At 35.1% G+C, this 72,089-nt stretch overlaps 3 protein-coding genes and 1 long non-coding RNA gene across 4 annotated transcripts; 3 read left to right on the top strand and 1 right to left on the bottom strand.

The window, feature by feature from the left end:
* Window positions 1-12,571: 12,571 nt before the first annotated feature.
* LOC120281613 lies at window positions 12,572-15,171 on the top strand. Its single transcript, XR_005542728.1, has 4 exons — window positions 12,572-12,879; window positions 12,980-13,009; window positions 14,331-14,384; window positions 14,775-15,171. It is a non-coding gene; the product is annotated as an uncharacterized LOC120281613 (long non-coding RNA).
* A 23,710-nt stretch (window positions 15,172-38,881) lies between these two features.
* Window positions 38,882-47,796, top strand: LOC120282877 (zinc finger protein VAR3, chloroplastic-like). The gene is made up of 7 exons (XM_039289711.1): window positions 38,882-39,283; window positions 41,123-41,240; window positions 41,506-41,867; window positions 46,461-46,577; window positions 46,817-46,933; window positions 47,036-47,134; window positions 47,328-47,796. Exons 1-7 carry the CDS (start codon window positions 38,940-38,942, stop codon window positions 47,449-47,451), a joined length of 1,281 nt encoding a protein of 426 aa, XP_039145645.1. The 5' UTR covers window positions 38,882-38,939; the 3' UTR covers window positions 47,452-47,796.
* Window positions 47,797-59,481: 11,685 nt separating this feature from the next.
* LOC120281750 (aspartic proteinase nepenthesin-1) lies at window positions 59,482-61,395 on the bottom strand. Its single transcript, XM_039288450.1, has one exon. It carries the CDS (start codon window positions 60,844-60,846, stop codon window positions 59,542-59,544), a length of 1,305 nt encoding a protein of 434 aa, XP_039144384.1. The 5' UTR covers window positions 60,847-61,395; the 3' UTR covers window positions 59,482-59,541.
* A 4,903-nt stretch (window positions 61,396-66,298) lies between these two features.
* Window positions 66,299-66,982, top strand: LOC120282768. The gene has a single exon (XM_039289615.1). The coding sequence runs from the start codon at window positions 66,299-66,301 to the stop codon at window positions 66,980-66,982; it is 684 nt and encodes a 227-aa protein (XP_039145549.1).
* The last annotated feature ends 5,107 nt before the right edge of the window (window positions 66,983-72,089 follow it).

Genomic DNA, 72,089 nt, shown 5'->3' with positions numbered 1-72,089 from the left:
AGTTTACCAGCCTCCTCCATCATCAATTGATATTGCCATCAGGCAATTTTCTCATTATCTTGGAATTGCTTCATTTGATCCTAGTAGATATTCGATGGCTCTAGGGATGGACTTTATGCAGACTCTATTTGAATATGAACCTCAGGTACCTATGGGACAAGGTGAATCAAGCCTACTGAGATAGTTTTCATATGAAGATTGGCGACCATCACTGTACTGATCATATTTTACTGCAGACCTTAACACCCCGTCTACAGTTATGCAAGAGTCAAAAGATTCATCTGATGACGAGCCACTTGCTGAACCACAAAGGCAACATAGATCAAGAGGACTACAGAACATGGATATTCACCCACCTCAAATTTTTACAAAGAGGTGGAATCGCAGACGATAGGTTATTGTATTATGTAGTTTATTTTATTTGGGACACTTACATTTTCATATGTGTTGTTTTCCTATTATTAATATTTATGTGGATGTAACACTATTAAGGAATTTCCTATTAAACCAAGTTTTTAATAATTATGTAGTGTTTTTCTTGATTTTTTCCTCTTACACATTTGAAATATTTGATTAGTGCATTTTATATAGACATTATATATATCCTATTGCATGATTCTCTTGTTCTTTTAGCATGTTTTTGTACAAACTAATGCTACTTAAGGCATGTTTGTTAATTGTTGCAGACAATTAGGCTTTGGATTAAAAATAAATGAATATAATTGCATTTGTGCACAAAACGGTGTTGGAATGCACTTTTCAGGACAAGCACAATCAGGAAGCACGCCCGTGCTTCAAACCATGTTGTTTTCAAGACTTAGACAATTCCAGCACAACTACATAAGCACACCCATGCTTGAAAGCACGGTCAGCAAGCATGGTTGTACTTAAGCCCATGTACTTCACTGGAATCTGCACAAATTAGAGAGTATGGTTTCACTACCCTAGCATCAATGTGCTGAGGAAGCATAGTAAAAAAGCACGAGCGTGCTTACACCTATGCACTTTATTGGGAATTTCATAGAATTGAGGGCATGGCCCTACTGCTCCTAGTACCAGTGTGTTCTCGAAGCATGGGCGTGCTTGAGCCCGTGTATTTTTCAGGAATTGCGCCAAGATTATTTCTAAGGTATCTGGAGGAAAGCACAGTTAAGAGCACGTCTATGCTTACATCGGGAAAGGTGTTTTAAAGCCCTAAAATTAGATTTAGGGGGATCTTTTCCCTTCTTTCTGGAGGCACGGGTTAAGGCAGAGCTCGGCATCATTCAGGGCCAAATTTGGTGGAGAGATTGTCATAGGACTGGAGGAAAGCCTGCAAGATCATCATAGAGAACTCTCTGACGAGGATTATGAATCAAGAAGGGAGTTGTGGATAGTATTCTTTTCTCTTGTTGCTTTTCTTTAATACATTGTAGAACCACGAGGGCTAACCATCTTTCGGTGTCCCAAATTATGAACCTTGACTTTTGATGTTTTGACATTAGTTGCTTTGATTATTGAGTTTCTTTGTGATCTCCCTCTTGTTTATATTGATTGTTCATCTTTGTGTTGATTGCCTTGATGTTTGTAAGTTGCAAAACTAGATGTGGGAATTACCACTATCTGTGTGAGCATCGATGTGGCGTGCATTTTCCCCATAGATACAATTACAGTCAAAAAGCATGTTAACCTTAGTTGCTTATCTATTGTTTAGATGATCATTTGTTGTTCTGTCAAGTTATGGCACACAATAGGAAAGGGGTTGAGTCCGCTCCAAGCCTTGAGTAAGGGTGTGCTTATCAAACCCTCCATAGGTGGCCACCATGGTCCAAGGAGATGTACATGTAATCGTTGCCTAGTCAATACATCTGTCAAGGGGATTAGTCTGGAGCACTGTTTTTTTCCTCTGCTATCTCTTCAACCCAACCTTGTGTCTCTTTCTTTTCTTTCCCTTCATTTCTTTAAACTATTTTTCATCCAATCTCTTGAGTCAGATAGAATAGAGCTAGTATTGAGAGCTTTACCAGTCCTTGAAGATTCGACTACCCGACCCATTCAGGTACACTTTACTACTTGTACGATTTGTGCACTTGCGGTTACACAAAAGGGCGTATTTTTATTTTCATTTTTATTTTCATTTTAATAATGTTCATCACCACTTATGGAAAAACTATATCATATTCCAGATAGATTAAAATAGTTACATATGTTATAAAATATTACAACAACTACACTATGTTCGCAACATTAAGACCGATTACTGGGACTAGGTACACTGGGATAATTCCTATGGGTATGTCCTTTATTGCGATATATATCACAACACTTTGGTTGACCGTTTTCCCATATATCCATTTTGTTATGAATCATCATGGATTTGGAGTGTCTTTTCAAAGGTCTTCACATCATAAGGTTAGGGCACAGATGTAAACCATTACAAGGTTTTAGTATCACTCATTTGATACAACTTGAAACTCTTTGTGATATACATTAAAAATTTTCTCAAGCATGTACATATGATCAATGTATTCCTGCCAATGTAGATGAATAGAAGCGCATGCTACAATAACATAGCGACATGGAAAATGAAGAGTTTGAAACTCACCAAAATCACACCATCATGCCCTCAGTCTATTAGCAATACTATCTTATTGTAGAGGGGTCATTTTGTCTACCATAAAAGGATTTTCTTTAAGATCAAATTGATTTTCTTAAATTATCTTTGTTAGTAACTCTGAAAATTTTTGACCAGATGTGATTTGAGCTTGTGCTTGTATACCTTTCCTTATAAATAACTCAGCTAATTGAAAATATGTCAATTTAACTAAAGCTGTCATAGGAAGATTCCTTATGCCCTTCAATACTAAATTAACAAATTCAATAAGATTGGTATTCATATTGACATACCTTCAACCTTCTGTATCAATGGTTTGAACCCATCCTATGGTATGTTGTCTAACCACCTCATCGTTTCTATGTTGTATTCTCACACTAGACTATACTAGTAATTAAAATCATTAGTAGTTCTTTATTAGTTTGAATTAACCACCATAAAAAGTAAAACAACACTAACAAATAAAAACAATATATGGTTAAAACTAGTAAAATGTAGGTTTTATAATTTTCTAGCATTTACAACTATCTTTTGCATTTCTTTATTTTTGAAATTCCCCATGAAGTTTGCGGATATATGTCTAATGTAATAAACATGATAGGCATGTGGAGAGTGCACCGTCTGACCAATTGCTTGAAATGCTCCTTTGGTGAAATTGTGATGATCAAAGATGAAACTGATTCCTTCTTGTGGTGTCACATTCCCATGCAAATGCTCTGAGAAGAATTGCCAAGCATTTAGAATCTTTCCTTCTACAATAGCAAATGCAATAGGAAGGATATTTTTATTATCATCCTGAGTGACTTCTATCAGCAAGGTCCCTTCATATTTTCCATAAATATGTGTGCCAGCTATTTGCACTACTGACTTACAATATTTGAAAGCCTCCACCTTTGAAGGGAAACTACAAAAAAGTCTGTGAAAGACACAAGTATCATGTACCAAGTGGATCTCGTTATATATTGGTCAAGTTTGGAGATCAACTATTGTCCCAGAGACAAGTTTCTCTAAAGCCAATAACCATCTTGGTAATTCATTATATGACTCAACCCAATTACAGAATACTGCGTCAACTACTTTCTGCTTGGAAATGCATACCTTTCTATATGTTGGAGTATACCCATATCAATTTTTGATCTCTACTATTAAAATAGATATATTGAAGCTCAACTTCTCTTTAACCAAAGTCTGTATGTGTCGACAAATCGTATTGGAATCAAGCTTGGAATGGTCTTCGGAGATCATTACCGACGCACACGTATAAGGACTGTTGTACTTTGTAATATGTCAAATTTGCTTCTTCTTGTTGAATGATGGACAAACCCTCCAACGATATCTGTTGGCAATCACACTGTAATCCACTAACTTTTGCAAATAGTAATACTTAATTGCAATAATGGCATAATCTTTAATTTTGAATTGCATGCCAACATGCAATTCTCCATCTGTCAGTATCTCTCCACATTTGTGGGTGTTGAACAAAGGATGGTATAGGAATTCTGGGGAAAACATTACTTCCAAATCTAATGCCCTCATATGAGCTGGAGGCTCAAATAGTGGTATCATAAAATTTGTGCTTTTCCTAGGGATATCTTCCAAATTGCAATCTTCTAAATAAAGATTTTCAATACTTATCTCGCTATTCTTTGTGTAGTTGTCACTATCATACTCATCCCCACTAGAGCTCCCATACTCACTAACTTCATTTCCATGGGTATCATGAAAAGAAGTAGTTCTAATATCTTGATGTATGTCAGTTGATTGTATATGTGGTTGTATTCTAGATCAGGGGTATGTTGGTGCATTTGATGGTTGTGAGGGAGTGAACCCAACATTGCATGGTAGATCATCCCATGCCATCCGGTCTGTAGACATCCTTTCAACCTCATTAACTGGCCATATTGATGTAGTTCGCTCGTATTCCATAGCATGCTAAATATTGTCATATCTGTTGATGTGTCATTGAGAGGAACCACTGGTGAAAGTAGTAGCCCCGAGCTCTATGTACAGTTCAAGAACTTAAATTTTAGGAAATCATTGGTGACAGTCAAACATCATCTGAATATCACAATCGTTACACAATTTAAATGATAGATAGCAAATCCTCCCATTACCAAAAGAAATAGAGAGCCTGTATTTTACATGGGTAACCATTTCACCAGCAAATCTATGTTTTCTTCAATAATTCTCTTCAAAAATCCTAAAGATATATCATTTTACTAAAGACTGATTTATAGATAAATATATGATACTATCTTCACTTGTTGTAATGGAACCATTGTAGTAAACTAGTACAAGTGATCTTTCTGCCATTTTTGAATAAGAGGAATATATTACAGAGTTTGAATTAAAATAAACTGTGCAGGGTAAGAATCAAAACATAATAGTTGGGATTATATAGGAAAGGATCTCAAGTATTTTAGGCTTTTTAATAGGATAGATTCTTGTTGGTTGAAATTTAATCATAGTACTTGATCTTTAGCACTTTTTATTCTTAGACCACATAATTTATGAGAGTTGCAAGTTTGACTGTGTTGGTAAGTGCAAGTTTTTACAAGTGCAGATTTGATCGTTGTAACTTTTTATTATTGCATGGTTCACCTTCATTTCATCTGACTGATTATTGTAGTTTTGACAGTCATAATTTGTGACAGATGCAAATTTGACTATCATAATTCTTACCATTATAGATTTAATTGTTACCACTTTTACCATTCCATGTCTAACAGAAATAATTTCATATAGTTGTAGTTTGAATTTAAACAAAATGAGTGGGGTAAGAATTAAAACATAACAGTTGGGGTTATATAGGAAAGGTTCTCATGTATTTCAGGCTTTAATGAGATAGATTCTTTTTGGTTAAAATTTTAATCACGGTACTTTTGACCCTTATTAATTTTTATTCTTAGGCCAAATAATTTCTGAGAATTGCATGTTTGACTGCAATTTTTTCATCTTAATTTGATGGCTAAAATTTTTATAATTTAAAATTCAAGTTTTATTTTTTGTTTAATAAACAGAGTTAATTATATAGGATTTATAAAAAATTATAATTATAAACATTTCATGGGTTCAAATGTAAAATTTTAAGAAGAAATAAAAATAAAATAAAAGACAGTGAAAACGGTAAAAACTATCTTTTTCTCTACTTTGCATGCAAAACGGTGAAAAATTCACCGTTTTGCATGCATTGGTAATTTTTTTTTAAATTATATGTTTACGTAATTAAAAATGTAATATTAAAGAAAACCGCTCTTTTGAAGGCCAACTAGGTAATTTCAAGGATTTATATTATAGAGAAAAGGCTATATAGGTATGGGATTGATAACATTAGGTTGGTAATGAGATATAGATTACTACTCCGCAGTACTCTTTTTATAGGGAAGCTAGTAATTAAGAACAAAAAAAACCTTGAAAAAGGCATGTTATTATGTATTTATAAAAGGGTAATGCACACAAATAATCACTTAGCTAAAATTCTATTTGGATATCATAGCTTGTTATGCTCTTCCATTCAGGTCACCAGCGCTGTGGGGTTAACAATGTAGAACTAATCTTTCATTTATTCCTTAATAACACACAAAGAAACCATAATGGCTAACCCTCATAGCGTTGAGTAGGAGAACTAACCATTGCCGAAGCAATGACCAGCATGCTGGCCAGAATGGTGGCTATACAAATGAGGAGGTAATATTGCCAAAGTTATTTCTTCATCGATACTACATGTATGGAAATATAATGACACCATATTGATCTTAACTTTGGGTTACCCTCTCAACCACACTTTCAGCCACCATTCTAACCTACATGGCCACTATTTCTACTACACTTCTAATGATTGCGCCCTCTCTTGCTCGAAGCCAAAATTCCAGGAGAGGAAATAGAAAAAGGCTTAGGGTTTCAAAGCTTTCGCAGGAAAGCAAATAGGGCTTGTGCATTGATGAGGGGAAGAAAGAAAATGGAATGTGAAGAAGAGATGTTATCCCATGGGGCTCACGGTCATGCTGATGTGGAGAGCTGCCTGTGATGTGGCTTGCCACATCAGTATTAACGCCGTTAACACTAGTAACTCGGTTGGAAGAGAATAACAAGTTAAGGTACCCAAATAATTTTTTTAGTTGGGTGACCAAAATAGGAATGACCCAATAGTTAAGTGCCTATTTGTGTGGTTTACCCTTTATGAAAAGCATAAATGACGTAATAAAATATATATCTAAATATATTAACCATTTTGTAGAAGCACTAAAAAACAATTTGGTAAAAATATTCTTGGAAAACATAATTTTAGCACTTATTTCTGTAAGTAAATCCAAGCAACTTTTGCAAAAATTATAACTATTCATTTATATTATAATATTATTGTAAATATTAACTCTATGCAAGCTAATATTTTAATTTTGATGTATCTTTTAACAATTCATTATAGAGTTCTAAGAAGAATTATATGTTAGTAAGTTAAACTTGTATCATGGTATCTCTATTAGTCTATGGTTAACTGTTCATCTGGAGATGTGTATTTTGAATCTTGTGATGTGTGTATCAAGCTAATTGCCTTGAGATATGTATATCTTGATATAGTTGTTTGTAACCCTATAAACTAAGTTCTATAAACAATGTAGTGATGTTTGAGGCTAAATGTGAGAAATTCATTGATTTCTTCCTTCTTTTATATCTGCAAAAAAACTCCGAGCCTCTTCAACAGTGTTGTTGAACATTGCATGCCCTCATCTCCTCTCTTATATAAGCAAATAAGAGGCAACTAGCGAAGCTTGACTACTCAAGACTTATACTCCATTAAGATCAGGTGCACACTATATTTCCTCTACTATTACTATCTTATCATATTGCTAGATCTCATTTTGGATCCCTAAATTGATTTATTTATGGCCGGTCGAATGGTAGGGTATTCTAGATGCATTAGGCATTTTAGCATAATGGCATTAGAGGTCTTAATTAATGAGTTTTTCTTTGATCTTGATTACCAATTTTCTTCGATCTAGCACTAATTTCCTCAATTTTTGGCCTAATTCCATGAGTTCCAACTTGTGTGGTGGTGTAAAGACTTATAGTGAGTGTTGACTCAACAGTTGCCAGTCGGATATAGGAGATTTTATTCCACTTGCGACTAGTTGTATACAAGGCTTCTAATGAAGGCTTTTAAGATTTAGAAGGTTTAGGAGTACATTTCAATATGAAACCGTGAACAACATGCTTTCAATTTAGTTCCCTAATCTCACAAAGGAGAATTATGCTAATTGGTGCATTACAATGAAAGCATTACCGGTATCATAAGATGTGTGGAAGGTTGTAGAGAAAGGCTGTTAGCAACCGGCAAATGAGGAAACATTAACGGCTGCCCAAAAAGACGCCTTTCAAAAGGCAAGAAAAAAAGACTAGCAAGCGCTTACTCTCATTCATATATGTTTGGATGAGAGTATGTCTGAAAAGGTTAATCTATCAAGGAGTATTTAATAGGCTTTTTATAATTGTCAACTAATTAAGGAGATACGGAGAGACATTACAAGATGTTTGGGTGATTGAAAAATCTTGCATTCATTAACCTCAGGGTTTGACTATATTGTGACTACTAATAAAGAGGCAAAGATTTGGAATTAGTGACAGTAGATCGATTTTCGGGTTTCTTGCAAGCCCATAAAGAAATAATGAAGAAAAGGGAAGAAACTTTTTCACAAGTGTTGCAAGTAAAACTAAATTTGAATGAAAAAGTAGATTCACAACAACAATTTGTTGAAGATTGTGGTAGATGTCGAGGAAGAGTAAGAGGTAGAGGCCATGCATTGTTTCAAGGCAATCATGGAAGAGGCAAAGGAGGCAAAATATTTCCTAATGATGAAGAGAAACACTTTAGACAACAAAATCTAAGAAGGAGAGATAGAGGTTCAAGGTTTCAACGTGGCCATGGTCATAGTAGAAACATGATAAGTGATTGAGTAGCCATATTTTTCTATATGTTTTACATGCATTGAGCATCATTTTTACCATGGTTTATATCTTATATAGTGTATTTGGTGTTCTTTTGTGCAATTAGATTGTGAATGCCTTGGAGGGAGTAAAAGAAGCAAAGATAGGCTATAAAGACATATTTTGGGGGTTCTTGTTCAATTCAAAGACCAAGACACAAGAGGAGTTCATGAATGTGGAGGTGTGTGCCAACTTCCAAGAAGATTCAAGCCAATTTGCTAGTTGGAAGGGCACAAAGGCAGTCAGATCTCCATACTCCTTCTCTTTGTGAAGAATGCAAGACCTTTCAAATGATGAGTCGACGAAGAAAAGTCATATAGCCTACCACATGGACGCGTGCCTAACCATGTGGCCTTAAGAGAAAAGTGTTTGAACTGCGTTTATGAAGAGGCTATAGAAAAATACTGCAGCAAAATACCGTATCATTTTACTGTAACAGTATTGTATCAAAAACACTGTTCACACGACTGTGTGAAAATTCCACTCATGCAGGCACGTGGAAATTCCACGTGGGCGCGTGGAGGAACGTGACAAATGCGGTTTGTGCTTATAAATAGCCCTCTTGCCTTATTCTTTAACATCTTTTGTGTGGCTCTTGAGGGGTGAGACGGCTAGGGTTTGGAGAGGGGGTCTTTGCGGCTTAGGAGGCACTTCTTCACAAACTTTGATCGATTTCTTCTCCGTTATAGCATCAAGGAAGCCACCGGTGACCCTAGCTTCGGAGTGGATCCTTCAAGACATCAAAGTTCTCCATCAAGGCCATCAATTTATATATAGGGGGGGTGGGGGATTTATTTCTATGGCTTTTATATACTTTCATTCATTAATGGTTTGTTTTGTATATTGCTCCATGGAGAGCTAAACCCCTAGAGGGAATTTGGGCTTGTGAACCCTAGGATTCTAATCTTTTGTGTATTTTCTTTGTGTTTATATTTAATCCGAGTTTGGTTGAGTTTCAATCTTATTTGCCTAATACTTGCTTGCCTTATTGATCTTATGGTTGTTTGGTCTGCATAATTTGTTTCCTTGGTGAGAGAGAGGTCTCTATTAGGGTTAGAACCCCAAGATTGAAGAGGGTTGAGAGGGTGAGTCATGAGATAGTGGAGTGTCCCTTTTCCCTCCGATTGGTGTATTATATTTCCGTATTCCCTAAGGGTTATACAACCATATTTGGTGTGAGGCATGAGATTGCGAGATTTCTCCGCTGGGACCTTGTAGGGGGTTAGGGACCGTTCGCCTAAGAGGTAGGGTTAGATCTATTCTTAGGAATCGAATACATCTTTTGGAATCCCTAGAGTGCTTTGCGATCATATGTTGTGTGAGGTGTTGAGATTGAGCGATTTCTCCACCGGGACCTCGTAGAGGACCAGTATTGATGATCTGGAGGCAGGATCCGATTATCTTTGGATTTTCACGATTAACCTACTCATTCTAGAAACACTTTGCATACCTAGTACCTAATACCTGAATCCTAGGGGGAACATTGCCCGAATACCCCACTTTTACTAATTGAGATCTCCCTCTATTTTATCTTGCATATTCATCTTTGGTATTCATTTCTTTGCACATTAGATCATTACATCATCCCATTTATCATTAGGATAGATAGCAGAGAAGAAGTTAGTACTAGTAACTTTGTTTCCTGTGGATTCGACTACCTAACTCTCTGGGTATTTTATTACTTCGACATCCCAGCACTTGCGGTACATACATGCAATTTGAATCATGTCAAAACACTAATGTAAGGTGCTATAAGTGTCAAAGGTTTAGGCTATTCGCAATAGATAGTAAAGGTAGGCGGGGATGAAATGGTTAATTTACTAGAGGCCAAGGGAAATGATGAGTCTACTTTATTGTTAACTTGAAGAAGAAAGAAATTTTAAGATTTGGTTTCTTGGCTTAAGGGACAGTGACACATCCCTTGCGTGTGTCAACAAGTACACGGGTCGCTCAAGTAATAAAGTGTACCCAACCGGTTGGGTAGTCGAATAAATAGGGAATATGATTACTAGTAATAGCTAATTCTAAGTTATCTAGCCGAATGATCAACGGGATTATGTAATGAACTAATTCACGAATGAATGAATGCCACGGGTAAGTAAGCAAGCATTAAAATGAAGGAAAGTTTCAATCGATGAAAGTGAGGTATTTAGGCAATGCTCCCCTAGGATTCAAACATTAAGCACAAGATTCACAAAGTGTTCCCAAATTGTGTTAGTTAAGTCGTGGTAATTCAAAAGTAAATTGGTCATTGCCTCCAAATCACCAATACTAGTCCCTTACGAGGTCTCGACAAAGAATTCTCTCGACGCTTCACACCATATATGACTGCATAGCAATCTAAGGATTCCAAAGGATGTATCTGATTCCTAAGAATAGACCTAACCCTACTACTAAGTGAAAAGTCTCTAACCCCCTACGAGGTCCCAGTGGAGAACTCTCTCAATACCTCACACCACATATGGTTGCTAAGAGTTTAGGGAATATGGAGATATGATACATCAATCGGAGGAAAAAATGGACACTCCACTAAACTATAAAAAAATTACAGTTTTGCAATGGATATTTGTAACTGATGAATTCTGTTGCACTTTTGCAACAGACTTGCAATAGCTTTGCAACAGCATTGAACATTTGCAACAAATTTTGCAACGAGTAAAAAACTTTGTTGCAAAAATAATGGGAGGGATTTTGAAATGGATTTGCAACATACTTTATGACAGGTTTGCAACGGATTTGCAATGCCATAAATTTTTGTTTCAAAAATATGGAGGGAAGTGCACAGGAGAAATTTTGCGAGGACTTTGCAACGGACCGATAATGCATATTAAGGCATTACAATTTTCCAACAAGAATTTGAAACGGAATGATTCCATTGCAAAGTTCCATTGCAAATTTGCAACAAAACTTGCAATAAAATTTTGACATTGCAAAGTTGCAACAGAATTGTAACAAAGTTGCTACAGGTTTTAATTTAATTTATTTTTTAAAAAATTTATATAATTTCCAATTTTTTTATTTATATTATATAATTTTAGAGTTATTAAATGTACTTTATGTCAAAATTTTGATATAATGATGATGATGTACAATTCAATGCTTTTGATTTATATAAATATAAATACTAAGATATTCTAAATTTAATTAATGATAAAAAAGAATACTAAGTTATTTCATTTTTTTTAACAAAAATTGATAAATTTAAGATAGATATATATATATATATATATTAAAGTAGTAATCACATGAGTATTCTCATAATTAAGTATTAAATTTGGTTATTAGTCCCATAACTATTTCCATATTTCTTTAATATTTTCATATTATATTTAAAAATGAAGTTATATGATGGTAAAAACATAAATTAAATATTAATTAAATATGTATGTGTAGCATAATCTTTTTAATCATCATATTATTCTAATAGTTATAGGTAGTTTAGTAGCTAATTATTCTAATAACAATCAGTAGGAAAATTTTCTTTCTTTAATAATATTAATTAATTATTTTATGTTTATTTCAAAATTAAGTCCACATAGCTAGAGTGTAACTTGAGTGATTTTATTAGTATATGAATAAGATTTAAAATTTATTTCACTCTCATTTAACTGAGTGGGGTATCATTTACAAAGATTTATTATAACATAAATTTTTTTTTTAATGATATGAACCAATCATAATTTTTGTTAATCTCTAAAGAATTATCCTTAGTATCTAATTTGGGTGAAAAATGAGTTATTATTTTTAACAAAAACATTTTCATCAATTTTTTATCTTAATATATTTTGACAGTAAAGCATTAAAAACATGAGGATTTATTTATTTATTTATGTGCTTTTATGAAGATGTAAAGCTATTAACTAGCTTTAAATCTTCATATCATATTAAACAATTCTCTTTTGTCTGTAAAAGAGAAATTATGCAAAGTTGTAACCCCACATTATAAGCCCAAATCTCAGATCATTTGAAGAAATCCATCCAAAGTTAACTTTTCACTTTTTACTTTTACCAAATTTTAGGGTTTGGCAAAACTTTTCACCAGCCAACATCCATCAACTCTCCTACCCCTCCAGGATCATCGCCACTGTCACCTGCAATGACACCACCATCACGCACCACCATCACCGGCTCTCCGACTGTCCCCTGTGTCACATGTTTATGAGTGTTTGTTTACACAAGTTGCACAAAATTTATCTACTGTAAGGCCTAGTGAGCCGGCTTCCTAGTACTATATCAAGACTGGGACTTGCCGCATTAGATCCAATTGCAAGTATAATCACCCTAGACGAAGGAGGATGACTTTGGTATTGTTTTTTTTCTTTTCTTTTTCTATTTAGGGTTTTGGAGTGGAGATATGATTCATGACTTCTCTTTTGTTTTGTTTTCTTTTTGGGACTTGGTAAGACAAAGGATTCACTGGAAGCCAATCATCAGGTCTAATTTGGTTTCTTTTATTGTTAATTTCTGTTGATTATCATTTGTGCCTGATTATGTGAAGTTGAATCTGTTGATCCATTGTGTTGTTTGGATATATGTCTAAACTACGCTGAGTGATCATGTCTTGTTTGTTCCCTTATCAAGTTATTATTTTTGTGTGAAATATGAGCTCCTGATAGAGATTGTTTTACATGGTGATTTTTTTTTATATATAATTCTATGATTGTATGTTGATGATGTTGCAAAGATATGATGCATTGCTTATCGTACCTGTATTAGTTTTATTTTTGAAGCTTGTAGTTTAACATATCATCACATTTTTTTTGTCAATGAATTAATGCATAATAATGGTTGGAGAAACTAGGACATGATAGGACAAATTTTGCACAACCTGTTTGGTATTCACAAGGACATAACAAAGAGCCAAATTTTTCCAAATTTTTTATATAACTTATTTGTTTTATTGTATTTTCTCTGCCACTATCCAAAATCTGGTATGTTCTGAACATCTTCTCAAATGATTTTTTCTGTTTATGCACAAGACATGTTTCGTGTATCTTTAGTTGTATTTGGTTGCCATTATCCAAAATTTGGTATTTCTAGTATTTCATGAATGAATTGATCACTATTTGCACCAATTTCTTTGCCTGGGCCATACTAATTCACTTGATTCTTGAGGTTCAAATATTGTCGGCTCAGGCCACAAACTTGCATGCACTTTGATTCATGTTCATTAAAATTTGTTTCAATGATTAGACCCTGAATTGCAAACTGTAGTAGTCTTATGAATGATCAAGTAGGGATTAATGACTATTATAGTGAGTACCATGTGAAATGGACTGTATAAATCTCTAATAGTTTTTGTGTTTTTATAAGGAATACCCAACTTTGTTTGTTTTATAGGTGTGATCACTTTTAGGTACTAGTTTTAGTTGTAGGCATCACATACCAAAGAAATTTAACCAACCTAATTTCTTTTGGAGCTTCAAACCTCTTCTTGCATGACAAACTTTTATTCTTTAAGCTCCTTTGCTATTTAATCTTTTAGTCCTAGGTGAATTTATTCATGTTTCTTGATTACTCCTTTGCTTGCTGTGTAATTAGTTTTTATCAACTTTGGGTTTCATATATCACTGATCATCAACTTAATTTGATATAATGCTATCTGTCATTAATTTTTCAAATTGAATAAATAGTTTCATGCAAGTCTATCATTTCTTTATGTATTATTAATTTCCAGAATAATTATGGGTGGTGGGACTCTGTGTGTTTTTGTTCAATATTGGTGTATTTTTTCACTCTCTGTTTGTGGGTGTAGTGCATGGACTTGGAGCCAAACTTGGCTTGAGATAATGAAGGCAGGACTGAGAAGGTTAGTGTTGCAGATAATTTAGGAGGCTCTAAGTCATTTGTTTAGCATGCTATAGACTTGGTAAATATTTTAAAATTTATTTTAGTTTTTTCCTTTCAGCATTCAAAAAACATTTCATGGTTTAATTTTAAAGTTTTTACATTGTCCTCATTAAGTAAACTTGATATAAATTTCTTATGCTTTTGTTTTATTAGAGTAAGACACTTCAGAGAACACCTACTGCATTTGATATTATCTGCAAGACTTATGTGAATAAAGAAGGTAAAGGTGTTGATTCACGAGCACAGGCAGTTTATGTAATTTTCAAAATTTATCTCATATTTGATTTATAGATTATTTCATACATATTGTAATTAATGTTATTATAATTAATTACAAGATGTTATGCAGAAGATGGTTGAGACTACTTCTCAGACATTATCAAATGTTTCGCAATCTTCACCACTTGATATAGATGCTATGTACTTGGAGGCTTCTGGTGGAGAAAAAAGAGGAAAGTTTATAGTTTTGGTTCTCACGCATCAAGCTTGTATCAAGAGTCAGTTTGTAGTGATGTACATCAGCCCCCTGGCCATCATCTTCATCATCTATGATTCCTCCAAAGATTGTGTTTGAGATGGAGGGCATGAAAAATAAAATGATAGACTTGGAAGAGAAAAACCAAAGTTTGATGCAACAAAACAAGAACATGATGAGACAGATGCATCGTGAGTGGAAGCGTATGCGAATGATGATGCAGTCCAAACCAGGCCAAACATCGCAGCCTTATGAGGAAAAGGAAGATCAGGACGAGGATGATGATGGTGATGACCTATAGTTATAGCATGACTATTTTCATTTGGCTTTGTGGATGTTACTAATACTATATATACTTCTTACTTGTCTTTGTGCACATTACTACTTTATGTTTTCTTTTGTTTTCTGTATGTTACTATGACTACTCTCTATTACTATGTTATATTTTGTTAAATACATTAGAATTTCTATGTGGTATATTTTATTAAGATGTTCATGTTAGAATTCATAGAGATACATAATAACAGGTTATTAATGATTTGTATTGGATTTATTATTGGCCAAAAAAATAGTGTTGCAAATTTGTTATAAATTTGCAACCGATTTGCAAGGGACTTGTTATGGATCTATTACAAATTTGTTATAAAAATTTGCAACCGATTTGAAAGGAACTTGTTATGGATCCATTGCAAATATGTTGCAAATTTTGCAACTGATTTGTAAGGGGCTTGTTATGCATCCATTGCAAAGTTGTTGCAAATTTGTAACCGCTTTGCAATGGAATTGGCACAAATTTGGCAACTCCGTTACAAAGCCATTGCAAATTTGCAATACATTTTCAATGGACTTATCTGGGATCAAAATATTTTTTACAAATCCCATGCAAATTTGCAACCTAATTGTAACAGACTTCACAATAGAATGGTTGCAAGTCCTTTCCAATTCCATTACCAATTTATAATATTTTTGCAATGGGTCTAATGCTAATCCATCACAAGGATGTTGCTAATCCGTTGCCAAAGAATGTCATTGCTATTTTGCTCGTAGCAAATTTTTGCGATGCGAACTAATCCGTTGCAAAACTTTTGCAACGGATTAGTTCGCATCGCAAAAATTTGCTATGAGCAAAATACAATGACATTAATCCGTTGCAAAGCAGTTACAAAATGTTTAATTGCAACATAATTGCAATGGATTCATCCATTGCAAAACTGTAAAATTTTTGTAGTTCTATCTCAAGGCTCACCCTCTCAACCCTCTTCAATCTTGGAGATTCTAATCCTAATAGAGACTCTCTCTCTCACCAAGGTGAACAAATCAAGCAAACCAATCAACCATAAGATTAACAAGGTGAGTAAGCATTAAGAAAACAAGATTAAAACTCAACTAAACTTAGATTAAGAAATAACATAAAGTAAAGAAATACAAAATAGAATCCTACAGTTCACATTCGCAAATACCCTCTAGTGTTTTAACTCTCCATGGAGCAAGTTACAAAACAAGTAATGAATGCATAAAAGTATGCAAAACCCATGGAAATAAACCCCCTTGAATTCGTGATGATGGCCTTGATTGGTAGTCTCAACATCTTGATAGAATCCACTCCAAAGCTAGGATCGCCGATGGCTTTCTTGTTGCTATAATAGAGGAGGAATCGATCAATGTTGACCTTTCTCCCATGTGGACTGGAACATCTCCCAGAAAATCCGCACGGGTCCACATGCCATGTATAGTAATAGCTATAGTAAATTCCCACTACAATAACTTTAATATAGTACTTATGAACATTGTTTTCCAAAAATCCTCTTTTTTTTAGGCCACATGGCCTAGCACACGCCCGTGTGGTAGGTCACTTGGCTTTCTATTAATTGAAAATGTTGGGTAACTGTTGAATTCTTCACACAAGCTAGGACATGAAGGTGTGATTGCCTTTGTGCCCTTCCAATTCAAGAATTAACTTGAAATCCCTCAGAAGTTGGCACACACTCTCATGCATATGAACACAGCTTGTGTCTTGATGCTTGTCTCATGCAAAAGCCTCTCAAAATGTGCTTCCATAACCTATTTTTGCTTCTTTTTTTTCTCTTCATGCCTTCACAACCCTATTTGCATAAAAGAATGCCAAATACACTTATCAGCCATAAAGCCTGATGAAAGTGATGCTCAATGAATGTAAAACATATGACGAAATATGTTCACTTAAGGAATTATCAACCAGTAACCATATGACTGGAAATAAAGATTTTTTTTGCACTCTTGATGAGAATGTTAAAAGGGTCATCTCTTTTGCTAATAAGTCTAAAGTGCCAATCATGGGCAAAGGTGATATCCTTCTGAGATTAGAAAATGGAGACCATCAATTTATCTCTTAAGATTATTATGTTCAAGCCTTGAAAAAAAAATATTTCAAGTATTAGGTAGCTATTGGAGAAAGGGTATAAAATTGATATGAATAAGAAACTGCTAGTCATGAAAGATGGAAAAAAGAAGAATGATAGCAAGTGTACTACTATCAAAGAATAAAATGTTAAAGCTACAAATCAACTATGACAATCCCATGTGTTTAGAGGCTTCTATAGCTAATTCTTCTTGGCTTTGGCATCTTATAATGGGTCATCTAAATTTTAGAGGACTAGAGTAGTAGTACAAGAAAAAGATGGTGTATGGTTTACCATACATAAGCCATCCAAATCAAATATGTGAATGCCATATCTATGGGAAGCAGTCAGAATGAGTTTTCCAAAGGAGTAATTTTCTCGAGCTTTAAAGTCACTTGAATTAGTGTATATTGACATATGTGGGCCATTGCAAGCAAGTTCATTTAGGAAGTACATGTATTTCTTCTTGTTCATTGATGTCTATGCTCGTAAACATGGGTTTATTTCCTGAAGGAAAAATCTTAAGCACTTGAAGCCTTCAAGAAATTTAAAGCTCAAGTGGAGAATGAAAGTGGCTACCAAATTAAAGCCTTACGAACGGATCGAGGAGGGAAGTTTACATTAAAATGGTTCAATCAATTTTGTGACTATCTTGCTATTTAGCATTCATGACTATGACAAGATCACCTTATAGATAGTATCGTTGAGTGAAGAAATATAACAATTCTTAACATGGCTTGTAGTATATTAAATAGCAAGCTAATGCCAAAAAGAATTCTAGGTAGAGGCAGTAACATATTGATAAATGCTTGTGTATAAGTATTACTTAGTATACTTTTCTTATATTGAGCATCACTTTTATCATATTTTATGGCTCATTCGTGTGTATTTGTGATCTTTTATGCATTTAAGGTTGTCGAGACAAGTTTAGAAGAAAGGAAGCAAAAATAGAACATGGACGGATGTTTTGAGGAATCTCTTGTACCAAGCAAGGATCAAGGCACAAGTTCTGATCATAGACATATGGGTGTGTGCCAACTTCCAAAATGTGCAAGTGAATATACAAATTGGAGGGGCATAAAAGCAGTCACATTAATATGTTCCAACTTGTGTAATATTATTAAGAGCTTCATCAATGTGTTTGAAAAGTGAGGATGCGACGTGATATACTGCATGGATGTGTGCCCAACTGTGTGGCCTTGATGAAGAAAATGAATTCGGGAGTACTATAGTAAAAGTATTGTAGCAGTTACTATAACAAATCACTGTAGCAATTTACTGTAATAGTTACTATTCATAGCGCGCTAAAAATGAGAAGCCTGGAAATTCACACGCCCGTGTGAAAATTCCACATGGGCGTGTGAAACCCTGATTTCAGCCCTTTAAGTACTACTTCGCAAGTTATTTTGGGGGATTCTTTTCCTATCTTTTGCATATCTTTTAGGGAGAGTGCGGCTAAGGTTTCGAGATATTTTTGCTGGGATTTTGGAACATTCCTACGGCATTCGACATTGATTTCGTTCAGAGGAGAGTTATTAGAGGAGCTTCCAATAGCTTTGACTCAGCGGGGTGTGCCCTAGGCTTGACGGAGGAGTTTTTGGAGAAGACGAGGCAGCTCTTGAAGACTATCGACATGTACGACAAGCAGGTTATCTTTATGGATTGCTTGCACTTATTTTTTATTTCATCTTTGATTTTGTATTTCTCCATGAAGAGCTAAACCCCTAGTGGGTGCTTAGACTTGTAAACCCTAGGATGATTTTATTTCATTGACTTCTATTATGTTTCCTTTAATTGATGTTTTAATTGAGTTTTAATCTTGTGTTTATTGATTTGATTTTCTCTTAGAGTGACACTAGGATTGAGAATCTATCTAGGTAGTCCTTTTGAATGAGTGACACTTCATTAGGGTTGGACTTAGCAAGGTTGAAGAGGGTTGAGAGGGTGAGTCGAGATGTAGCGGAACGTCCTCTTTTCCTTCCGACGTGGTTTATCCTACCTCCATGTTCCAAGAGTTATTTGCGATCATGATAGAGTGAAATGCTAAGAGACCTTCTCCACTAGGGCTCAGTTGCATGAGTGACAGAGTGATGTGTTGAGTTATCTTTAGTGCTGGGGCTTAATTGTGATCAGGGATCTTTCACCTAGACCAAAGGGTTAGATCTAAATTAGGGAATAGGGTTTATCACTTGGAGTCCTTAGAACCTCAAGCAGTCCCACACAGTGTGAGATGTTGAGAGTATCCCTTTCTGACGGGGCATAGTGTAGAGACAAATCACGATTGACCTTAGGTTTGAAACCATGTGTCTTTGGATCTCCATGACTCATTAAACTTCAACTAGGAGGCATAATATTAGTTTTGCACTTGAAAACAATAGTCCTAGGGTAAGCATTGCCCGAGTACCCCATTTTACCATCTATTACCTCTCTTTATTCCTCTTGCTTTCTCTTTTATTTTCTATCTTTATTTGCATTAATCTTTTCGATCAAAAATCACAAATTGGTTTTCACTCCAGCTAAGTAGTAATACTTCTTGTCACATACACAGGCTATATAAATAATAGAAGTCACAAAATTGAAGCAAAAGACATCACAAGAATCTTGGAGTAACAAGAAACCAAATACTTCTCACTTGAGAGTATTTGGTAGCATTGGTAATGTCCATGTCCCTAATGAGACAAGAAGCAAGATGGATGCCAAAAGTGTGAAGTTGGTGTTTGTGGGTTATGCCAAGAGCTCAAAGAGTTATAAATTTTAATTATAACTTTCAGAATGGGAAGACCATTATCAGTAGGGATGTTAAATTTGATGAAAAAGGCTATAGGGAGTAGATTATCTCTCAAAATGAAAGTTACAACATTCAACCTTTATTTGATGACTCACTGGTATACTAAACATATTGCCACTGCTATACTACAAACTCTTTCTTGAACAACTCATATTGATCAAGTAATTTTGGCTTCTCCAAGCTCCTCTGAAAGGAAACCTCTAATGCGAAATGTGACTAAAATTTATGGAAAAACCCAAGGAAATTAATGATTCCACATTAATTTGTTTATTTGTAAATGCAGAACCAATTTCTTTTATGGAAGCTGCCCAACATGCAAGATGGAGTGACTATGGATGAAGAAATAAGAGTTAAAAGGAATGATACATGACAGTTTGAAGGAAAGAAACCTATAGCAGTAAAGTGGATTTTCATAGCAAAAAGAAATCTAAAGGAGAAGTGGAAAGGTATAAAGCCCGTCTTCAAGTCCTAAATCAACTAAAACCAGTTTGTCTTCAAGTCCTTATAATTTTGATTAATTATACAACTCCATCGAACTTTAAGCAAAATATAAACTTAAGATAAAAACCCTAAACCAATTTACAATTTCACATCATCCTATGAAGTAAAATTATAAATTTACAATTTTACTCCTACACTCAAAATGAAATTAATTCTTAATTCCTTTAAGCACAATGCTCTAGGATCATTTTGATTGACAATGGGAGGATACCAACAGACGTGGATGACACCTACTAGTCCTGTGGGCTCACACCATAGCCCAATTAAACAAGAATTAGTAGATCATTATGGATCTTTGCGATTATGATTACCATATATATATATAATTTTCATTTTTGTTGTTGTACTCAGCTCTTTCGACGTACCTTAACATGTTTAAAACTCAGTAACACTCCAAAATCCTTTTCCCAGCCTCGTTGATTATGTCAGGTTGGTTAGAAGGACTTTTAGAGTGCTGCACAAGGCCATGCGCTCTCATGAGGTCCACATAGTTATCAGGCTCATCTCTTTTCTTGGGGTTTAGGGGAAAATTACTTGGGTTTTAGGTAATTTTTCTATATATCGCTTCTTTCCCCCTTTCTTTCTCTCATTTCCACCTTTCTCTTGAATGAGAAGAACCCTTGATCTCCTCCACCTTCTTCCTTGGCTGAAGGCTTTCTCTATCCCATCTTATCCCAAGGTTGACAAGGTATGAGATCCCTTCCTTCTTTCTCTTCTTGTCCACTCACTCCTCCATTCTTTGATGGGAGATCTAGGGCTTGTGTTTGAATTAGGTTTGTGAGTATCAAATCCTTGTTGGAAAATGATGAGAAATGGTTGGCATGGAAGGTGAAATTTGTAACCCTCCCTTGTTGTCAACATTGTTAAATCTTACCATTGCTTGAATTTGGGTTACTATTGCACCGAGATATTCATTTTTTTTTTCAATAATCTAGTTTTTATTAGAGCTAATTCCCTTGAAAACTTTTTTGGAAATAGTTGAGTATAAGATTGAGCCATACCCAAGTCCTTAGTAAAGTTTGCATTGGCGTATCAAGCTAAGGTTCATCTTTTCTTTTGCATTCCCATGCATCTTTGCTTTTGAGTTTTTCCTATGTTGTGTGGTTTGTTTGTAGGCGGTGAAGCTTTAGCTAAAGGCAAGGAGCCGACAAACAACTAGCATCATCGCGACCCCTCGTCCTCCTAAGTTTGTGAGTGGGATTATGTTGCATCACATAGCTCCATTAGTTTCAGGATGATTTTAATTTTTTGAATTGCCAAATTCATGCTTTCTTACTACTCCTGTATATTTCTAATTGATACTTGAGAATTTTTTGCCAATGTCATTATTCGATCAATATGCGTATTTCTCATGGTGGGGTATATGTTGATATATATATATATATGTATGCACTTATGTAATCGGATATATGTGGCTTGAAAATCCTTCATAGATGAACGTTTCTTGAATGAATCATTGCATAATAAGTGAATGGCTTTTACTATATGAAACATGAGTATTTTATAATTGTGAAATGAAATGTGAAGCATAGAATTTTTTTTTTATTATTATGACACTTGATGATGTTAATTTTATATTATTATGATACGAGCTATAGCTCTACTTTGTGATTATGTTTTGATGGTGATGGGGCTCTAGCCCGCCTAGTGTAGTAAGGGGTCCCCACAATCTGGCTTTTAGAGGTGGCATGGTGGACTCAGATTATGTTCCTCTTTCAAAGATGTGAATAATTTCCTGAATGGATGGAAATGCACCGAGATACGGAGTTACCACATAAGTCTTGGTGGGCCAACGCCAAGGTGATGAGTGCTTTAATGGCTCCAGACCCCTTAGCTGCCACAACTATGGTTGGAGAGGTTTTTTGGCTATTGAAAATCAATGTTGAATGTTTTCTCCTTTTATAGTGTTCTAAAGAAGACATGTTTTTGAAATATGGTTGGATTTCAAAATTTCTTGAAAAGCATACACGTTTCCTTCGAAGTATTCATAAGTATATTGTACTATGTGATTTCGGAATAATTATTATTATTTTGTTATTTACAAACTTATATGAGAACTCTGTTGGTGCTATGTCTTTTCAACTCAATGTGTGACCATAGTTACTCAGAAATTTTCTATCTTCCTAGGAATTGGCAAGTAGTGAAGACGTGATTGGATAGATGTTCGACAATCCTCTTCAACTCAATGTGTGACCATAGTTCATCTTGATCATAACATATTGTATACTAGTAAGATGTATGTCTTTTGAAAATCATGTTTAGACTTTGACCTATATTCTACAACTTCTTATCTCTCTTTGTTAAACCATGTCAGTTGGTAATACTTTATATACTCTATTGTTGCTATTTTCTGCTTCATGTCTTCTAGTTACATACTTCTTTTCCATGTTGTTGTTAGCGAAGAGTTGTTAGCATTGTAACAAACTAAGGTGGGGTGGTATCTATCCCACCACCGGTTGTTGCGGCAGTTGTCGCGAGCCCATCCTGCGGATCGGGGCATAACACTTATATCCTAACCAAGTGAGAGCCATGGTAATCGTCAAATTCACTAACCTTGATCATATGCAAATAACCATAGTAGAGTAAGATTACCAAACTACCCTTTATGTCCCACAAGATTAGTTTGACTGCCTTGGTCAAGGTCTTCTAATCTCACCTACTCATGATCACATTAGATACTAACTCGTTTACTTTAGAGAAAATGAATTCTTTTTTGGTGATTACTCACAACTGCTACTTGCATGACATAGCTACACTTCGAGGTTGCCCCTACCAAAGATAAACTAAGCCTAACTATAGTATAACAAATTATATGCCATAAGAACATTATAATCATGATACCTTAGGTATACGATCCACTCATATGATCATAACTAACAATCCCAATCCTTGACAATCAAAAAGTAAAACCCATATAATTGGATTGTTACGAGTTATATTCGAATGCACTAATCCCATCGATGTATTTGTGACATATGCTCCCACTATCCCATAATGTTAAATTAGAACTCTTTATTAAAGTATATGTCATGCAAATCCTTACGAATCTTTAACACTTAATTAAAGATTCTCTGATTAACGAACTATTTAAGTGTATAAGTATTAACTTTTCTTCTGCCCTCATCTTTATCCCATAAAGAGTAGAAGGTTTAACTTAATACACAAGTACTATAATGTTCAAAACTAATTAAAATGTCATCATAAGATTTATATAAACATAAAAAATAAATGTCTATTATTAATAATAATAAGAATGTATAATACAAATGGAATACCCTAATACAAGGATACTACCTGGCATTCGAGAGCATAATCCTAACATGCTCATGTTTGATTCTCTCCAGTTTATTGTCATCTTCAATAGTAGTACTAGTGTAACTTAGTTTCTTAATCTTTTGCCGTTCATTATTTTCATTAGACTAGATAATAGAGAAATAATTAGTATTACTACTCTCAATCCTTGTGGGTTCAACAACCTTCTATTATACCACTCTATATTACTTAATCAGCATGTGTACTTGGGTAGCTGTCGCGGTCCATCAATATATACCATGTGACTCATGTTTTTATATGATTAAACCATAAATTATTTATATCACATCTTATCTTATATGCATATTATTTAGAACAGTGATATAAATAGACATTTGAAAAGAAATGCACAATGATATATAACCTATACAAAAAAATTTTAGTTACATCATGCAAAATTATCAAAGTAAAGGATTAAATGTGGAAAATCTTGCTGCAAATCTTAGATTAAGGATAAAAATTTCTAGGTATTGAATTAATATTTGCAGAAAAGTTCTTGCCAATTTTTGGAGCATGACCTTTTATTTTAACTTATTTTTTCTCACTAATGTAATTTTGTGGATCCGTCTTGATTATCACTTTAGCTAGAGCTGGGCTAGTCGTAATGAAAATGGGCCCCGAAAATAAAAAAAAAATATAAATCATTATTAATAATTACAATAAAATAAAATATTGATCCCAAAAAATTTAGAGATTTGATTTTTGTTTTAATCCTTTGTTTAATTACTTGACATTCATAAGAAACCTTAGTTATAAAATAATACTATGGGATAGGATAATAGTAGATAATAGTAAATGAAAAATTTTAATATAATTTAAAAAATAAATTGTGAAGAAAAATTGTGGGGCCTATTATAAAATCAAATTTATTGCATATTGATATTATCATAAATTAAGACTTATAGTTTAAACATTTAAAATTTTCAAGATTATAAATATGTGTGTAGAATAATATTAAATGAAAATGCTAAATATAATTCTTTTAAGAAGAAAGAAAAATATAAATTATGGGGCTCTATTGTAAGATCAAATTTATTACACATTGATATTATCATAAATTAAGTTTTGCAGTTTAAAAAACATTTAAAATTTTAAAGATTATAATTATGTGATAGGATAACAGTAAATGAAAATTTTAAATATAATTTTAAAAATGAATTGTGGCATCTTAGAAAATTTCGAGGCCCTAAAGCGAAATTTATTAAATATTGATATATCATAAATTAAGTTTTATAGTTTATAAAAACAGTTAATATTTTTAAAATTATAATTATGTAGATAAAATAATAAATAAAAAAATTAAATATAATTTTAAAAAATAAAAATTATGGATCTCTAGGCATAGGTCTTGGTCGCCTATGCCCTAGGGCGGGGCTTGGGTAGAGTAGCTATCAAGCCAATCTTGGGTTTATTTCTATAGTAAATATTAGATAAAAAGAAAGGAGAAAATTTTTCAAGAAAAAAGAAAAACCAAAAATTAAAAAATAAGAATAAACAGAAGGACAATAAAAAAAGGAAAATGTACAAGAAGAAGAACCAAGAAAACAAGGAAAAGTTCATTTAAATGAAAAAAAAGAGGATGAGTGTAAAAAGACAGTGGAAGATAATATAAAGCTATTTTCAGTATTAGAAATTGTTTTGATGTTAATTTTATGTCTGCACTAATAAATGTAGAATTATAAATTAAAAAAAGGTATGTTAATTGTTGCAAAAGTTATAGATTTTTCGGGGAAGTACCAGAAAATCTCTCAAAAGTTTCAGTTATTCATTTTAATCCCGCAAAAGTTTGTGTTTCCACAAGGGCCCTCCTTTTCTGTAAATTCTTTTTCAGCCCAAAATTGGTTGACGGAGAGGATGGAGGCGTTAAATGGGGTGTGAAATGATGATGCTGCCCCTGAGAGAGTTGTGTGCTTTGAATTAAATTCAGCCCACTGAAAGAACATTTTTACCCCTGCTTTTCTCCTTGGGAACCGCTAGTGAAATTTGATTGGACTGCTTATCGTTGGGATTCGGGAACTTTAGTTTTTTTTATTTTAAAGATAATAAATTTAAAATTTATTTTTTAAAAAATTTATAGTATTTTAATTTTGTTTAAAGATTAAGATAGTTTTAAATAATATTTAATTATTATTTTATAAACAATTAATGGAAGTATTTTTAAATTGGTTAATAAAACTTATTTTATTTTGTAAGAATATCAATCACTCTTAATGATCTATCGCAATTTCTTTACTTCTTTCTTGTCATGCTATCTTGGTGTTTTTGTAATTTTTTATTAATGAAATTATGATTTATTCAATTTTATTAAAAAATTCATTCCATATCTAATTAGACCGTTATTCATAAAAAAATCCAAAAATATATTAAGGTTTTCGACAATTTTGAAGAATTATTGAATTTGTAATTTGGTTTTATTTTTTTATAATTTTGAAAAATTGGTTTATGCAATAAATATATATATATATATATACTGACTTTCTTAATTAAATTTTTTTTAATTTTAATGGTGTGTTATACATGATGGATACTAACTATATAAATTAAGCTTTTCTTAATTTTAATGGTGTATTATACATGATGGAGGAGACAACAGTAGACTTAAACGGCAAACCTGAGATAAATATATAGGGCTTTGACATCAGTACCTAATGTAAACATTAACATTGCAAGAACTTCAGTATCCATATTATTACTTGTCTGTTTTTTTTTTGTTGTTTGTAATTACAAAATCAGTTGTAAATCCGAAATGTACTCAACAAATGATGCACATCAAATGGAATGTTAAACAGGAAAATATGGACAATACACAGGAAACATAAATAATTAATGTGTAGTGTTTCACTTTTATGTGTATATTATATATTAACTGTGTATGATATGCTGACAACATTGTATTTGTTTTGTGTTTGCTTTGTAGTTTTTCGAACTTGTGTTAGCTAGTAACAAAGAGAGTTGTTGACGTTAGGACATCGACAACAAAAAAGAAGCTACTGCAAACGACGAAGCCGTTTCAAAACGGTCATAATGTGATGTATTCCGTATTCATGTGAATAATAACATTTTCATAACTTTAGTTTCCATATATGTGCTTGTTTTTTTTTGTGAATAAAAACATTGCATATACAGTTAATTATAAAATCGGCCTTAAATAAGAAATGTACACAGAAAATAATGTAGATCAACATAATTTACTAAACAAGAAAAGTTAAAGATACACAGGAAATGTAAATAATGCACACCAACTCAATACAACACATAGGAAACGGATATAGTACACAGCAAATCAAAGCACACCAGAGGAAGTCGGTTTTCTACACATGAAACGAAAATAATACATAGTACTCCGAATATATACACATGAAATAAATTTAATGCACAAGTAAAAAAGAAAACTACACAACAACAACAAAACAAACACACTTCATGCTTATATTAGACAAAAACTAAACATGGCAACATTAAAAACAAATAAATTACGTTACCGTTATGAATAGAATGTTTAGTCCGCTATGACTGCATTACATGATCTACGATTATGTCCAACTTGATGGTACAGATTACAATGTAAATAGCAGGCATCGAAGGCTTGTGACTCGATTCTTTTCCTTCTTGGACAGCCAGACCATTTTTTTTTATATTGGCGGCCGAATTCAAAGCTCCAGCTTGTCATCAGATGGCTTGTCATTGTCAGAAAATCTAGGATATTGGGTTGGCATACGCCTGACAATACCATTCAACTATGAATTAATCGTATATGTAAAAAAAAAAACATGAACAGTTACGCAATTCCATGTGAGATCTTGTGTTTGTAATAAATAAGTTTGTCTGTAATTGAAAATGTCGTTATGCAATAACATATAACACCTACAAAATAGTCATAGATTCCGGATGTAGTACACAGCAAAACATATATCATACACAGTAAAGCAAAAGTATACACAAGAAAATGTATTTTACACACAACAAATTTAAAACATACACAGGAAATAAGGTTTTCAACACACAAACGGGAGAATAACACAGGTAAAGAAAAATGTCATAAAAGTCGTGCTTCCAAACATGTGAAAGCAAAATCAAATGTCATACGCTAGCATGAGGTTTACCATGGTCAGTCCGCTATAAAGGCATTGCATGATCACTGGTTATGGCCAGCCTCGTGGCACCGGCTACAATGTAATTTACGGACATCGAAGGCTTGTGACTCTATTCGCTTCCTTCTATGACGTCCTGACCGTTTCTTTGATATTGGTGGCCGAAGTCGTAGTTGATGGTTGTCGTCAGATGGTTTGTCACTGTCAAGAACAGGGGATATTGGATTTGCATACGCCCGACAATACCATTGCGAGTTTCCATCTGCAGAGACACTGATATCCTCGATGATGATGTCCACAACAAATTTATTTAAACTATTGTATATATGACACATATGTTGAAAATCAGCATCAGACTCAATTGGGCAAAGCGTTTTGTATGCGTCAAGCGTTACGAACTTCACTTTCACTTGAGAAACATCTACGGCCAAACGAGCACATATCTCACCCATGACTGACTCCCATGAACTTAAAACGGTGAATTGAAACACACGTCCTTCACCTTTGTATCGCGCCACGACGGAAAATGTTTTCATTGTTACTGACGCCTGCATGGAATTCCAAAAAATAGCAAAAGTGATTAAGCTTCGTATATTACAGATACAAAAGCGTGCGTAATTGGACTCAACAATAAGAAGAAGAAGAAGAAGAAGAAGAAGAAGAAGAAGAAGAAGAAGAAGAAGACAAGATGATGAAGATGAAGGTTAAGAAGATGAAGTTGATGAAGAGCAGATGAAGAAAATGATGTAAAAGAAGAAGAACAACATGAACAAGATGAAGAAGATGAACAAGAACAAGAAGAGGAAGAAGAAAATGCCGAAGATGAGGAAGAAGAAGAAGAAGAACAATAACAACAACAAAAACAGGAGCAACAACAGCTTACGTATAAATATTTTCACTCCATCCTGATAACTAAACAAGGTGGGAGACGAAGTTGAAGCTTCGGCAACCAGACCAAGATGAACAAGCACAACTTCAAAAACAATGGCAACGTTGAGGAGTGAAATATCATCTTTTCTCTGACAAGGAAGCTTCATTGGAATATTTGACCATACTTTACATTAAATGTGATGTGACTTGGAGGGAAACTTTTTGTTTTTTTTTTCATCTCACATGGTTACATGGGCATTTGAGTCATTTTACCTTCACTTAACTGACGGAACTAACAGCAAGGGCTAAAGAGAACATGGCTAAAAAAAGGAGGGATCTAATGGGAAATGAAATTGTCAGAGGGACTACAGTGGAAGTTTGAAACAGTACAAGGACTTTTAGGTAATTTTCCCTAGTTTTTTTTAGCCGCTAATAAAAATTCAACAGTAATCGGCTTTTTTTAATAAAAATATTTACCTAAATACGTATTTTTTATAAATATTTATCAAAATACCCAAAAGTTTACTATGCAAGGTACTTTTTCAAAATTTTAAAATTTTATAATAGGTTTTTATATAATATTTTATGTATAAGTTCTTATAAATTATTTAATTAAAATTTTTTTCTCACAACCCTATTTAAATTTTATAATGAGTTTTTTTATATAATATTTTATGTTTAAAGTTTTTCATTTAAATTCTCTCACAATCATATTTAACTTTTGCAATGGGTTCTTTCTCACAAACCTGCAACTATTAGAAATTTAAATGGGCGGTCAAATCTACAACCATCAATAATTAGAACAGTCAAACTTGACAATTATCAGATTTATGATGGTCAAACCTTTAAATATCAGAAATTTAAATGGGCGGTAAAATCTGCAACCATCAATAATTAGGACAATCAAACTTGACAATTGTCAGATTTATGATGGTCAAACCTGCAACCATTAGAAATTATGATGGCCAAATTTGAATATTTGAAACCTTCTCTATATAAACCTTGTTGTAATATTTTGATTCTCACCCTATTTGCTTTCTTTACATTACTCCTCTTACAACTCTTGCTTTCATTAAATAAATTTATAATGAAAAGATCACTTGTTCTAATTTAATACAACCGTTCCACCACTAGAAGTGAAGATAGCATTGTATATTTCTCCGACAAGAAATCTTGTTTTTATGTGAAGAATGATATCTCTTTAGAATTTTTAAAGAGAATAATTGAAGAGAACTTGGAAGGAGAAGATGGTGAAAGAGTTACACGCATCAAATATAGATTACCTATTTTTGCAGACCACAGCAAGATTTCCTATCAATCATTTAAACTAAAACGATAGTGACACCCAAATGATGTTCGATTGCCATAATAGATTCCCCGATAAACTAAAATGATAGTGTTGCTGCTAGTTCCTCTCAATAACAAATTAATATAGATGTTCCGCCATGTAATATTGGGGTCACTTACCCAACAGAATGGAGGGCATATGATTTTCCACCATGCACTATTAAGGTCACTAACCCATACCAACCACTAACTGCACCAGTGTACTACTCGGCCGATGTTCAACCACATACACAATCAAGTTACGAATATCAAGATATTAGCATGACTTTTTCTCATAATAATCATGCAAATGAAGTTGGTAAGTACAAGAGCTCTAGTGGGGATAAGGATGGTAGTGACAACTACACAGAGAATAGTAAAGCAAGCACTAAAGCTCCTCATTTAGAAGATTGTAAGATGTTCCTAGCCAAGACACAGAATTTTTAATACCACCATTTGTGCCACTAGCACATATGAGGGCACTGGATTTGGAAGAGATGTTCGCACCAGAATTTATAAAGCATCCTTTCTTATATAATCAGACATTAACAGGGGTAATGATACATGGAGAATTGCATGTAGGCATGCAATTCCAAACTAAAAATGACACCATGACAGTGATTACACATTACTACTCGCTGAAGTTAGTGAAATACAAAGTCATCTAGTCCGATCTGACTTGGTATTCAAGCAAATGCAAGTTATATGGTGATGGATGCAATTGGAGGGTTCACACATCATTTAGAAAAAAGAAGCATATTTGGCAGATTACAAAGTACAACAGTCCTCATACATACTCATAGCCTGTGACTTCTTAAGATCATTCAAAGCTGGATTCTAACATGATTTCTCGGCATATACAATTTTTGGTTAAGGAAAAGAAGAACATTAATGTGCCCATTTTGATAGCAGGGATTAGAAATCGATATGGTTATACTCCTATGTATAAAAAAGTATGGATTACCAAGCAAAAAGCAGTTGAGGCAGCATTTGGTAATTTGGAGGAGTCTTACAACAAATTACCAAAATGGTTATTAGCACTGTATCAATTTGTCCTTTGAACAATAATCAATCTCCAGACACAACATGTGTCACGTCCTGACTGCGGGCCTAGCATGCGATAACCACCATGACAACCCAAGAAAAGACACCCATGCCACTCAACCTTCAAGTAGCCACAAGGCTGACTGATAAGTGCTTGATTAGACATATTTTTCTATCTATTTTACATGCATAGAGCATCATTTTTACCATGGTTTATGTCTCATATTATATATTGGGTGTTCTTTTGTGCAATTAGGTTGTGAATGCCTTAAAGAGTCGAAAGGAAGCAAAGATAGCCTATAAAGACATAATGTTGAGAGTTCTTGTTTAATTCAAAGACCATGACACGAGAGGAGTTTATGAACGTGGAGATGTGTGCCAACTTCCAAGGAGATTCAAGCCAATTTGCTAGTTGGATGGGCACAAAGGCAATCACATCTCCATATTCCTTCTCTTTGTGAAGAATGCAAGACCTTTCAAATGATGAGTCGACAAAGAAAAGTCTTATAGCCTACAACATAGACGTGTGCCCAACCATGAGTCCTCAAGAGAAGAGTGTTTGGACAGCGGTTGTGAAGAGCACTGTAGCAAACCAGTGTAGCAAAAATGGTGTAGCATTTTACTGTAGTAGTACTATAGCAAAATTATTGTTCACGCGACTGCATGGAAATTCATGCAGCCCACGCCGGCGCATGAAGGCACGTGACAGCCACTTTTTGTGACTATAAATAGGTCGTTTGCCCTATTCTTTAGAGACTTTTTATGGGGCATTTTGCGAGCACTATAAGGGCAAGGCGGCTAGGGTTTTAGAGGAGGTCTTTGGCGATATTGGGGGCCGTTCTTCACCAACTTTGATCAATCTTCTCTTCGTCATAGCATCGAGGGGGCCTTCGGCAACCTAGCTTCGGAGGAGGATTCTTCAAGATGTTGAGCGACCCATCAAGGCTATCATCACGAATTCAAGGGTGTTTTTCTCTATAGTTTACTTTGCTATTCATTGCATTAATCATTGTTTTATAACTTGCCCCATGGAGGGCTAAATCCTAGTAGGCATTTGGGCATGTGAACCCTAAGATCTATTCTTTTGTATTGATTTGCTTTATGTTTCTATTAAAACAGAGTTGATTTGAGTTTTAACCTTGTGTTTCCATGGCTTGCATGTTTGATTGATCTTTGTGATTGATTTATTGTGCATAATTTGTTACTTTGATGAGAGAGGTCTACATTAGAGTTAGAACTTCAAGGTTAAAGAGGATTGAGAGGGTGAGTCATGAGATAGTGGAGTGTCCCCTTTCCCTTCCGATGAGTGTTTTCTATCTCCATATTCCCTAGACTCTATACAGCCATATTTGGTGTGAGGCATGAGATTGATAGATTTCTCCACCGGGAACTTGTAGGGGGCTAGGGATCTTTCACCTAGAAATAGGGCTAGGTCTATCTTTAGGAATCGGTTTCACTCTTAGGTATCCTTAGAGCTTAGTGCGGTCATATGGGGTGTGAGGTGTTGAGATTGAGCAATTTCTCCACCGGGACCTTATAGGGGACTAGTACTAGTGGCTTGAGGCAAGGGCCGGTTGTTCTTGGATTACCTCAACTCATTAGACTCGGTCTATGAGCATTTAGCAAATCTTGAGCTTCATGTTAGATATTAGGGAGAGCATTGCCCAAGTACCCCACCTTTATTGATTGAAATCTTCTTTACTTTCTATCTTGCCCGTCTTCTTGCTTATTAATATTCTTGCAATTAGTTCATTTCATCATATCCATTGATTTTGACTAGCAAGGAGCATGACCCACTTGCAGTTAGTCCATTTCATCATATCCATGGCAATTGATTACTACTACTACTACTTCTGTTCCTTGTGGATTCGACTACCCACCCACCGGGGTAATTATTACTTCGACACCCGTGCACTTGTGGTTTACACGTAATTTGGATATGTGTCACTGACAAAACCCTAGAATAAGCAATATTGAACAGAATATACAAAAGTAAGGAATACACATATACATAAGGGAAGCGACAATATAATAGCATGGTAGAAGAGTTCAATGAAATATGTTTGTCATAAGTACAACAAAGTTCCAATGGCTAGATAAGCAAGCTTGACACATATACAAAATAAGGAAATTCACAAAATAAGTAGAGGAGGCATCAACAACAATATTTAATTGAAGGGTTCAGGAAATATCCAAACAAACAACCATGCAAACAGATTTCAAACACACTAGTGGATCCATGTTCTTATACAACAAGTTCATGCTCAAAGGCTAATATACATGATACTGGAAATGAGTAAAGAACGAAAGATGATGAATGCCCATCACTTCACCTCCCCACCATGCTACTGACCGCTAGAGCTTGGAATAGAGGGGTGAGGATGTTGTAGTCAACTTTTGAAGTATATTTTCATGTATTAGACTTCAATTTTTGTCATCTCATCATGCATTCTTCTTAACTTTTGTATGTAATTCTTCTCCTTAGCATTCTTTGTATCAAGGGAGATGGTGTTATAGTAAATGAGGCCAAGGAAAAAGATTGGAGCTATTTAGCAGCTGAGGAAGCAGGAAAAGGGCAGGCCTAGCAAGGAGCATAACCCACTTGTGTAGTAGGGTAGCTGTGGAACATAAAAGGAATTGAAATCAGGATGGACATAAAAAGGAGAGCTAAAAAGAAGTGAAAAAGGAGGGAGACAAGCCATAAAAGGGGGAGGGGATTTGAAAAGGAACTTTGGAAGGGAGAAGGAGGAAAGGAAGAAGGAGTTTTCTTTTTGTTCCTAATCTTTGTATTCTGCATGGAAATGTTGGGATTTAATTTTGTAGTTTATAATTTTGTTATGGAGGGGAAGAACTCTTAGTCTAGAATTGGGGTTAGCCCAAGGTTGTAGAGAAATACTTATGTTTTGAAATACTCTTTTTCTTTTAATGATATCATGCTTTGATTTGGTTGTAAACTCTTAATACTTGTGGATGTGAAAGCATTTGCTTGTTAAATCTTAGAGATTCAAGTTTATTGAAAGGTGGACTTTGAGTCTTGGACTCTTTTAGAACCAAACTTAAGACCTTAGGTTGGGTTTCTTGAGGCTTGATAAATTGTCTTATGATTAAATGTTGTTTTAGGCTAAACACCATGAAAATAAGGGTTAGTTTTGATTAACCTTTGTGTTGTACCTTGAAAGAGAATAGCCAGTATTCTTTTTTGACAATTGCCTTCAAAGTAATTCCTTAGATTCAAGAGAGATTCAAAGCATGCATTCCACTACACCTTGAGGTGAACCCCATTCTAAGGATTGAAATTTCTAAGATTTCCCTTCTAGTTAATTCTCTTTTGTTTCTAAAATTCTGCAAATTTCTTTTACTTCAAGTTCATATTTCACCACTTTCTCACTCATATTTTATATTTACCTAGCTAACCTCTAATTGTATTTGATTAGTAGTCCACACTATTATCTCCATGGGATTGATATCTTAACTACTACTTGGTAAAACCATACGCTTGCGGTGACGCAATAGAGGGTGAGTAACTAAGTCACTCATTGAGTGGGTTAGCACAATTCCAATATAATGAACCAAAATAATCGATAAAAACTACAAAGCTAGGCTTTTGCTATAATACAAAAACATTAAAAATATATTAGCATATAACAATATACACAAGTGTAACAAAACAAAAAATAGCATAAAAGAATCAATTTTCTCAAATAAGGGTTTCAATATTAAAAACTCATGAATAGTAATATACGAATTCTAAACCATAAAATATGATACTCATCATCAAATCAATTTACTTTCAAAATAAGTATACAAATGATCACTTCTCAAGGTTTATTTTGCATTTAAACATAGGTTCTTTTAACAAAATATGAATTTTGCATCGCAAACAAACAAGCAGTGGTCTAGAAATCTCTCTAAACTCTAGCCGTGGTTGCAGCTAAGTTCAAAGCAGTCAAGATTCTCATGCCCTTGATGTTGACCCAACGGTCCACCGGGTGGTGACTCTAGCTTCCCAATGAGTATCCAATTAGAGCTTTACACTCCCACCTGAACTGGACCAATAACTTTGGCGATCTACACTCCACCTCAACAGGCCGGCCGTGAAGACCACCTACTGTAACATGATGTCACCAACAAAATTAATGCAATACATGCATAACCTCCCATAGAGTCCATATCCAGGACAACATTCAAATATCAAGAATAAAATTCCATTTCCACAAATAGCATTGCTAGAAACATGCTTGAAATAACCAAATGCTCATAATTGGATTCAATTCAAAATATAGATAAAATCATAAATATATTCAGTCAAACATCAAGAGTTTCCTATATGTCTCAATAACATAATAATTTCCATCCAAACCATCGAAAAATAGATTCAATAATATGAAAATTCATGAAATGCTTTCAAATAGAGGAATCGAAATCTTTAAATAATATTCTAAGACAATTATGCAAAATCACAAATCCCACTCACTACTTAGGCGATTTAAATTCCTGGATGTGCTACTCCTCCTCTGGCTCCTTGCCTCGAGCCGCGCTCTCGCCTCTTAGGCAAAGCAGATACACAAGCAACAAAAGAAACCCTAGGGCAATAAGACATGCAACCCTAAATCGATCCTAGAGTTGGCTCAAAACTAGGTCTTTAGGTTACCAATGAATTCCTAAAGGCCTAAGCTTCACTCTAAACTAAAGAAGACAAAAAAAGAAAAGAAAAGAAAAGAAAATAAAGATCACCTATTCTATAGTAAAATCTGACCCTAACAAATGATTTTCTCTCAATTTACAGCATTAAACAGGGAAATGCTTTTACAATTACTAAGAATAATGACTCATAAGATGAATGGTTTCATTCTAAACCAAAGAAACAAGAGAAACAAGAGAAACAAGGAACTTTAGTCGGAGATACAGTAACACACACACCTCCCCTCCCCCCGGTACCAACGTTTTCCTGCAAAATCTGGTTCCAAGAATACACCCAACCATGCAAGAATAACCAAGCAAATCATCCTCTCAAATCCTAACCACAACAAGTAAGAAGAAGAACAAAGATCAAGCTTATTCTTTAAGTCCACAACCTAACCCTAACTCCAACCATCCTTCCAAGCACAAAAAAGAAAAACAAAAACAAAAAACAAAAGTATGATAGAAGCTCACCTTTAAAACCCAAACAAAAAGTAAAAAAACTCCTCCAAAGCTCTTCTTCTCCAAAGGAAAGCCATGGAAATGAGAGGTAAGAGAGGAGAATGGAAAAACTACGGAGGAAAAAAAGGAAAGGGCTAAAGTTGCAAATAAATTCCTGTGTTGCTACAGTACTTCGAGTTACAGAACGAAATAAAATCTATGGTGTTGGGCTGAAAATGCTACGGTATCATGCTGGTTATAATTACAGTATCAAGTTGGTTATAACAACCTACATTAAACGGAAGTTACGTGGTACATGATAGTTGTGTCTTTCATAGACTTTTTTGGAGTTTTCCTTCATGTGTGGAGGCTTTCAAATGTAAAAGAACTTTATTAATGGCAGTCGCTCAAGATGGAAACAAAATAATTCTTCCAATTGCATTTGCGATCGTGGAAGGAGAGACGTTAGATGTGTGGCATTTTTTCTTAGATCATTTGCGCACATATGTGACCCCACAAGAAGATATCAAGGGAGCATTCCGAGCAGTTGGGTAGAGGATGAATCCTCCACATGCTTACCATGTTTATTGCATTAGGCACATCTTAGCGAACTTCATGCGTCATTTTAAAAATAAAGAAATGCAATGGATAGTTGTTAATGAAAGTAAATTATGAAAATGATATGTTTATGTGTTTTAAATAAATAATTTTATTGTTTTTTTATTTTTTATTTTGTTGACTTGCTTTCTTTATGTGATTGACATAGGTTACTCGAGAACTACTCATGATTTTAACTACTAGTATGGTTTGGTTCGAGAATATGATATGGAGCAAAAAGATGGCTGGACAATATACCGCGAGAGAAGTGGACTCAAGCGTTTGATAAGGAAGGTCAAAGGTATGGGCATATGACGACCAACCTTGCTGAATGTATTTATTCAGTATCGACGGGGACAAGGAATCTTCCTATAACAGCTCTTGTTAAGTCAACATATTTCCAACTGATTGAGTTATTTGTGAGGAAAGGTAAACAAAAAAAGCTCAGATTATATCAGGCCAAACATTCTCTAAGTACTATTAAAGGTAATTCAAAAAAATCAACAATCGGCGGGTAGCATTTATGTCCTCCAATTTGACAGTGAAAAGAATTTCTTCATAGTAGAAGAAATGTCTCCACCACAACATGGTGGTGTGGGTAGTACTTATCGCATTGATCTAAGGCCTCGATGGTGCGATTGTGGTGAGTTTCAAATACTTCATTTCCTTTGCCGCCATGTTATTGTAACATGTGCTTCTATCCATCTACATTGGCAGGAATACGTGGATAATGTTTACAAACTTGAAACTATTTTTAATGTATACTGTAAAAATTTTGAAGTAGTACCCAATGAGGAGTACTAGACCCCGCACAATGCTCCATGTCTATGTCATGACATTACAATGCGAAAACCTCTGAAAGGGCGCCCCAAATCTACAAGAATTCATAATGAAATGGATATAAGAGAAATTAGTCAATAGAAGTATCGTGGTTTATGTCAAAATTATTCTAATGCACCTGGTCCAAGTAGTTGTTCGTAATATGTGATTGCCGCAATCTTTTTATAATATATGTAATCCTCTTCATTCATTTAGAGTATGATATGTGTACTCATAAGTATTATTTGTCATGACTAAATTGAAAATGATATTTTTTTTTTTATTTGGAGCTGTTAAAAAAAGGCACAAGTAGAAAAGAAACAATATTTAAAAAAACACAAATTTGACCGTCATAACATCTAATGGTTGTATATTTTAACTATCAAAATTTAAATCGGGGTTTGAGAGAAAAATTAAATTAAAAATTTTATAAAGACTTAAATGTAAAATATTATATAAAAAAAACTCATTGTAAAATTTATATAGGTTGTTATAAAAAATTTAAATTAAAAAATTTATAAGGACTTAAATATAAAATATTATATAAAAACTATTATAAAATTAAAAAAACTGAAAAAAAAATAAAATAAAATGTGCAAAAGGTATCATGAACAGTACTTTTGCGTATTTTGGTTCCTGAAATTTTTTGTTTATCCTCTACCTTCCTTCTGATAAAATATTATCCTCTGCAGTCCCTTTTTTTACAACTAGTTTTATTTCATCTCTCCCGCCACCTTTGAAAGTTCAAATTCTGTTCAACAACTCACAAATTTAAATAAATTCGTTAAATAGTAAACGGATACATAAAAAATCAAAGAGCAAAACTAAAACTGAAGGTGATCTAAGAATAGTAAATCCGAAGTACAAAAATTAAAGAGTAAAACTAAAAATTGAACATGATGTAAGAATAGTAAAACTGAGGTTATTTAATCATTGGACTTAAAAGTAATATTTAGAAAAAAGAGAAATTTTCAAAAGATTTAGAAAAATCAAAGGTGTTTTTGACCTGATGGTAAAGTTTTTTTATTTTTATCTTTGAAGCAATTCCTATATATATATATATATATATAAAATGAGGGATTAATTGGTCAGAATAAAAATATCTCAAAGAGCTATAAATAATTTACCCATTGCTAAACCCTTGCTATCACCGGCTCACCACTGTCTCGTCCTTGTCGCTCTCTTCGCCTCCATGGCCGCGTTAAGGCTATCGTGCTTCAGCTCATTCCTCTGCCATCCTCTCCGCTTGCGCCCTTCTTCCATCTTCAGACTTGGATTTCCATCCAAAGCCCCTCCCCATTTCTACGCCACCAGCTCCGTAGTTGCCCTTGAAGGCTCTGGCATTGCTCCTCATCCATGGCCTGAATGGGAGCGCTTTCTTGATAAGCTGAAGTCCAAGGGATACTTCGACAAGACGCTTCCTGCAGGTGAGGGAGAAGACGGTGTTGCTGCTGCATCGGATGAAGCTTCAATGGAATTGCATCATGTGAAGGCTGCTTGTCTCAGTTTCGCTCGCGAGCGCTTTGATATTTTTAAGTAATTGCCTCTCTCTTATTTGCAATCATGAAACATGAATTTCTTATGCTTTCCACTCGTGTATGGCAAGTGAAATTTTTGTTTATAATAATCCTTGTTAATATTTAGGTTCTTGGTCCCTTTTTTAATTTTCATGTTGATAACTAGACCTTTCCAAATGATATTCATCATGAGATAAATTTTAGTTGAGCTATTGGATCATCTAACATCTACCAATCTGCATAATTAGAATTATTTGGTTGGAGCATAATGACTGGTTTCGTTGTTGTGTATATGTAATGAAGAAAATGGTGTAATTTTGTATTCGTGAAAATCTTCATTCAAAGTTTTATAATTGCTACTGTAGCGTAATTTATTTTTTTTTTTTTTAGCAAAGCAAGGGCAAAAGTTCTTGTTTTTTAAATCCCATGAATGTAAAAGTTTTGACATTTGAGATGACATGCACTCTTCTGGAAACTTTTAGTCAACCAGATTTTCAGGCCTCCATAAGATTGGAGTCAATAAAGGGTTTTATAAGATTGGAATCAATGGAGGGACTTTCATAGAAGATCTCATTGTGCTTGCATCTCCATCTAATGATATCTGCATTGCCTTTGGCACCTCTGTTGTGATAATTTGCTTCATCTCCATTCAGTGATCAATAATTTGTCTTTAACGCATATTTATGATATTGCAAAAGGTCCTAAAAAACAATATTAGAAACCATTTGGTTCTTAAGCTTTCATAGTTGCTATAATCTTTCTTTTCTCCTCACTTAATCATTTTCTGTGAAATGATTCACTTTCGTTGCATATATCCAATTGACTAGAAGATACAATCGACCTTACCTAGTTCTTTGATCATATTATATCTCCTTTCTTTGGCAACTTTATTGTATCAAATTAGCATCCCTTTCTTGAGCCAAAAATTTTTATATTTGTCTCGATGTGATTTCTCTTGGTATAACTATTCTTATCTTGAGAATAACATCTAATTACACACTGATCAATACTCTTTTTTCCTTTGAAAGTGCAAACAATTTAAAACTACAACACTATTATTCCCATAAGGACTGTCTTGGCTTAATTTACCCTCAACAATCAACTGGAAATTTTCCTTGGCAAGTGATATCGCTTTAAGTGGGTCTGCTTTACTGTTTTGTTAAGCTACCATGGGCATACAAGCCAAAGTACACACGCTCGGACAGCTTTTTCATTGTTTAAAGGTTTATATGATAAAACCTAACCTTAAACAATTTTGTTTTCTGTGGCATAGGGTACATTTGCATTTGATATTATTATTCTTTGGCTGCTTGGTAATATATTATCATCAGTTCTGAGACACTCGTCAGATAGATGTGGGGGATTATTGTCATGTTGCCAAGTAGAGGTTGTTTTGTTCAATCTACTGACACTAATCAGATGGAGGCTGTTCTTCTCAAGAATGATATGATCCTACTTACTAAATGCCCACAGTGATAGATAATTGAAGAATTGATAAATGCATAAATCTCTTCTATTCTATTTATGGTTGTAGCTTCAGCAGATTGATTTGGAGTTGATTTTTATTGGCAGAGTAATATAGTTAGACTTAGGTACTTAGAAGCTCTGTCACTATAATTAGCAGAAATATTAAAGAAAAGATTATCTTAGTAGCGGTTCATTTATTGATTGCTGAATTTTCAGTTACAAACTGGACAACAAAAACCAGCCTTTGTATGAAATTAGATTCACTTTGACAATCTTATATGTCACATTTTTTTCATTTATCTCAACTGAAGAGTGAATGTTCACAATTTTGTCTTTCTGGGTATAATCATTCTTGTTAATTCTCTGATAGGTATTTGCTTCTACTTCCCAGGTCTCTTTCCAAAGAAGATATAAACACTATTGTTGAATTTGGATGCCCTAATTTATTTCGCAAAACTGTTAATTCAGCAAAAAGATTGAGAGCACATCTAAGGATTGATGAAGGAGATGTAAGTATGCTGACGTTATGCAGTTAATTTATTTAATTATTTTAAACTTTTGTACTTTTTGAATGGAAACACTTATATATTGCTTTTTAAGAACATTTTGATTGCATATACATTTTCATATTCTATGGGGAAATGCTATGTGCATAGCGTGGAAACTTCTTGTTTCATCAATTAGGCCATATATTGTAAATCAATTAAAAGGCCATATATCATCTATTCTAAATCATGACCTAGCTAGATTAGTGATTCTATTTTGTACCTGCAGGTATGTAGTGCATGTAGCTTAAGAGGATCCTGTGATAGAGCCTATATAATTTCCAAAGAAGATGAAGCTGCACGAACTGTAGATGTCGTGCGTATATTATTGAGCTATGCAGCAAACCCAATTGCCGTTTCTGGAAGGGAGAAACCATCTGAAAATAAGGTTGAACAGTCTGCTCGCAACTTGCTTTTGGAGCTTTTCAAACTAAGTGACACAATCCCAGATCCTTCTCTTCCAAGACCTGCAATATTGCCCTCTACTCGAAAGGATCCAGCTACTCCCAAAGAATCATCTTGGAACATCAATACTAAGCTTGTGGGAGCTCAAAACAATGAAATGAAGAAAGGAGATTGGTTGTGTCCCAAGTAAGTTTATTAAACAGTAGATGTTATACATACAGCATACTTTGCTTACCTTTCTGAACTAAATCATTTAATAGAATTGTTAGCATAACTTTTGTTTCCTGTTGTTTGCCCAATATATTTTGACTTGTTTGTTCTGAATTGTCTTTGAGTTTGAAGGATTACCTTAGAACATGCATCAGAGGATATAAATTGTCTTGGTGTTCACTTATGCTAATTTAAGCTTGTATGGAATTTTTGTTAAGGAACCATTCTGGCAGGACATTGAGATTTTGAATCTTTTTAATGTGTAATAATCCTTTTTGGAGTGCTGCTACATTAACCATTCTGACAGTACATTGCTGCTGGCTTGATCAGCTTAGTTTCTCTTTTTCTTTCATCCATGCACTATCATGAAACAGGAGGTGTTTCATTGTGGATTAAAAGTTTGGGTTTAAGGTAATATTTTTTAAATTGCTTTAGATCTAGATTTGACTAAACTCTAACTTAATTTATGCTAATAAAATTAAATATTTTAAAGTTGAAAGATTTGTTTTTTAATATTAATAATAGATGCTTATTAATATTAATAATTTGTAAAAATCAATTAATAAATATATTTATTTAAATAATTTACTCTTGTAAAAGATAGTTGGTCGGATAATCTTGGGGTGTTTCGAACTGTTTTTGGTTTTCAATATTTAATAGTTTCTTAGGTTGTGTTTACTTTACCTGACTATTTGCTTTCATAATCTTCTTTGGATGCAGTTTATTCATACTGTTGCATAGGCTGAGAACTTTGCTTTGCTTTGGCTATATTGTCATTATATCAACTTGATTTTACAATATGAATTAACTTGCATTGAATATCATAAATGAAAAATGATAGAAGAATTTAATTGTTTTATGATATAGTGGAAAAATACCTAAGCACATTGCATAATCAAACCCTCATACACTTAGTATGATGTACATGTGACAACCCTGATTTGGGTATCTAGTCATCTAATGGAGGAGAGTCTTCAGTGGCGGTAAAGCCTTTCCAACCATCTAATAGAGAAGATGAATCTCCAAGGGTAGTAGAAGCTCGCCTAGTCAAAGGTGGCTAAGCGCATTTGGCCATCTAAAGGGGAAAATTGAATCACCAAATGAACGAAGGCTAAGTCTGTAGGGAGATTTTAAAAGACGATTCAATAAAAGGAGCACTCACTGGATAGTTCCACCCCCATGGATCTTGAAACCTTCTCTCCTCATGTCCCTAGCCCTGTCTTTCTCCTAAGATTATTTCTTGCCTGATTTACGCATAGGAGTGTTTTCTTGAGCCCAATGTTCGCGGACCGACCTCAGTGTCTGGGAGCTTTCCTTTCACGAAAACAGTGAGAGGGAAATTAGGCTTGTCCCTGGTTTAAGTGTGGGCATGGCATTCAGGCGAGTGGAGGAATGACCAGCTCTAGGAGAGGAGGAACAGGATCTCGTGGATCCCCACTGATAGTTCTTTTTCTTGATTTGTCGGTTGAGATCCATGTTTGTCTCAATAGGAAGACTGATTTTGACCTGAACATTTCAATTTACGAATTTTGGTGTTACCAAACAATGCGATGGATAATTAGGAATAGTATCGATATCACTATTTAAGATCTGGTTGCATCTTATTTGGAGAGCATGATCAACCTTAATTTGGCAAAACTCACTAAAGAAGGAAAAGACCTAACTAAATCAAGAAATAAAATCCTCCTTCCAGTAATTAGGAGGATTACTATGTTTCCTTTTTATGTAAAGAGTTGATGTGCCATGGGTTTACTCTTTGATTCAATTTTATATTCAAAAACAAATCAGATCAACTTGAATGATTGCTTGGTACTGGATTGACTCCAAACGCTTGTCTTTCCAATTCCACACACGTTTTTCTATTTGCTTTATGAAGTTCAGCTCTAAAATCTCTTGCTAACTAGTAGGTCAGGGCTAACTGTATACTATCACATTTGGAAGCACAATCTCATCTTATTTTATTAAGACAGTTACAGTATAAGAACCTCAGTATGTGACCCTTCTATTGTCAAGACAGAATGGTCTTAAATGAATCAAAAATCATGGATTAAGTATAAAAAATGTGTTTGGCCCACAAAAAAAATTAAAATAAATAAATAAATAATGCTGATTTGCTTTTTTGTTAATTGTAAAAGAGAGTAATTTCAGTGAAAACTCATTGAAAACTTAACATTGCAATTTGTAGTTATTTGTTTTGGCAATTATGATGAGGTGATTAATTGTATGTTCAAGTTTAGTGCAGTTATTGTTTCTTAAGATAACTCCCTATCTATTACACTGCATTAACTCCATCATTGTTATATTTATGAGAAAAATGGAAGGTAAAAAACACCTAGTTACTGCACTTCTCCAATTTAAGCTGTCACATCTGCTGCGCCAGGAGTTTGCTCTTTGTTCAAGTTGATCTTATTTGTTCTTGAATATAATCTTTTGCATCTTTAATTTAACTTGAATGGAAGAAGAAACTTCTAATAACAGTTGCAGGACCTATTTAAAGGACTTATGTTTTAAATGTTAATTGGGTGGTCATTCTGAGGTTTTCTACGTGTAATTTAACCAATTCAGGCTATATTACCCATCCTAGGACTGTTGAACATTTTTCTATTTTAATGAATGCCGTTCATCCACTTTAGTAATATATATCATATGTATATATATTCCACCAAGGTTTCTTTGCTGAATATTATTTGTCTGCTTATCACAGAACCACCATGGAAAATTGGATCCAAATTAGGCTCAGTTAATCATCATCCCTGATGAGTTTTAGCATGGCTGACCCCAGGATGAGAAATTTCATCCACACAAGAAGTTAGGCATCATCTTGATTTTTTAGTGACTTTGCCTATGAGTCAATTTATGGTGAAACTATCTTTTATCCCTTTTCTATGATAATATATGATAACATTATGATCTGATTTATCATATTTTAGTGTAAGAAACCTTTGCACAAGCCAAAGGAAATAGAGCAAAAGTGATTGCCGTAGTAGGGTTAAATAAAATGGGAGCTGGCTAAACCATGAAAACTGGGTCTTAGAAGAGCAACATGGAGCCATGCTTGCTAGATGAAGTGGGGAAGTGGCTGATGGAATTTCTGATTCATTTATACGGTTACATCTATCAGATTTTGTCCCCACCAACTGATTTATTACATGTGTAGTGTATTGCTCTACCCAATTGAGGAACTGCAAATAGTCTAAACTCCTTTTCCCCCCCTATCTGGAGTAGCTCATAATATTTGATTGCAATTTGCAAAGCTTTTCCAATCATAAGTATTGTTGGAATTCTGCGAGTTTAATCCGGGCTCCACAACCATGGTTAGAACTGTTGTTAAAAGGATTTTTGTGATTAAATTTAATTCTAGGACTAGCAAATTGTACAGGTTTATCCTCTCCGTCGTCTCTTTGAGGAATTCTCAATGTGATGAGAGAAGAATTTTGGAATGAAGCTCATCAAGAGAATTAACTCAAACTTCTACACAAACTAATGTGTTTCTGATTGCAACTGATATAAATTACAACAAAAGGTTAATGGTTTGGTAAAGGAAAAACCTGAACGAATAAGTAATGTCTAAATGGGTCCCATTCAACCAAGCGAGAAGCATTCCATACGCAACAATTTAACAAAATTTATTTTAGCACATGTTAATGAAGCCATTGTATTTATAAGAACCATGAACTGAAGGCTCTTGTTTGAAGAGTTTTAGAAAAGATTTCCCTTACAGAATAGTATTTTTACAAAGAAACAAAAGGTATAGATGGAAGACATAAGAAAATCAGTTAAGTAATTGATAGACATGGCAAACACTTTTGATAAAGGATAAGAAGCATAAATAGAAATCGTATTAGTAGCATACGATTTGTTTTGCTTATGAGTTCATAAGCAGACATAGTTATGTAATTGCGGGGTGCTCAAGTAATTGCATAGTTTGTAAAGTTTTTTATTCTCCATGAGTAAACCTTTTTGGTGTCACATATTGGATTGATTTGAAGTCACTATCTGATGAAAGATTGAGCATTGCAGTATCTATTAATGACTCAAATAAGTTTTATAGACTTTCACTTCTACAATGTTTCATTGTTTCTTGGAACTTCAATATTGAATTCTGGTCAGATACTATTCATTGTTTCTTGTGGCGTCCCTTTTTCTTCTGATTTCTTTGTGCTAGTCTGGGGAATTAATTTCTTATGTTTGTCAGGACTTATATTTGAGCTGAAGGGTCATGAAAGAAGGAATGATCTATAGTCTGCTTTTAATTTAATGGAAATTTTCTCATTCTGCAAAGCAATTTTATGCCAAGCATTTGAAATTTCCTGTAAAAAGTGAGAGCTGTTATATTTTATTCATATCAAGTGGTGGTTATGTATGGTATTGGCTTATTTTTGTAAAGTGAACTCGTTTTGGTTATATTACTTTTACTATACATGTGATACCGTAGTCTGCATCAATATAGGTATTATGCATCTAAAAAAAGGATTGGCAAGTTATAGTGACATGTACTTGCTCAGCAATGTTTTTTTGAAATGAAAACTTTGAATGTATAACTATCTGTTACTGGTTTATATATTGCAGCTGCAACTTTTTAAACTTTGCACGAAACATACGTTGCCTGCAGTGCAAAGAAGATGGGCCAAAGAGTGCAAACGAGGGTAGGGTGGGAATGAAGCTGGGTGACTGGACTTGTCCAGCGTAAGTTTTCCTTTCTTTCACTCTTGTTGTTTATAAGTATGGCTTCGTGGTTTGGTTTAGAAATGATGATCTGTTTGGTTATATATATATATATATATGTTTGCATGTGATGCGAGACCCTAGAATACATGTATCTCTCGCTAATCAAGTTATAACTATGTTTCTTGGCTCAGCGATGTTTATTTTTGAAAGTAAACTTCTGAACATATAACTGTCTGATGCTTGTTTATATATTGCAGCTGCAACTACTTAAATTTTGCACGGAATGTTCGCTGTTTACAGTGCAAAGAAGATGGACCGAAGAAAGCAAACCAGAGTAGGGTGGAAATGAAGCTAGGTGACTGGACTTGTCCAGAGTAATAATCCTTTCTTTCACTTTTTGTTACTTGCTTTGCTGATTCTAGTAAGTTATGCAATTTGCAAATGGCATCTGCTAATGACAATCCTTATTATCAAAGGTGTAAATTTATGAACTTCTCGCGTAACAAGAAGTGCTTTCGTTGTCAAGGGCAGCGACCAAAGAGGGAACTTCAACCAGGGGAGTGGGAATGCCCATCGTAAGATTTTTTTTTTTTTTCCATTTCTTGTTAGCTTTAGTATAATAAAACTATTTAACATCTTGTATTAGTAGTTGTCAAAATACTTGGTCCCACTCTTATATAACACCATATACAAATGTGAGTGATCATATCTAACACGTATTGCTTATTCAATAGAAGTACTCATACAAACGTTGAATTGCTTGTTCAGATGTGATTTCATAAACTTCCGAAGAAATGACGTTTGTTTGAAGTGCAACCGTGATCGACCAAAAGATGATCTCAACTCCGTAGGCCATTTATGGAGGCGACCCAACAATATCACTGAGGATTAAGATTCTGATATACTTGGCAATTCCAGGAAATGAGTAATGGGCACACCGAGAGGAAAGGCATCAGCGTCGTTATGACAACCTCAGCATTTCGCGAGAAGAGAAAAGTTTCATTAAAAAGATTTTGGCAAGCATTTGGGAAGAATTAATTGTGTGGCTATTTAAGTTAAAAGGTTGCCAGGGCCATTTGTTATATATGCTGCCCACAGGCATTCGCTTCTTCAATGAGCATTTTGCTTCTTGTAGTCTACAATATTGAGACTTGACTCGGGTATTGACTGTGAAACCCAGCGAGACTTTGAGTATTCTAGTGGTTAGGATCAAAGGTTTAACTGATTTGATTTGTTCTGTGGCGGTGCTGAAAATATATTATAATATTTATTAATAATAAAATATGATATAAAATATAATTGTAATGATATAATTACTTAAATTTAATTGTTAAATTCAATATTTAGAATTTAATTTTATATGTCACTTTTGAGTTATTCACAAGTAATGGGTAAATATTTTGAGTAGGTATTATACTATGTTCAAATTGCACTTTAGCACCGAACTTTAATTTATATCATTTCAGTTATCCAACTTCAATTTGATTTCACTGGACGGATATCAAGAAGTTTCTGGGAGGAATTTGATAAAGTTGTTGATAGAATTGCCTTGTTAGTAGTAATTGACGATGTCATCTATTGATGTGTGTATGCCACGTTATCAATAATGTCCATGTTACCACATACTATGTACATGATAACATCATTGAATTGCATAAATAGGTGACTACAATGACATTATTGATGATGTGGTATGTACGCATCAGTAGATGACGCCATGAATTGTTGCTGACAAGGCAGTTCTAGTAGCATCATCATTAAATTTCTCTCAAAAACCTTTTAGTACCTGCTTGGTGAAATTAAATTGAAGTTAGATAACCGAAATGATACAAATTGAAGTTTGATATTCAAAGTGAAAATTGACCATAGTATAGTACCCACTCAAGATACTCACAAGGAATAGGGAAAGTATGGGAAAAGAAAATAAAGGAAAGAAAAAAAAAAAGGTTAAAGAAATGTTGAAATTTTGTTTGAATAATTAAATTTTAGTGTGAAAAAAGGGGGAGAATTATTTGATACATCTTGTTTGGCCGGAGAACGAAAGAAAAGTAGAGAATATATAATAATAGGGTAAAAATTTTAGTAGGCCATCGTACTATGGCTGTTTTTTTACTTTGCTCACTGAATTTCAATTTGTTTCTTTTCAATCATCCTACATTGATTTTCTTTCACCGGGAGGTCACCCATGAGATTCTGATGAATTTTTGCTGAGATGGCTACCGGAATTACACATCATCCATTAAATTATAGACATTTAAGCCACGCTAGCTTGGACACGTCACCAAGGTTATGTGGAAATACACATCAGCAGCGGCGGGGTAGCGAGCAAGGCAAGATGGAAGGAGGAAGCGAGCAAGACATTACAACAAAAAAGCTCCACCCGATCGAGTGTGTGTGTGTGTGAGAGAGAGAGAGAGAGAGAGAGAGGAGAATATCATCTCGCGATCATCAGCAGCATCATTCGACCAAAGGAGCGGGAGGAGAGAATATCATCTCACCACAATAAGATTTTCTAGCTATGGGCAAGGGCAAGAGTAAACTTCAGTGAAGATTGTACACCATGGATGGGTCTTGGCACATAAGACATGCGAATGACAAAAGGCCAGAGTATTGTAAGCCTTATTTTGATGTCATTCCTGCATTTTTTTGTTAGGTGCATTTTAGGGAATAGGTTAATCTTAAAATTAGGGTTTCATCGAGTGTAGAAAGAATCAAGTTGTGCGCCTCCAGTTTAGGTTTTTTTTTATAGCGAGAAAAAGGTTAATGTCATGATCTTATATGTTTATTTATTTACTATTTCATGTTTGCTCTCTCATCTGTGTGTTTATTTTATATATATATATATATATGACCTATTTAGAACTTGTGAAGATTACATGATGGATTTAATGGCATGGTTTGAAACTTGTGAGTATGGTTTGAAACTGAATGTTAAAAGTTTCTTTTAGAGGTTAATGCTATGTATCCTCTCTTATCTGTTGATGGTCTGTGAAGATTATATGATGTAATATAATTCCATGCTTGTGATTATGGATTGATTGCAATTGAATGTTAAAATTCTGATTTCATTGGCCATACAAATAATCAACATGTGTTTACTTCGAACTAATAACCTGCATCTATATAGGTAGAGAATTTTAATGATGGTGGGTTGTTTGATAATTGATGGGTTGCTTTTCCCCAAGAACAAAGTTTGACTTGTTTGATAATTAAATTAGGTCGATAACAGAAAAAAAACTGTAAGTTCATAATATCTTTTAAATTTCCTGTTGGAGTCATACATGGCTTTATTTGTCATGTCTTACCATTGTTTGGTTTCTTTTAATAGTTTTTTTTTAAATTTTTTTCTCAGTTTGTAAATGTTTATTTGTTTATCCCCATGTTGCACAGTTCAATTATTGCATAAAACTCAATAAATTGCTGCTTGTCCTGCATATAGATTGCGTTCATATAGATTTCGTGTCCTGCAACAAACCTAATTTATGCTTAACTTCCATTTTTACAGAGCCCATTGTCGAGTACTTCACAATACAGATGTATTATGATTTAGGTGATGATGAGAATTGGAATGACATGCAATTTGGAGGTTATGTAGATTTTTGTGATGATGACTTTCTATCAAGATTAGAACTCATACATATGGCTAAGGAGATGAAATTGCAAGTGGAAAGTTGCAGTTTTTGGTAGAGGAAAACCAACAATGCAGGAGTAAAGATGGTAGAAGTGAAGACTGATTCAGATGTGATTACAATGGTAAAGAGTGTTGGCACCAGTAGGAGTATAAATGTCTATGTGAAAGTGACTAATATGGATATCATTATTGAGGAAGCACCAAAACAACAATTATCAAGCCATGTAGATGAAAGAGAAGAAGATGTTGGCATAGTAGATGACGAAGATGAAAAAGATGAAGTTAAGGAGGATATAAGCACCAGAACAACCAGGACAAAATAAAAGAGTCCACGTAGATGAAAGAGAAGAAGATTTTTGCATAAGAGATGAAGTAGATGAGGAAAGGAACGATGAAGATGGAAGTGATGATGTAAGTGATATCCATGACTTCGAGTATAGCTTCCACAGTGAAGGGGAAGAGCCTGAAGTTGCTATGAATGAAAATGATATACCTATGACAAGTATGAATTAAATGGAAAAAAATAGTACAGAGGTTGATGCTGATGATGAGGATGTCCACTTTGAATATGTTGAATTAGATGAGTTATAGTCCTGTTCATCCACGGATGAAGATGAAATGGAGCTAGAAAGGTCTAGATACAGTCAATTCAAAGCAGAGATAGACATGAATGGCCCACAGTTTAAGAATTATGGAACTGTTCAAAGAAGAAGTGAAGAATTATGGAATAAAAAACAGGTGTGTGATGCATTTTAGGCCAAACGATGAAAAAAGATGCAAAGATTACTGTAAAAAAATTGTTCCTTTTATCTGTGGGCATCACTAACGTATAAGGACAGAAATACAATACAAATGAAGTCAGGAAACTTGAAGCATGAATGTACTAGAGATCACAACATTATGCATGTTAGTGCTCAATGGATAACAGAGCATTACATTGATCAGTTTAGGGCAGATCCAAGTTGGAAACTCGCTGGTATCATGCAAGCTGTAAGGACCAACCAAGAAGCCGAAATCAGCAGGTTGAAAGCATGGAGGGCAAAAAATATTGCAAGTGTTTGTGTATAAGTATTACTAAGTATACTTTTCTTACATTGAGTATCACTTTTATCAGATTTTATGGCTCATTCGTGTGTATTTGTGTTTTTTTGTGCCTTTAGGGTTGTGGAGACAAGTTTGGAAGAAAAAAAAAGCAAAAATAGATCATGGACGCAATTGTTGAGGAAAGTCTTGGACCAAACAAGGATCAAGGCACAAGTTGTGCTCATAGACATGTGGGTGTGTGCCAACATCTAAAATGCTCAAGTGAATATACAAATTGGAGGGGCAGAAAGGCAGTCACACTCATATGTTCCGACTTGTGTAACATTGTTAAGAGGTTCATCAATGTGCTTGAAAGCAAGACGCGAAATGATCTACCGCATGGTTGTGTGCCCAACTTGGCGGCCTCGATGAAGAAAATAAATTCAAGAACATTGTAGCGAAAGTACTGTAGCAGCTTGCTATAGCAAAATCATTGTAGAAGTTACTATCCACAGCGCAGATGCCCGATTTCATCCCTATAAATACCGCTTTAAAAGTTTGATTTGGCGATCATCATCCTATCTTTTACCTATCTTTTGGGGAGAGTGTGGTTAGGGTTTAGAGAGGTTTTTGTTGGGATTTAGGAGCGGTTCTACGGCATTCGACATCGATTTTTTTTGGAGGAGAGCTATTAGGGGAGCTTTTGTTAGCATTGATTTGGCGAGGTGTGCCCTAGGCCTGACGGATGAGTCTTTGGAGAAGATGAGGCTGCTCTTGAAGACCATCGACTCGGACAACAAGGGGGTTATCTCTATGGATTGCTTGCACTTATTTTTGATTTCATCTTTGACCTTGTATTGCTCTGTGGAGAGCTAAACCCCTAGTGTGTGCTTGGACTTGTAAACCCTATGATGATTTTGTTTCATTGATTTCTATTATGCTTCTTTAATTGATATTTTAATTGAGTTTCAATCTTGTGTGATTATTGTTTTGATTTTCCCTTAGAGTGACACTAGGGTTGAGCTTTCTAGGTAATCCTTGTGAATGAGTGACACTTCAATAGGGTTAGACTTAGCAAGGTTGAAGAGGGTTGAGAGGGTGAGTCCAGAGATAGCGGAACGTCCTCTTTCCCCTCCGATGTGATTTATCCTACCTCCATGTTCTAAGAGTTCTTTGTGGTCATGATAGAGTGAAGTGCTAAGAGACGAACACCATTGGGGCTTAGTTGCGCAAGCAACAGAGTAAAAAGTTGAGTAATCCTGAGTGCTGCGGCTTAATCATGATTAGGGGTCTTTCACCTGGACCAAAGGGTTAGATCTAAATTAGGAAAAGGGTTTATTACTTGGAGTCCCTAGAGCCTCAAGCAGTCCCACACAATGTGAGGTGTTAAGAGTATCCCTTTCCGCCGGGGTATAGTGTAGAGGGCTAGTCACAGTTGACCTTCAGTTTGGGACCGTGTGTCTTTGGATTTCCACAACTTATTAAACTTCAATTAGGAGGTATAATATTAGTCTTGCACTTGAAACAATAGTTCTAGGGTGAGCATTGTCCGGGTACCCCATTTTACCATTGATTGCCTCTCTTTACTCCTCTTGCTTTCTCTTTTCTCTTTTACTTTTCTTTGCATTAATATCTTGAGTCAACGTCACAAATAGGTTTTCACTCTAGCTAAATAGCAATACTTCTTGTTTTTGAGCAACTATTCCTTGTGGATTCGACTACCCACTCACCGGGGTATTTTATTACTTCGACGACGCGTGCACTTGCGGTACACACACGCAAGGGGTGTGTCAGTTTTTTAATGTCAGATTAATTACCCATCAATTTGGGTCATCTTTTTAATGATCAAATATTTTTTGGTTTTTTTGATTACTTTTTTATTTATTTATGCATTTCTACTTGGAATTAGAATGCTTGATGGGGATGAGCACACACAAATGTGTAGCTTATATGACTACATATTAGAGTTGCTTAGAACACATCCTGGTTCAATAGTGAAGTTCGGATGCAACGAGGGTGTGTTCGAAGCCATGTATGTGTGCTTGTCCCCACTTAGGGCAGTGTTTCTAGCAGGATGCTGGCAAATTCTATCTATTGATGGCTGCTTTCTAAAGGGGCATTATGGGGGCAATTGTTGACAGCATTTGGCATAGATGCAAATGATTGCATCTATCCAACAGCATGGGCAGTGGTTAACAAGGAGAATTACCAGAAATGGCTATGGTTTCTGGAGCTATTGGGTGAAGACCTAGAGATATCTAACTCTCACCATTGGGCTTTCATGAGTGATCGACAGAAAGTAAGTTAAAACAACATCATTTAATTTATTGCAATATATGCATTTATTTACCTTCACTATTCATGCCTATCCAGCTTTATGTTTCCATCATATACATCATACATTATGTGTACTAGATATGATTTCAGTTAGTGACTGACATGTAGTTATGTTGTTTATGGATTTATTTTTTCCCCCCCACTTAATCTGCCCCTTTATATGTTTGCTGGTGAATGGTAAATCTAAAAACAAAACTGACCTAAAAGGGCCTCCAAAATGCAATTGAAGAGTTGTTCCCATATAGTGAACATAGGTTCTATTTGAGGCATTTGCATATTAATTTCAGGAAAAAATTTAGAGGCAAAGCTCTTAAGGATCAATTGTGGTCTTGTGCTAGGTCTAGTTACATACCTGCATTTAACCAAGCTATGGATACTCTCAATGTTATGCCACCAGATGCACACAGGTTTATGAAAAACATTGATCCTATTCATTGGAGTAGGTCACACTTTAAGTCAAAATTTAAGTTTGACATATTACTCAAGAACCTATGTGAGTGCTTCAACATCATAATTCTTGTGGCTAGAACCAAGGGCATAGTTAGCATGAATTAAATGATACGAACACAACTGATGACCAGAATCCAAAAGAGAAGAGATGCAATGAGAAAATGTACAGCAGAACTTTGTTCTTAAATTCTCAATAAGTTGAAAAAAGCTAAACAATTTAGCTGGTCATGTAAGACAACTTGGGATGGCGGTGATAAATACCAAGTTGTATGTACGGATGGTCAGTTCATTGTTAACCAAGGTGAGAAATCTTGCACTTGTAGGAAATGGTAACTGACAAGTATCCCATGTCCTCATGCAATATCATCTCTATATTACAACAAAAAGAAACCCGAGGACTACTTAGATGATTGTTATAGAGTCAGTACATCCCTAGCAACTTATGACCATATCCTACACCCAACCCAAAGCTCCAATTGTTGGCCTAAGAGTCGACAAGGTCCCATGATACCACCTGATCTAGCAAACAAAAAAGCGGCAGGAAACCAATTCTTAGGAGAAAGGATCCAACTGAAGAAGTTGCTGGCTTCACAAAGGGAAAAGTCCGTATAAAAAGGATCACAATCAAATGCAGCATCTGCGGGGTTGTAGGATTTAACAGAAGATTCCATGGAGTACAGGTAAGTAGTGGTTTTTAAGGCACTAACAAATTTGATTGTATCTTACTTTTTGTGAATTTAACTAAATATGCATTATTTATGTGGACAGACTAGAGTCATACTAGGGGGACACAGGCTGCAGTGAGCTTTTTATTACTAATAGCAAACTTGTTATACTAAAGTATTTCTCAAGTGTCTATGAATCAATTATGATGCCTTATTCTTGAATTAAACAGGGAGTTAGCACCCAGTAGGAACCCATGGAGAACATTGATCCTCAAGTCTTACATGACCATTTCATTGAGTTATGTGCATTATTTAATCTATAACCAATATTACAAGTGTTGATGGTCTAATTCATTGTTAATGACAAGGTTGCTCAAATGAGGGACAATAGTGAAGCTAGGGTTCCAGATGGTAGGCCAAGTGTTTCTTAGGAACCACTTTCACAGGTAATTTTGCAAGATTGTAGTGTGACTATTAAAATGATATATATGGTGGCAAGTATTTTACATTTACGTTGCATATCTGAAGGTAATTGATGTACCTGTCGACATCCATGGAAGAGCACCACCTGTAACTTTAATGGCATAAGTATTCTGCAAAAATTATTTTCATTGAGTTGTTGGAGAGAATTCCACATGGAATATTGAAGTCCCTTCATGTGCATGTTCAAACTATACCAAGCCCTTTTACTCAAAAATAGAATCCTCAAGTAGATGGAAATTTATCAGCTCCAGAAAATTCAAAGGTATGTGACAGTCTCTTCACACAACAATACATCAATGAAAATTTAAAATGTAAAATATCTACCTTTAGTTTTAACAAAATCTAGAGTTACATACCTATTCACAACCTCTTAAAGCCACCAACATCAGACCATAATCCTACCACAGATGGAACTAAGAAAACTTCATCAGTATCACAAGTATGCATCAATTCAGTTAAAAAAATTTCATAACCCTAAATACCTAATGTTGTTCCCTGAGTCTTCTTTAAACATTGCAGGTCAATAATGGAATTGATCAACCTACCTCCACACCTTCAACTGCAGTTGCACCAAGAGGACCTGTAAGGCAATATCTATCCAAATCTCAAGCAAGGAAGCAGTTTCCAGCAAGACCTCTTGTGTTTCGAGGAGCAATGCTGCAGAAAAATTTTGAAGATAACACCAAGTGGGTGGTAGGGAGACAAGAAGGAAGGTGTGGCTTCCACCAAGTCCTGGAGGAAGTAGTGGGTGTACAAGACTATAAAAAACACCCTCAAAGGAAGTGATGCTTCAAATTTTGTATTTTATTTCTTACTTTTTAATGCTTCTTGGGACTAGTGGAACCTTGTCCAATTTGTTTTGTCTAAACTTTGTCAGGTTTCCCATGTGAAAACTGGACCATGTAATGAAAGCAACCTGTAGGTTTGTAACAAACAAGTTTATTTGTGCCCAGTATGTGATATGCACATCAATTTTGTATTACTTCTGTGCTTATGAAAAAAATGAAAACTTTTAAATATTAAGCTTCTTTCTTGATTTCTTCATTTAGTATTCCATTGTTTAGTATGTTATGAAAACTAATTGCAGATTTTCATTCAATAAATGGTCAATTCATTATAATGAAGCTTGTTCAGTGGAAAATAGAATCTTAATAAAAAATTAATAAAAAAATAGCAACAAAGAACACTTAAACCAAAAAGTTCCATTCTCATTCATGTTTTCTCTCATGTATTCAACTCTTAGCAAGATAAACTGTTACCCAAAAAAAAAAGGCAAAACAAAAACTAAAACAAAAATTCTACATCCACGACTAAAGCCTGCTCTCCACAATCTTCAGTAAAGCTTGCCATTGCCTTTGCCCATCTTGCCGATGACCGCGGGATGATCTTCTCTTCTCTCTCTTTCTCACACGCTCGATCAGGTGGAACTTTCTTGTTGCAGTGCCTTGCTTTCTTCCTCCTTCTACCTTGCCTTGCTCACTACCCCGCCGGAGAAGGGCGATCTCGCCAGTGAAAGGGGGGCCCGCCAGTGAAGAATCCCTAATGTCGGACGATGAAGAATCGGGATGGGTGTGGGGTCTCTCAAGGAAAGGGAAAATAGCTAGATGACCTTGGTGACTTGGATTAAATTGCTTACATGGTTGATGATGTGTATTTCCATATAATCTTGGTGACGTGTTTAAGCCAGCATGGCTTAAATGTCTTTAATTTAATGGACGATATGTAATTCCGGTGGCTAGCTCAGCAAAAATTCATGGGAATCTAATGGGTGACCTCCCTGTGAAAGAAAATCAATGTAGGATGATTGAAAAGAAACAAATTGAAATTCAGAGAGCAAAGTAAAAAACAACCATAGTATAGTAGCCTACTAAAATTTTTACCCTATAATAATATATCTTGTTTGGCTAGAGAAAGAAAGAAAAGTAGAGGAGATATAATAGTATGATTAAAAAATTTAGGTAATTATCAATTTTTTAAAAGTTATAAATTTTTTTAGAAGGTTGTCACTTTGGAAGTGGTGATAAGATAGAGTGGGTCAACAGAATAAAACTATCATAGCTTGTTGGTTTACTAAACAAAACTTATTTTAACATATAATCTTTATTTTGTCCACCAAATAGATCCTAAGTATCTAATTATAATTGTGTCATTTAACTCCACTCAGCTAACATTAACATACCCTCCATGAATTATAATAAAATGAGCTGTACTTATCAAAATTATAATTTTTTTAAAAATTAAGAAATAAAATAGGTTTAATTATTTAGTTAAAAGTTGAGCCAATGGTTAGAATAGTTTTCAACATAGATTAGAATAGTTTTCAACATAGATTCAAGACAGATTACATGTGGAATGCGTTCCCTAAGAACAAATGGTTAAAGAGATATTTTTAAAGAGTTTTATGTAAGAATTATTATAATTTTCGTCCATTTAGATTTATTGAATAATTTAGCACTTACTTAAATTTTAATAAAAAGATAACTTAAAAAATAAGTTTTGAAAAAATAATATATATTCTAGTCATGCAATTTATTTATAATACTCAAATTAAAATATTAGGATTAATTGCATACATATATCGAGACAGGGATGGAGGGCAACAAGGGGATCAAAAAAGGGGTGGGGATTTTTTTTTTTTCGTCCTTGACTCAATCTCTAGTCCAAGGACTAAGGCTAAATCGTGGGAGTTGTAATTTCATGGACTGGGTTCAGTAGGAATTACAGTGAAACAGAGACGTAGCCTCACAACAACCAAGTTTGATATTTTTAAAATTTATTTTATTATTTTTTTTTCGTGGTGCTAACTCTGGTATTGGAGTTATTAATCCCAATACTGGAATTACCTTAGTATTCAAAAAACTTGGTTGTTGTGAGACCACGTCTGGGTTCCACTGTGATTCCCACAGAAATTAGTCCGTGGTATCACAACTCAAATCGTAAATCCTATCTTTGCTTTCTCACGTAAAAAAACCTAATAATATTGATATCTTCTGGTCAATATGAGACGGATCCTCATGGGTTGCTAAATATAATTATAATAATGATATTAATCAATTTTATGAAATTGATTATTTTTGAAAGTTATATATAGTAGTTTTATTGTGTATAAGTCAATATACCTATTTGTCTATGTAAAAATCCATTTGTCATTTAGGATGAAAATGGATCTTAGTTAACGAGTTAGATATGAAAAATTCAAGATAGTAACCCATCCCCATCAGTGAGGGCTTGGCATATTCCAATAAAGTAATTTGCTATTCGGCTATATTTACTGATTCCTTAACCTAAACTTTTGCCTCATGCTGCTCAAAGTGCTATCGTCTTTGATTCAACAGTTTCTTAATTCTTAATTTCTGATGCAAATTCCTCTCAATTTTTTGGACCTTCCTCAAATAATTCTATCGGATTTCCTCATGCCATGCATGATTTCATGCACATAAAGAAAGAAAAAAAGTCAAAGATCAATTAAGGTTATAGAAAAACAAAATGAAAAAAAAAAATAGCTAAAGTAATAAATTCCTAGTGTTTCTAATATCTCAAGCCTTTGCAACAATGTTGAGCATTTGATCGGTTGTGTTCCGATATTAGAAAGTGCACATGTCGCTCCAAGTAATAGAGCCAGTGTAGTACTCATTTTCCAACTATTTTGAATTAAAGAAAACTAAATCAAAACGCTCTACAAAACAATAAATGAATGGGAGGCAATGAATCATATGAAGGAGGCAAATTCAATATCTCATTTTTAATTATTATTAGTTTTAATTATTTAAATTAATTATTTGAATAAATAATTTTTTATATAATTACATGTTGATAAAAGAGAAAGCGTCTATCACACTTTTATTGTTTTAATTAAAATTTTATATTAATAATTTTTATTTAATTGAAATCTCCATTAACAAAAAGTGTTTTTTCAATTAAATCATTATAATTAATCAGCACTGTTCATCTAACAATAATATTATTCATTTTCTACCCAATCCATTCTTACTCTAGCATTTATAAAACAATGTAATGCTGCTCTCAATTTAGCCACCAAAACACAAAATAGCGCGCAGATCAACCCGACAAGAACGGCACCATTCAGTACAACCCGAGTTTCATCGCTTGTCCCGAAATGGGTCCCCTCGTGGCCTTAAAACCCTTAGACGAGAAAAGATTTCCCGCAATCCCAAGCTGGAAAGGAAGCTACACACCATCTACCCAAGACACATCTCGTGACACCAAGTCATGTCTCTTATCATAAAACAAACCTTTTCATACAAGATGGCACCAAATAGAATCCAATGCCAAAACAAACCATTAATATATATATATATATATATATGAATAATTTAATAAAACATAAAATTCTCATAAAATGAATTAATCCAAATTAACAAAACATGAAGCTTCAAACAGCACAGCCGTTTCTAGAGAAGCCGAGCCGAGAAGCATCACGATCGAAGACGAAAAGAAAGCCTTGTTGCATTAAGTTACCAATAACACCGAAGCCGGCGTCAGCAGGCTGCAGCGCTAAACAAGTGACACCATCCGCCGCTTCGATGAAATAGTTCCCCGGAGGAGGGGCCAGGACGGCGCCGCCGAGAAGCTTGAAGACAAGCTTGGGCTTCCGCAAAGGTTTGGTAGAGTTCACGCAAAGATCAAAACCTGGTGGTCCATGAGAGATCTTGAAACGGTCTGGGATTTTCAGAGCCATTGTGGAGACGATCTGGTCATAAGCTGGGGTGGGGAGGAAGCTCAATGTAGTACCGGAGTCGATGATGGTGCCGCCGTTGCCAGTGTTTGGGTCGAGAACCCAGACATCAGGATCGATTGGGAGTGGAATATTGTTCAAATATACAGCGGTGATGTGGATGTAGTAGAATGTGGGGGAGACTGGGTTGGATAAGAGTGGAGTGAAGCTCAAGTTTGAAGTGAAGCTTGGTTTGATAGAGTGATGACCGATGAGAAGGAAGCTGGTTGGGGGAGGGGAGAGAGTGTAGTCAAGAAGGCAGTAAGAGAAGAGGTTGCCCAAGTTGGAGGAGGTATGGGAGGGGAAGGAGATGGGGCCGCGGCCGAGGCCGAGGACGCCGTGGGCTGAGGAGAGGGCAGGGCCGGGGGAGATGTTGAAGGCGCAGCCAAAAGGAAGGTTGGGGATGTGGGTGGGGTGGCCGGAGAGGGTGTGAAGAGTGGCAACATCGTGGGAGAAGAAGCCGGAAGTTGAGGAAGAGTCGGCGTAGGCGTAGTGGTAGCGGCAGGGGGAGTGAAGACGGGTGTGGTTGCAGGAGTGAGAGGGGTGAGGGATGAGGTGGCAGGAAGGGGAGTAGCAGTGGAAAGGTGAGAAGGTGATGGAGTGACGGGGGAGGAAGGTAGTGCCCGGAGGGTGGTGAAAAGAGCAATTTGAACGGCAGGGGGAGCAGCGAGTCCAGATTAGGTCACTGCCTGTGTCGACGATGAGGTGGAGGCGCTGGGGTGGAGTGCCGAGGTGAAACTCGACAAGGTATTGACCGGAGCCGGTGGAGGCGCCGGAGATGATTGGGGCGGAGAGAGTGGTGCGGGATGAGAGGAAGGAGAGGCGGATGGAGTCTTGGGTGAGGGTTTGAGAGAGGGAATGGTGATGGTTACCGTTGTAGCGGAGGTTGAGTTTTAGATAGTCAGGTTTGGAGTGGGTTGGGTGGAAAAGGATGAAGAAGAGGAGCGTGAGCGTTTGGATCATTGTGAGATGGAGACTGATGAATGAGAAGGGAATTGATGCTTTGGACGTTTTAAATGGAGTTGTTTTTTGACGCGTTATGAGAGTTTGGTGGGCTGGTGAAGATGATGGGGCGAGGGTGTAAGAACAAGATTTTACAGGCTGTACCTCGTGGGGAGAGTCAGGGACCGGCCATGATCGTGCTCTCTGATCATCGCTATTACTGTAACTCACACCAAATCACTAGTGTTAGTACGTGGCTTGAGTCTACTTGATGTCCTCTTTTGGTGGAGCAGACCTAAAGTAGAAATACAAGTCATTGTCTTTGCTGAGGATATGTTTGCTGCATTTAACAACTGTAGCAACAGTAGTTTTACTGTTGAAAAGCATGCTTGTACTTAATAAGTTTGGTAATTGTCATGTTAGCTACATGACAATTAGGTATGTGTCTTGTCTGTAATAGTGTCCAACCATGGTTAAGTTAGCTAACCATGAGTTTAGTTGCTTAAGGGTTAAGTCTCTTGGAGCCTATATAAGGCCCCCTTGTGTTGTAAGGAGGGGCATCACCTCTTGGGCATTATAGTCCTAGTATCATCCTCATCCTTGTATCCACCCATCCTAAGCATTATGCAATAAAGAAGTCCCTCATTTGTGAATACATCTCTTGTCTCCCTTGCTCCTAGCTCTCATGCTCTCTTTCTCTTAACTCTTTCCGTAAGCTTCCGCACTAACCGTTACTTCACCCCGGATGATCCCCGGAGTAAGTTGAACGGCATCCCCAACATCCACGTGTACGGCGCACACACACCCTGTGATATAGTGGTATCAGAGATACAGTAACCTTCCTCGAAAACCTCAAGGTAATGTTTACCATGCAGGGGTAAAACCCTTAACAGGGTCCCCAACATGTAGATAGTAAGTTTTACCTTGGTATTATAGCTTTTATTTGATCCATGAACCCATATTTAAAAATCTAAAAAATGAGTTTTGTACAGATCTTTGAAAAATATTTTTGAGCTTAAAAGATGTATCTTTTATATAAAGAGTTTTTCTAACTAATCTAAGAGTAAGACAAACTGGAGAACACCAAACAGTACCCGCCAGAGGACAGGAGGTCCGTTTAGGGGAAAAGGAGTATGGAGGTAAGTCTGAACTCTGAAAGTTGGAAAGATAAACTCTCATATATTAAAAGATAATCAAGATGATCTCAAAAAATTATACTTCCGAGTAATTATGCAAAGTGGAACACTCAGGCTTTGGAAACTGGAGACTCTACAAGGATCGCCCAAGTACTAGAGGGAAAGGGTCAGTAGGTCCTAAGACGGTAAGGTTGAATGAGCCGACATGAGAATGTCCATGGTGAAAAGGAGTTTAATTTTAAAAAACCCACAAAAAACTAAAAAACCAACAAAAACCAAAAACATGTTTTTACTTACAATAATTATGGATCAAATAGGGTTATTTACCAAGTTTAACTTCTATCATATTACATGTTGTGGATCTTGTTACTGCATAAGTATTCTCTCTTATTTATTTCAAGCTATTACAAAGTAGTAGTAAATTTTATTTTACTGCAAATTAGTAGTAATTTTATATTTTCTACAAATCTTATTTCAGTTCAATCTAAAAACAAAAATCAATCAAAGTTTATTTAACAACAATTATTATTACAACGAAATCTTAAATCAACAAAAGGAAATCAACTTAATAATAAAAATCAAAATATCAAACAAACAATCAAACCAACAATATTAACAAAATATCAAAGAAAGAAATCATAAATCATCACATCAAATTAAAATGAATCAAATTCTAAAAGAAATATTGGAAGTCCCTCATTTGTGAATACATCTCTTGTCTCCCTTGCTCCTAGCTCTTATGCTCTCTTTCTCTTAACTCTTTCCGTAAGCTTCCGCACTAACCGTTACTTCACCCCGGATGATCCCCGGAGTAAGTTGAACGGCATCCCCAACATCCACGTGTACGACGCACACACACCCTGTGATATAGTTTTTTTATTCTCTTTTTTGTCCTCTATCGAAATGCTCGACTAGTCCCTCACTTTTTGAAAATGTGCCCACTTAGTTAAAAATGCTCCCATCGGGTCCCCTCTACTTTTTAAAAATGTGCCCACTTAGAGGGACTAAGTGGGCACATTTCTAAAAATTAGAGAGACCCGGTTGGGGAGCATTTTTAACTAAGCTGGGCACATTTTCAAAAGTAGAGGGACTAGTCGGGAGCATTTCTGAGTAGAGGGACCAAAAGGGAAGAGAGAGAAAAGTAGAGGGACCAACTAGGGTATTATACCAAAATTTTAAGAATAAATCATGTGCTCCCAGTTTTGTGAAAAAAATAATAAAAAAAGTTTTTTTTTTTTTTCATTTTATAAGTGTGTGATTTCTCCGGCTAATTGATTAAAATATTGTAACTTTATAAATTATTTTCTAAATTGCGCATTTCCGGAAATGCGTATTTATATTTTTTTTAATATTTTTTTAAATTAATGGTCCCACTGGATCTTTTTAATATTTAAATTTTATTTTTTTAAAACAGAGGCCCCTTTATTTTTTTAATATTAAGTTTTTATTTTTTAAAAAACCGCGGGTCCTGGTAGTTTTTTAAATTTAAAAAATTTTACATCCAAGCTCTTAAATAAATAATTTAAATATTTTTTCATAATAAAAGGTTGTTGGGATGAATTATTGGTGGCATGTAGCACCTACCCCATTCATGAAAGCCATTGGATGAAATTGATCTTAGCCATCCATTTGTCAGATGCAGGCGTATATAAACCCTCTAAGTTTTTTTTTCTAAAACACACAAGTATTTTCTATAACAAAAAAAAATTCAATATATAGAGAAGCACTTCTTTAAAAAAAAATTTATTGTAGTTTTTTTATTTTCTTGCAAAGTTATTTTATTTTTTAAAATTAAATCTTGTAAAATTCATATTTTTGTCATACTGAACAAAGGTGACAACCTTAGTCGAGAGGAACACCGACCAATGGCTGCAGGAACTCTTGACGAAAGAACAAGCTTCCACTACAGTTACTTGTAGTGAAAGTAGAAATAACATAGCAGAAGTGAGAAAAAATAAGTTATAAGAAAAATTAATGAAAATTATAAAGGTTTGAATGTAAAAATTTTTTTAATGTAAAAACTAACGAACCGTAGTTTTTTTAAAAATAAAAATTTAACATTATAAAAATAATGGGCCCTCTGTTTTTAAAAAAAAATGAAATTTAAATATTAAAATAATATAGTGGGACCCTTAATTTTAAAAAATTATACGCATTTCCATAAATAATTACGGAAATGCGTAATTTGAGAATTAATTAAAAAAATTGCAATATTTTAATCAATTAGCCTGATTTCTCCCCTGATAAAAAAATGAAAAAATTGTTCAAAATTTTTTAATGTTGTTAATTCCCAAAAGTAAAATAATCAATTTATTTAAAAACGTCGTATTTGATATAAATTTTTTTTAATCTATTAATTTTTCACAAAATTTTAATAAATTAAAAGAACTTAAATTTCAAAAAATAAACAAAGGGAAAATTACTGTTTACCCCTCAAGAATTTCAAAACTTCCCAAACAGCCCCTGTGAGTTTTGAATATCTTAGACAGCCCTTCCTTTATTGTTTCACTTCCTTTTTACCCCCTGCATTATGAAATTCCATTATTGCCCTTATACCATTTTGCATACATTTTTTCATTCTTTTTGCATGTACTCATTTCTTAAACAGAGAGTTCATTTCTTAAACAGAGAGCTCATTTCTTTAAACAGAAACCTCATTTCTTAAACAAAAAACTCATTTCTTAAACAGAAACATCATTTTGTTAAACAGAAAACTCATTTTTTAAACAGAAACATTGATATTTAAACAGAAAAACCAATATTTACGTGAAAAATTAATACTGGGTATAAAAACCAATTAATCTTGGCCACTCGTATATATTTAAATAGAAACAACGATATTTAAGCACTTTTTTAAACGTAAACGCAATATATTAAACAGAAACATCGATAGTTAAACAAAGACAATCAAGCATAAAGACGATCGTTCTTTATTATATGGAGATAACGATATTTACATTAAAAATTTAATAAGTTTGTGGAAAAGAATTTAGGTTAGCAGGATTACATTATAACTACAAACAAACTTATAACTACAAACAAAAGAATTTAGGTTAGCATGAAGAGTAATACATGTACTCATTTCTTAAATAGAGAACTCATTTTTTAAACAAAAAGTTCATTTTTTAAACAGAAAGCTCATTTTTTAAAATAGAAACTTCATTTCTTAAACAGAAAACTCATTTCTTAAACAGAAACCTAATAGAAATCTCATTTTTTAAACAGAAACCTCTTTTTTTTTAAACAGAAAACTCATTTTTTAAACAGAAACATTGATATTTAAACAGAAAAACCAATATTTACATGACAAATTAATTCTGTGTATAAAAACCAATTAATCTTGGCCACTCGTACATATTTAAATAGAAACAACGATATTTAAGCACTTTTTTAAACGTAAACGCAATACATTAAACAGAAGCATCGATAGTTAAACAAAGACAACCAAGCATAAAGACGGTTATTCTTTATTATATGGAGATAACGATATTTACATTAAAAATTTAATAAGTTTGTGGAAAAGAATTTAAGTTAGCATGATTACATTATAACTACAAACAAACTTATAACTACAAACAAAAGAATTTAGGTTAGCATGAAGAGTAATACATGTACTCATTTCTTAAATAGAGAACTCATTTCTTAAGCAGAGAGCTCATTTTTTTAAACAATAACCTCATTTCTTAAACAGAAACCTAACAGAAATCTCATTTCTTAAACAGAAAACCTCATTTTTTTTAAACAGCAAACTCATTTTTTAAACAGAAACATTGATATTTAAACATAAAAACCAATATTTACGTGACAAATTAATCATGGGTATAAAAACCAATTAATCTTGGCCACTCATACATATTTAAATCGAAACAACGATATTTAAGCACTTTTTTAAACGTAAACGCAATATATTAAACAGAAACATCGATAGTTAAACAAAGACAAACAAGCATAAAGATTACCGTTCTTTATTGTATGGAGATAACGATATTTACATTAAAAATTTAATAAGTTTGTGGGAAAAAATTTAGGTTAGCATGATTACATTATAATTACAAACAAAAGAATTTATGTTAGCATGAAGAGTAATGCATGTACTCATTTCTTAAACAGAAAACTTATTTTTTAAACAGAACCTCATACTTTAAATAGAAACCTCATATTTTAAACAGAAGCCTCATGTATTAAATAGAAACTCATTGCAACCAAGGGCATTATAGTCAAACCCTGTCACGTTTGCCACAACTGACTGTGACCATTTGAAAGATGCACTTAAGAATTTTGCTATCAAACGTAATTTTAACTTTACATTCATTAAGAATGACAAGCAAAGAGTGACTATGAAGTGTGCTGCTGAAGGTTGTGAATGGCTTGTCCACGCGTCCGTAGAAGGTAACCACGAGACGTTTAGGATCAAGATGATGTATCCCACACACACATGTGGTGGAGGTATTGGCACGTCCTCACATCCCAAGGCATCAAAAAAGTGGGTGAGTGCACGTGTTATACAAAAGCTTAAGGACCGTCCCCTGCATAGGGCTATTGACATTCAACGTGATATGTTGCGAGACCACGGTGTCCATTTATCCTATAAACAAGCTTGGCTAGGGAAAAAGGTCGCCAAGGATGTTCTCCATTGGAATGAGGTGGCTAGCTATGATTTATTAATGTGGTACGCAAAGAAGGTGTTAGTAACAAACCCTGGTAGCGTTGCTATCGTAGAGAATGACGGTGGCCGGTTCAAACGCGCGTTTTTTGCCTTTAAAGCATGTGTGATTGGTTTCAAGACAGGATGTAGGCCATTGTTGTACTTGGATGGAACTCACTTGCTCGGTAAATACGGAGGCACTTTGTTAGGTGCAATGGGAAAGGATGGGAATGATGGTTTCTTTCATGTGGCATTTGCAATTGTATATAATGAAACGGATGGCAACTGGACGTGGTTTTTGTCAAAGCTTGGAGATACTATATACGATGATGCTGGTCATAACCGTAGATCCTATAATGTGTCGATAGATGATTGACTACAGGTTGTTATTTACATGTACCTTGCATATTCAAAAACTGTTTGCCACAACAAAAGCGGTAATGTAATGGATGATGTTAACTGAAAACAACTAATTTTAATTAGTATGATCTACTTTTAAGCAGTATGAACTAATTTTAACTTGGAACTATTCTTTTTAAGTAAAAACACATATATGTGCATGACAAACAACTCTTGTTTGAAGTAGCATAGTAATAGACAAATAACTACATGTCCAGAACTGAAAATAGAAGAAAAATCAAGTTAATGAGAATGATGAGTATAACACATCTTAACAGTTTTTTGGGTCTCCGGGAGTTAGATGACGATGGGCGATGCCATCCATCAATATGCGAGCCGCAAAACGTAGACGCAAGTGTAGAATGTCAGTCTGGGGAAGTTTTAGTTTCTCACTAGCGAGTATTTGCTCCATGAAGCGCATGACATAGACTGGACAATCGATAATACCCGGCTTTTGCTACGAGCAACTCCGTTCGTGTCTGAGAGAGTAAGCTTCCGTGGCAGTATCACCAAATTCAATTGCTAAACATTTGTCAAATAGTTCCCGCTGGCAACAAAACATGCATCGGTTAAGCATAAAGACGACGAAATTAGTAGCGGTTTAAATGAATAAAAATATTGTGTACCACGCGGATGGCATCCTGATCATATTTCAGACTGACAAACGAGGAATAATGAATATATTCCTTTTTTTCTTTATCGAGCATGAGGATATGGAAGTGACCATGAAGTATAAAAGGCATTAAGATGACATCAACATCTGCAAACCAGTGTATAACATCCGCCATCATGAGCAACGACTCTTCTCCTGTGTGCTCTGTCGAGGACATCAACAGAGTAAGTGGTCGGGTAATTGCTGCGCTTACCCTATAAGGGTACGGTTCGTTATTAATCTGTTCCATGAGTATCAATACATATACGTCCATCATATCATCAGCAACCATTTTCTTCCCCTCCAACAGAGTGTAGACACGTGCCTGAGTGGTGTATGACACATCATTCGTCCAGACATAAGTCCTACCCGATCAAAGCAGCAAAATTGAGCGAGAACATTGAAACTTAAGTGGAAACATAGAATCAATAAGCTAAAACATTTAAACTTAAGTGGAAACTTTAAAACATTAGCGGAAAAATTATAACTTAAGCGGAAACATAAAAATTTAAGCGTAAATATGGTAACTTAAGCGGAAATTTTGTACCTTAAGCCGAAAAATTTACATTTAAGAGGAAAACATTAACACTTAAGTGTAAACAGTAAAACCTATGCGAAAACATGTAAATTTAAGCAGAAACACTAAAATGTAAGCGATAAACATTAAAATTAATCATAACCATTAAAACTTAAGCGGAAGCTGTAAAAATTATAACAGGATGCTTACATGTCCATATGATAGTTTAGAAAGTGGTTGATTGTCAGTTGTTCGACTTTATTTAATCTCATGAATCCCTAAAAGTCTGACTATCTTGCTCGGTCGGTACCACTACCTGTTCGTCAATTGATGTTGTCTTCGGTATTAGTTTTGGGATGACAACTGATGCTTCATTAATAGTCTCAGTTGATGGTTTTGCGCCTGTCGACGGAGACATTTTATGAACCGGGGAGTCATTGTGGATGTCCTCCACGTTCGGTAATTCCTTGCTAGTTGGTGAGTCAGTCTGGATGTCCTCCACGTTTCCTAACTTCTCACCTGAAGAAGGGGGCAGGTCATTTCTCAATGCAGTTAGTGTAGTTATTATAGACTCGACGTCGACGTTTTTGGCTTCGTCGACTGGTGATAACGCGGGTGGGGATGGGTTTGTGGGTACGGAGGGGAAAGGAAGTGGGCAAGATGGCTCGGGTCCAGAGTGGGAAGGACGGGGGAAGATGGTGTGGGTCCGGAGGGGGAGGAGATTGGGGAAGGTAGCGTGGGTCTGGAGGGAGGAAGGAGTGGGAATGACAGATCGGGTGCGGAAGGCGAAGAAGGTGGGGATGGTGGCGCGGGTCCGGAGGGGGAAGGGAGTGGGAATGACGGATCGGGTATGGAGGGGCAAGCAGGTGGGGATGGCGGCGTGTGTGCGGAGGAGGGAGGGAATGGAGATGACGGATCGGGTGCAGAGGTGGAAGTGGGTGGGTATGATGAGACGGGTCCGGGGGCGAAAGCGGGTGGGGATGGTGCGGCGGGTGCCGATAGGGAAGCAGGTGGGGCCTGTTCGGTGGGTACAGAGAAGGAAGGGTGTGGGGATGGTGCTGTGGGTCCGGAAGACGAAGTCGGTGAAGATGGAGTTGATTTTGTCTTGACTTTGCCCTTTCGGGCAATTTTTGGAGACCGTTCTTCTGGTCGGCGATCGGCTTTGCGAAATCACAGACCTTGTAGATCGCCTTGTAACTGGCTTGGGAGAAGCATCCTCAGAATCATTAGATGAGGAAAGAGGAAATGGTTGTCTTCGCCTGGTGACAACCTTCTTCTCTCGACATCTAGTGGTGGCCTCTTGTTTCGGCGGCAAATCCTTGGTGTCGTCAATATCTGCCACCGATGCATCTATCGGTGCAACATTGGAAGGGCCACGACCCTCAATTACTTCAACTCTGGTTTGAATCCCACCAACAGTCTCGGCCAACTTTTCAAAACCTTTCAGTAAACGTAACCCGATGTCTTTATCAACTACCCCCTCGGTGGATTAACAGAAACAGAACCACGTCGACCTCGACGTGGTGGGCTCCTCGGTGGCGAGGGAGAGCGTCCACGTTTCCTTGCGGTTTTCTCCCCAGATTTTGCGCCTAGACATATTGTGCTAGCCACTTGTTCTCCACGGTGGCTTGTCCTGACTAAAGCTTCTTCTTCGGCATTAGCCGGGACGAGGGCGGAAAACTGTAATGTGGAAATGACATACAGTCAAGGTAAACAATGATACTTAAATGAAAAAATATAAAAAAACCAGCAAAAATTAATTCTTAACCGGAACCATAACAAATTAAGTCTAAACTAAATCTTTTAAATGGAAACATAAACTATTATGCGAAAAATCGTAATATTAAATGGAAACATAAATTATTAAGCAAAACAAGATATTTGAAGTGTAAACACTATAATTTAAAGTGAAACATTTACTATTAAGTGATGACTCCAAATATTAAGTGGAAACAAAATACTGTAAGTGTAAACTAAACATTTAAAACGGAAACAAACATTATTATGCGAGAACTTATAATATTAAAAGAAAACATTAACTCTTAAGCGGAAAACTAAATAAAATTCGTGTAAAACGATTTTAAACTGAAACAAACATTATTAAGAGCGAACTCCCCATATGAATACCTCTTTCCCCTCAATTGATCATATCAATGAACTAATGGATGCTTGCTTCTTGAAACTGTTCACCCCGTAACACAGGATCCGGGGAGTTTTACCAAATCGCACCTTCTTACCAATGGCAGTTACTTCATAGAACCAAATATTTAGAGTGACAGCACATCCTCGCAAGTAGCCAGTGTTTGTCTTCTCACCAGAGCATCTTGCTTGAACTTTGGCGGCTGTTTGCGGGACGTCATCCATAAGCCACTTATGTGTGGCTTGCGCCCATGCATAGCGCCGCATTGTGGGAAGATTGCCCACATAGTCTACAAGGCAATTGGGAAAAGAACATGATGAGTTCGGGAACAGCATGGTCCCCATGATGAATACTAACAATATCTTCACAAAGTTTCTTCTTCTCCCCTCTTCCGGACTATTTTGCTAAGAGTTTTTTTTATGAATTCCCTATGTCTTTCATCAGTTTTCGAGAAATATTTTTCTTCAAATTCTGAATGTGACTTTCTCTTCTTGAAAACCACTGCGTCCCCATCTCATCTGAGACCAAGAATAATGGATACATCTTCGGGCCTGAACATCAACAAGCTCTCACCAATTCTAAATTTTTGGGAACGCCCATCGTATCTCTGTAACGGAGCATCGAGCAATCCCCCCTCTTGTAGTACAGGTTCAATTTCCATTAACGATGCGAAAGGAGTACTCCGGATGGTTTCCAAATGCCTAGAACTCATGTTTTGTCTTAACTCAGCAAGCGTTTCAACTATGGAGACCAAATAACACCTGCTGTTTACAAGGTTGGTTGCCATATATCCAATACCTTCACCAAGACGAAAGCATTAACAAACTATCAATAATTTTTAAGTGGAAACTAGATATTATAAGTGGAAACACATTTACTTAAATGAAAACCGATTAATAAACAACATATATCCAATACCTTCACCAAGACAAAGCTAAAACTAAAGCCAAACATTCATAAACAACATCTTCCATTCGAGATAGAGTGACAACTTTCCAAATTTAAGACTGGATCATACACAACAAACAAAAATTAAAAACCTTAAATTACAAAACCTTAGAAACTCAAAACAACGATGTAAACAACCCTACAACCTTCCATTAATACCTTCAGGCTCGCTGATTCAAGAGTATGGAGATGGTGTCAAGGAAACAACAATGAAGACTAGGGAAAGCTTTAGCAAACTTCTTCTCAATACCTTCAGTCGAACAGAGGCCTTCAATGTGTGAAAGTCTCAGGATCTGAAGGGGAAAGTCTCAGAATCTGTAGGGGCAACTGAGAGAAGACGCGCATAGGAACCATCGCTCCCCTCTCGGGATTCGTGGCCACTTAACCCGCCACTTCCCAACGTGGAGAGAGGGTAACACACCATTGATGTAACTGGTGGGGCATTTCGGTCTTTTCTCCTCAAAACTCACGGAGTTAGCAACAACAAGGATCCAAAATGCATATGTACTGAAAAGGAGGGATGATCGGTGCATTCCCAAACTAGTAGGGTTTTTCTATGAATACCTAAACTTTGGAGGGACTTTTTGTTTATTTCCAGAAAAAATAATTACAAAAAAAATTAATGATGTTTGGTCACTGTTCTACAACATCCTTTAAGAGTTCTCTCCTTCCATCTCAGTTTACTCACTTTCTCAAGGTTGGAAATTCTTATTTCTTTTTCTCATTTTTTTTAATTTATTATTATATGCAATCATAGTTGTTTTTAATTTATTATTATATGTCCAATGTTTGTCTTTAGTGTTCGTTCAAAGTCGGTTAACTTATCA

This window comes from Dioscorea cayenensis, chromosome 18, assembly GCF_009730915.1.
Source record: "Dioscorea cayenensis subsp. rotundata cultivar TDr96_F1 chromosome 18, TDr96_F1_v2_PseudoChromosome.rev07_lg8_w22 25.fasta, whole genome shotgun sequence".
Taxonomy (NCBI): domain Eukaryota; kingdom Viridiplantae; phylum Streptophyta; class Magnoliopsida; order Dioscoreales; family Dioscoreaceae; genus Dioscorea; species Dioscorea cayenensis.
Note: the sequence above shows the minus strand (reverse complement) of the source record. Positions and strands in the feature narration are given on the sequence as shown.

Coding starts and splice junctions, on each gene's coding strand:
- LOC120282768 (XM_039289615.1), top strand. CDS start 66,299: ATGAAGTGTGCTGCTGAAGGTTGTGAATGGCTTGTCCACGCGTCCGTA.
- LOC120281750 (XM_039288450.1), bottom strand. CDS start 60,846: ATGATCCAAACGCTCACGCTCCTCTTCTTCATCCTTTTCCACCCAACC.
- LOC120282877 (XM_039289711.1), top strand. CDS start 38,940: ATGGCCGCGTTAAGGCTATCGTGCTTCAGCTCATTCCTCTGCCATCCT. Junction 39,284..41,122: donor GAGCGCTTTGATATTTTTAA/GTAATTGCCTCT, acceptor TCTACTTCCCAG/GTCTCTTTCCAAAGAAGATA. Junction 46,934..47,035: donor GGTGACTGGACTTGTCCAGA/GTAATAATCCTT, acceptor TTATTATCAAAG/GTGTAAATTTATGAACTTCT.